The sequence below is a fragment of the Lolium perenne genome, chromosome 6 (genome assembly GCF_019359855.2).
Source record: "Lolium perenne isolate Kyuss_39 chromosome 6, Kyuss_2.0, whole genome shotgun sequence".
Taxonomy (NCBI): domain Eukaryota; kingdom Viridiplantae; phylum Streptophyta; class Magnoliopsida; order Poales; family Poaceae; genus Lolium; species Lolium perenne.
Window position 1 is genome coordinate 54634625 of NC_067249.2, and position 71623 is coordinate 54706247.

The 71623-nt window shown below is 48.6% G+C and overlaps 2 protein-coding genes across 4 annotated transcripts; both read right to left on the reverse strand.

Annotated features, from left to right (window-relative positions):
* Window positions 1–15697: 15697 nt before the first annotated feature.
* Window positions 15698–23656, reverse strand: LOC127308028 (protein STRUBBELIG-RECEPTOR FAMILY 3). 3 transcript variants are annotated; one of them, XM_051338793.2, is made up of 17 exons: window positions 23241–23656; window positions 21449–21578; window positions 21301–21369; window positions 21047–21112; window positions 20878–20949; window positions 20713–20784; window positions 20549–20620; window positions 20389–20454; window positions 19618–19683; window positions 19090–19499; window positions 18959–19015; window positions 18459–18865; window positions 18107–18375; window positions 17876–18014; window positions 16959–17098; window positions 16680–16836; window positions 15698–16235 (listed from the first exon to the last, which is right to left on the reverse strand). In XM_051338793.2, exons 1-17 carry the CDS (start codon window positions 23359–23361, stop codon window positions 16149–16151), a joined length of 2400 nt encoding a protein of 799 aa, XP_051194753.1. In that variant the 5' UTR covers window positions 23362–23656; the 3' UTR covers window positions 15698–16148. The 3 variants fall into 3 exon arrangements, with proteins under 3 accessions (XP_051194753.1, XP_051194752.1, XP_051194754.1); XM_051338792.2 differs by having other exon boundaries at window positions 18459–18874; XM_051338794.2 differs by lacking the exon at window positions 20389–20454 and having other exon boundaries at window positions 18459–18874.
* Window positions 23657–27340: 3684 nt separating this feature from the next.
* On the reverse strand, window positions 27341–31810 carry LOC127308029 (ubiquitin-conjugating enzyme E2 22). Its single transcript, XM_051338797.2, has 7 exons — window positions 31662–31810; window positions 29256–29357; window positions 28997–29141; window positions 28543–28620; window positions 28317–28429; window positions 28119–28222; window positions 27341–27839 (listed from the first exon to the last, which is right to left on the reverse strand). Exons 2-7 carry the CDS (start codon window positions 29256–29258, stop codon window positions 27521–27523), a joined length of 762 nt encoding a protein of 253 aa, XP_051194757.1. The 5' UTR covers window positions 29259–29357; window positions 31662–31810; the 3' UTR covers window positions 27341–27520.
* Window positions 31811–71623: the final 39813 nt, after the last annotated feature.

Consider the following 71623-nt stretch of genomic DNA (forward strand, 5'->3'; position numbering starts at 1 on the left):
TTTTTGTTTTGTTTGAATAAAATGGATCCTAGCATTCACTTTATGGGAGAGAGACACGCTCCGCTGTAGCATATGGACAAGTATGTCCTTAGTTTCTACTCATAGTATTCATGGCGAAGTTTCTCCTTCGTTAAATTGTTATATGGTTGGAATTGGAAAATGATACATGTAGTAATTGCTATTAATGTCTTGGGTAATGTGATACTTGGCAATTGTTGTGCTCATGATTAAGCTCTTGCATCATATGCTTTGCACCCATTAATGAAGAAATACATAGAGCATGCTAAAATTTGGTTTGCATATTTGGTTTCTCTAAGGTCTAGATAATTTCTAGTATTGAGTTTGAACAACAAGGAAGACGGTGTAGAGTCTTATAATGTTTTCAATATGTCTTTTATGTGAGTTTTGCTGCACCGGTTCATCCTTGTGTTTGTTTCAAATAAGCCTTGCTAGCCTAAACCTTGTATCGAGAGGGAATACTTCTCATGCATCCAAAATACTTGAGCCAACCACTATGCCATTTGTGTCCACTATACCTACCTACTACATGGTATTTTTCCGCCATTCCAAAGTAAATTGCTTGAGTGCTACCTTTAAAATTCCATCATTCACCTTTGCAATATATAGCTCATGGGACAAATAGCTTAAAAACTATTGTGGTATTGAATATGTAATTATGCACTTTATCTCTTATTAAGTTGCTTGTTGTGCGATAACCATGTTCACTGGGGACGCCATCAACTTTTCATTGTTGAATTTCATGTGAGTTGCTATGCATGTCCGTCTTGTCTGAAGTAAGAGAGATCTACCACCTTATGGTTAAGCATGCATAATGTTAGAGAAGAACATTGGGCCGCTAACTAAAGCCATGATCCATGGTGGAAGTTTCAGTTTTGGACATATATCCTCAATCTCAAATGAGAAAATTATTAATTGTTGCTACATGCTTATGCATAAAAGAGGAGTCCATTATCTGTTGTCTATGTTGTCCCGGTATGGATGTCTAAGTTGAAGAATAATCAATAGCGAGAAATCCAATGCGAGCTTTCTCCTTAGACCTTTGTACAGGCGGCATAGAGGTACCCCTTTGTGACACTTGGTAAAAACATGTGCATTGTGATGATCCGGTAGTCCAAGCTAATTAGGACAAGGTGCGGGCACTATTAGTACACTATGCATGAGGCTTGCAACTTATAAGATATAATTTACATGATACATATGCTTTATTGCTACCGTTGACAAAATTGTTTCATGTTTTCAAAATCAAAGCTCTAGCACAAATATAGCAATCGATGCTTTTCCTCTATGGAGGACAATTCTTTTACTTTCAATGTTGAGTCAGTTCACCCATTTCTCTCCACCTCAAGAAGCAAACACTTGTGTGAACTGTGCATTGATTCCTACATATTTGCTTATTGCACTTATTATATTACTCTATGTTGACAATATCCATGAGATATACATGTTACAAGTCGAAAGCAACCGCTGAAACTTAATCTTCTTTTGTGTTGCTTCAATGCCTTTACTTTGAATTATTGCTTTATGAGTTAACTCTTATGCAAGACTTAATTGATGCTTGTCTTGAAGTGCTATTCATGAAAAGTCTTTGCTTTATGATTCACTTGTTTACTCATGTCATATACATTGTTTTGATCGCTGCATTCACTACATATGCTTTACAAATAGTATGATCAAGGTTATGATGGCATGTCACTCCAGAAATTATCTGTGTTATCATTTTACCTGCTCGGGACGAGCAGAACTAAGCTTGGGGATGCTGATACGTCTCCAACGTATCGATAATTTCTTATGTTCCATGCCACATTATTGATGTTATCTACATGTTTTATGCATACTTTATGTCATATTCGTGCATTTTCTGGAACTAACCTATTAACCAGATGCCGAAGTGCCGATTCTTTGTTTTCTGCTGTTTTTGGTTTCAGAAATCCTAGTAAGGAAATATTCTCGGAATTGGACGAAATCAACGCCCAGGGGCCTATTTTGCCACGAAGCTTCCAGAAGTCCGAAGACGAAACGAAGTGGGGCCACAGGGTGCCCAAACCCTAGGGCGGCGCCCCCCCTGGCCGCGCCGGCCTGTGGTGTGGGGCCCCTGTGCCCCCTCCTGATTTGCCCTTCCGCCTACTTAAAGCCTCCATGACGAAACCCCGCATCGAGAGCCACGATACGGAAAACCTTCCAGAGACGCCGCCAACGCCGATCCCATCTCGGGGATCCAGAGATCGCCTCCGCACCTGCCGGAGAGGGGAATCATCTCCCGGAGGACTCTACGCCGCCATGGTCGCCTCCGGTGTGATGTGTGAGTAGTCTACCCCTGGACTATGGGTCCATAGCAGTAGCTAGATGGTTGTCTTCTCCCCATTGTGCTATCATTGTCGGATCTTGTGAGCTACCTAACATGATCAAGATCATCTATCTGTAATTCTATATGTTGCGTTTGTTGGGATCCGATGAATAGAGAATACTTGTTATGTTGATTATCAAAGTTATATCTATGTGTTGTTTATGATCTTGCATGCTCTCCGTTACTAGTAGATGCTCTGGCCAAGTAGATGCTTGTAACTCCAAGAGGGAGTATTTATGCTCGATAGTGGGTTCATGCCTGCATTGACACTGGGCGATGTGAGAAAGTTCTAAGGTTGTGTTGTCTTTGTTGCCACTAGGGATAAAACATTGATGCTATGTCTAAGGATGTAGTTGTTGATTACATTACGCACCATACTTAATGCAATTGTCTGTTGCTTTGCAACTTAATACCGGAGGGGTTCGGATGATAACACGAAGGTGGACTTTTTAGGCATAGATGCAGTTGGATGGCGGTCTATGTACTTTGTCGTAATGCCCAATTAAATCTCACTATACTCATCATGATATGTATGTGCATGGTCATGCTCTCTTTATTTGTCAATTACCCAACTGTAATTTGTTCACCCAACATGCTGTTTATCTTATGGGAGAGACACCTCTAGTGAACTGTGGACCCCGGTCCAATTCTCTTTACTGAAATACAAATCTACTGCAATACTGTTTTACTGTTTTCTGCAAACAATCATCTTCCACACAATACGGTTAATCCTTTGTTACAGCAAGCCGGTGAGATTGACAACCTCACTGTTTCGTTGGGACAAAGTACTTTGGTTGTGTTGTGCAGGTTCCACGTTGGCGCCGGAATCCCTGGTGTTGCGCCGCACTACATCCCACCGCCATCAACCTTCAACGTGCTTCTTGGCTCCTCCTGGTTCGATAAACCTTGGTTTCTTTCTGAGGGAAAACTTGCTGCTGTGCGCATCATACCTTCCTCTTGGGGTTCCCAACGAACGTGTGAGTTACACGCCATCAAGCTAAATTTACGGCGCCGTTGCCGGGAGATCAAGACACGCTGCAAGGGGAGTCTCCACTTCTCAATCTCTTTACTTTGTTTTTGTCTTGCTTAGTTTTATTTACTACTTTGTTTGCTGCACTAAATCAAAATACAAAAAAATTAGTTGCTAGTTTTACTTTATTTGCTATCTAGTTTGCTATATCAAAAACACAAAAAAAAAATTAGTTACTTGCACTTACTTTATCTAGTTTGCTTTATTTACTACTACTAAAATGAGTAATCCTGAAGTTGAAGTTCGTACGTTTAAGCAACGAGGGGGAGAATGTTTGAGAGATGCTTGGTATAGAATTAGTGATGCCCATAATAGATGCACTAAGAAACACTCCACCATTATTTTACTCAGGAATTTTTATGTTGGTATCTCTAGCTGGAATAGATATGTTCTTGATAGTCTCGCAAAAGGTGACTTCCTAAGTACTCCTGCATTAGAAGCTAGTTGCATTATTGAGAGTTTATTTGGAATACCCCCTGTTGATAAAGTTAAAACTGAAATCTCTCTTGAAGATGTTATGAAAAAATTGGAAACAATAGAGAAAATTTTTTCAAGTATTGAAGCTAAATTGGAAATGTTACTTGATAAAACTGATGAACTTGATAAATCCTTAGGAGAAATTGATGAAAGAATTAGTGTCCTAGGAACTTGTGTTGTCCATGATGATCAAATCAATAGGATTGATGAACTTGAAAAAGCTATGGGAACCTTGGGTTCAACATTTTCTTCTCTTAAATATAAGGAGAAAGCTTATGTGGGTAAGGAGCAAAAGTTTATGTATGTCTCTAAAGTGCCTAAACCAAAGAAATATTATTATAGGCCTAAAATTGACAAAGCCCTTAGTACCACTACATATGGAGGAGCTTATGATAACAATGCACCACCCTTCGATAATACTTGATACACACTTTCTGCGCCTAGCTGAAAGGCGTTAAAGAAAAGCGCTTATGGGAGACAACCCATGTTTTTTACCTACAGTACTTTGTTCTTATTTTGTGTCTTGGAAGTTGTTTACTACTGTAGCAACCTCTCCTTATCTTAGTTTTGTGTTTTGTTGTGCCAAGTTAAGCCGTTGATAGAAAAGTAAGTACTAGATTTGGATTACTGCGCAGTTCCAGATTTCTTTGCTGTCACGAATCTGGGTCCACCTCCCTTTAGGTAACTCAGAAAATTATGCCAATTTACGTGAGTGATCCTCAGATATGTACGCAACTTTCATTAAATTTGAGCATTTTCATTTGAGCAAGTCTGGTACCATTTTAAAATTCGTCAATACGAACTGTTCTGTTTTGACAGATTCTGCCTTTTATTTCGCATTGCCTCTTTTGCTATGATGGATGAATTTCTTTGATCCACTAATGTCCAGTAGCATTATGCAATGTCCAGAAGTGTTAAGAATGATTGTGTCACCTCTGAATATGTTAATTTTTATTGTGCACTAACCCTCTAATGAGTTGTTTCGAGTTTGGTGTGGAGGAAGTTTTCAAGGATCAAGAGAGGAGTATGATGCAACATGATCAAGGAGAGTGAAAGCTCTAAGCTTGGGGATGCCCCGGTGGTTTACCCCTGCATATATCAAGAAGACTCAAGCGTCTAAGCTTGGGGATGCCCAAGGCATCCCCTTCTTCATCGACAACATTATCGTGTTCCTCCCGAAACTATATTTTTATTCCATCACATCTTATGTGCTTTTCTTGGAGCGTCGGTTTGTTTTTGTTTTTGTTTTGTTTGAATAAAATGGATCCTAGCATTCACTTTATGGGAGAGAGACACGCTCCGCTGTAGCATATGGACAAGTATGTCCTTAGTTTCTACTCATAGTATTCATGGCGAAGTTTCTCCTTCGTTAAATTGTTATATGGTTGGAATTGGAAAATGATACATGTAGTAATTGCTATTAATGTCTTGGGTAATGTGATACTTGGCAATTGTTGTGCTCATGATTAAGCTCTTGCATCATATGCTTTGCACCCATTAATGAAGAAATACATAGAGCATGCTAAAATTTGGTTTGCATATTTGGTTTCTCTAAGGTCTAGATAATTTCTAGTATTGAGTTTGAACAACAAGGAAGACGGTGTAGAGTCTTATAATGTTTTCAATATGTCTTTTATGTGAGTTTTGCTGCACCGGTTCATCCTTGTGTTTGTTTCAAATAAGCCTTGCTAGCCTAAACCTTGTATCGAGAGGGAATACTTCTCATGCATCCAAAATACTTGAGCCAACCACTATGCCATTTGTGTCCACTATACCTACCTACTACATGGTATTTTCCGCCATTCCAAAGTAAATTTCTTGAGTGCTACCTTTAAAATTCCATCATTCACCTTTGCAATATATAGCTCATGGGACAAATAGCTTAAAAACTATTGTGGTATTGAATATGTAATTATGCACTTTATCTCTTATTAAGTTGCTTGTTGTGCGATAACCATGTTCACTGGGGACGCCATCAACTTTTCATTGTTGAATTTCATGTGAGTTGCTATGCATGTCCGTCTTGTCTGAAGTAAGAGAGATCTACCACCTTATGGTTAAGCATGCATAATGTTAGAGAAGAACATTGGGCCGCTAACTAAAGCCATGATCCATGGTGGAAGTTTCAGTTTTGGACATATATCCTCAATCTCAAATGAGAAAATTATTAATTGTTGCTACATGCTTATGCATAAAAGAGGAGTCCATTATCTGTTGTCTATGTTGTCCCGGTATGGATGTCTAAGTTGAAGAATAATCAATAGCGAGAAATCCAATGCGAGCTTTCTCCTTAGACCTTTGTACAAAGTGCATAGAGGTACCCCTTTGTGACACTTGGTAAAAACATGTGCATTGTGATGATCCGGTAGTCCAAGCTAATTAGGACAAGGTGCGGGCACTATTAGTACACTATGCATGAGGCTTGCAACTTATAAGATATAATTTACATGATACATATGCTTTATTACTACCGTTGACAAAATTGTTTCATGTTTTCAAAATCAAAGCTCTAGCACAAATATAGCAATCGATGCTTTTCCTCTATGGAGGACAATTCTTTTACTTTCAATGTTGAGTCAGTTCACCCATTTCTCTCCACCTCAAGAAGCAAACACTTGTGTGAACTGTGCATTGATTCCTACATATTTGCTTATTGCACTTATTATATTACTCTATGTTGACAATATCCATGAGATATACATGTTACAAGTCGAAAGCAACCGCTGAAACTTAATCTTCTTTTGTGTTGCTTCAATGCCTTTACTTTGAATTATTGCTTTATGAGTTAACTCTTATGCAAGACTTAATTGATGCTTGTCTTGAAGTGCTATTCATGAAAAGTCTTTGCTTTATGATTCACTTGTTTACTCATGTCATATACATTATTTTGATCGCTGCATTCACTATATATGCTTTACAAATAGTATGATCAAGGTTATGATGGCATGTCACTCCAGAAATTATCTGTGTTATCATTTTACACCGCTGGACGACGAGCGTAACTAAGCTTGGGGATGCTGATACGTCTCCAACGTATCGATAATTTCTTATGTTCCATGCCACATTATTGATGTTATCTACATGTTTTATGCATACTTTATGTCATATTCGTGCATTTTCTGGAACTAACCTATTAACCAGATGCCGAAGTGCCGATTCTTTGTCATTGCTGTTTTTGGTTTCAGAAATCCTAGTAAGGAAATATTCTCGGAATTGGACGAAATCAACGCCCAGGGGCCTATTTTGCCACGAAGCTTCCGTAAGTCCGAAGACGAAACGAAGTGGGGCCACAGGGTGCCCAAACCCTAGGCGGCGCGGCCCCCCCCTTGGCCGCGCCGGCCTATGGTGTGGGGCCCCGTGCCCCTCCCCGACTTGCCCTTCCGCCTACTTAAAGCCTCCGTGACGAAACCCCGCACCGAGAGCCACGATACGGAAAACCTTCCAGAGACGCCGCCAACGCCGATCCCATCTCGGGGGATCCAGGAGATCGCCTCCGGCACCCTGCCGGAGAGGGGAATCATCTCCCGGAGGACTCTACGCCGCCATGGTCGCCTCCGGTGTGATGTGTGAGTAGTCTACCCCTGGACTATGGGTCCATAGCAGTAGCTAGATGGTTGTCTTCTCCCCATTGTGCTATCATTGTCGGATCTTGTGAGCTGCCTAACATGATCAAGATCATCTATCTGTAATTCTATATGTTGCGTTTGTTGGGATCCGATGAATAGAGAATACTTGTTATGTTGATTATCAAAGTTATATCTATGTGTTGTTTATGATCTTGCATGCTCTCCGTTACTAGTAGATGCTCTGGCCAAGTAGATGCTTGTAACTCCAAGAGGGAGTATTTATGCTCGATAGTGGGTTCATGCCTGCATTGACACCTGGGACAAAGGATGAAAAGTTCTAAGGTTGTGTTGTGCTGTTGCCACTAGGGATAAAACATTGATGCTATGTCTAAGGATGTAGTTGTTGATTACATTACGCACCATACTTAATGCAATTGTCTGTTGCTTTGCAACTTAATACTGGAGGGGGTTCGGATGATAACCTGAAGGTGGACTTTTTAGGCATAGATGCAGTTGGATGGCGGTCTATGTACTTTGTCGTAATGCCCAATTAAATATCACTATACTCATCATGATATGTATGTGCATGGTCATGCTCTCTTTATTTGTCAATTACCCAACTGTAATTTGTTCACCCAACATGCTGTTTATCTTATGGGAGAGACACCTCTAGTGAACTGTGGACCCCGGTCCAATTCTCTTTACTGAAATACAAATCTACTGCAATACTGTTTTACTGTTTTCTGCAAACAATCATCTTCCACACAATACGGTTAATCCTTTGTTACAGCAAGCCGGTGAGATTGACAACCTCACTGTTTCGTTGGGACAAAGTACTTTGGTTGTGTTGTGCAGGTTCCACGTTGGCGCCGGAATCCCTGGTGTTGCGCCGCACTACATCCCGCCGACATCAACCTTCAACGTGCTTCTTGGCTCCTCCTGGTTCGATAAACCTTGGTTTCTTTCTGAGGGAAAACTTGCTGCTGTGCGCATCATACCTTCCTCTTGGGGTTCCCAACGAACGTGTGAGTTACACGCCATCAGAAAGCTATGCTTATTTTAGTGAACACTGCGTAAAATCGATTCCTAACCAAAAAATGTTAACTGTCTATAGTCTAGTTGGAAACTATAACGTCCCATCGTTTATGAATTATGACCAAACAAGGGATGGAATTATGATTTGTGTCTTGCAAGTTGCATCCATGCTAAGTTGGATATGTGATGAGTTAGGGTCTAATTGTCAGATTAGTACGATAAAATTTTCACATGACGTTTGTTGATTTTCTTATCGTGGGGGAAGATATTTGAAGTCAAACTTAAACTTTGAATTCATGAAATTCAAATCAGCATTTGAATTTGACATATAAAATACAAATAAATAATAGAAATATAAAACGAAGACAATGGAAAATAAAGGATTTCATACTTTTGATCTCATAATAAGATCACATTGTCTTTACAAAGTCAAACAAAAATACAAATACAAGATAAAGAAGAGGAGATGAAAAAAAGTATCTAAACTTCTTCTTATTCTTCTTCGAAGAGAAACTTTAGTTGATAGTTTCGTGTATAAACCCGTTTAATTTCCCCGGAAGTACAGAATTAAGAGAACACCATGCTCCAAATTGGTCATGATTAATTAACTGGTGGTCTAGAGCATCACGCTCAGCTGGCTGGTCAGTGACATCCACTATCCATTAACTAACAGGCTCGTGGTTAGAAAGATCTAGTGGCTGGTAGTTAGTTTATGGGTTCCGTGCCTTCGTAAATCATCTTCCTATATACGCTGCGTCGTGGCCGATGGAGGCCAAGAAATATCTGGGCAGACTTTGTGAGGGGAGGAGAGGTGACACCATGACACGGCCGAGACCAGGCGATCCATATTCGAATTAGGCAGGGATTCCTCGCCGATTAAGTCGTTGTTAATCAGCCCAAGTGGCTAGGCGTGTGGTCGGTAATCTCGGGCTAATCGGCGTTAGGCAATGGCCAGCCATGTGATCGAGTAAAATATTTGGGCCTTGGTCGTGGCGTGTCGCGTGGTCGATCGCCGGCCGGGGTTTCGGAGAAAAGAAAAGATGCCAATGGAACGTGTGGAGCGTGGCTGACGTGAAAGGCGTGGGCAGTCGACGGACAGCATGATGCCTATCTCCGAATGTTCCTAATAAGATGATATTGAAGGTGGTGAGGAGCTGAGCTAGGTGCTGTAGCCAAGTGGGCAGTTTATTTTTTGTTGGTGAGAATTGTCAAAGCCTAAGAGATAGATAAGCGAATGCTTGATCAGCAGTTGACTGTTTTCTTTTCAAAGATAAACATTGCAGGAGAAGACTGGCTCCGCGGGATTTCTTTTGTGTGTGAAGACAATATTTCAAGATTTATATATATATAACTGAGGCATTAGACAACTCATGCAAAAGCTCAAACTAATGAAAATAGATTAGATGATATATTTATTTCAATCGCATACTCTTCGTTCAAGATGTTGTTGACAACATTGTTTGGAGATAGAACAATTTGTAGAGTGAAAACACATGATCCAACGATATTGGTTAGACTAGAAACGAACCGTATGTGTTTGTGCATTGTTTTCTTTCTGTATGCATTGTTTTGGAGAATATTTTTTTGAAGTATAGCCAGGTGGCCTGAGTATAGGTATCGCTACAACTGGTGGTGCTCTTGTTGTTGCGAGTATCTAGTTGCTTACTTGCTTTGCGAGGACTATTTTAGAGTTGCTAGGGTCATATCATGATGTGGCTCGACAACTTCTATTTTCTTCTTTTATTTTTTCAAAAAAGCACCGTTGTCCGGATTAAAGTATGCCAAAATTATGAGTTAAGTTATTATTTGTGCAATAAATAGGGATTTCTATTTTCCAATTGGACTAGGATTTATACATTCGAAAAAAGCAAACTGGGTCACATGCACTGAGCTCATTATTGTGGTCTTGTTGGTCTGCTTATTGGTCTGCTTATTATTGTGTTTGGTTTCACATGCACTGAGCTCATTTTTGATAAAAGAAAATTAAAAAGGAGAGAAATGTTGATCTTAATAGTTAGAAGAGTGTGTCTATGTCTCAGTTGATTGAGATTTTCTTAACTCTCGGTCATCTTAGAAAAGTGCAACTGCAGTTCAAAGAAAAATGTAACTCGGTCCAGCATTTCTGACAGAAAAATGCAGAAAAGTGCAACTCAAAGTACTTTTTTGCAAGTGACTTAGAGCATCTCCAGTCGCGTCCCCCAAAGCGTCCCCCAAAGGGATTTGGGGCGCGCCGGACAAAAAAACCGTTCCAGCCGCGTCCCCCAAAGCCCATTTTTGTCCGGCGCGCCCCCATACGGTGTCCGGCGCCCCGAGCCCGTCTCCGTCCCACAGGGGACGCACCGGGCACGCCGGACACAACGAAAAGCGAGGCGGGGAGTGGCGGGGCCGACCCGACAGGGGAACGTACGGATAAAACCCCGCCGCCTACCTTGGGTCAAGCGACGTTAATGGCGTCCCTGTTTTCCCAGGCGACGCAGGGACGCGTCTCGTCGTGCATGGCCGCGTGGCCGTCCGCGCCAGAGTTATTGCGTGCAACCACCCGCTGCCGCCGCTGTTTTAAGACGCCCTGCAGTTCTCACCGCTCACAATCCTTATCGTCGCCGCCGCCTCCCCCCTCCCAGATCTTCTCCTCGCCGCTCCAAAAAATGTCGAGCTCGTCGTCCCGCAAGATCGCCGCGGCGAACGGCTTCGGCCGCGGCAGCCTCACCGTGTCGGAGGCGTGGGCGCTGTACCACGCCCGGTATCCAGTTCCGCCGGACATGCGGCTGCCAAGCAGCGGCAGCTGGAAGATGGCCGTGAACGGCATTGGCATCCCGCCGCCGCCGAAGCCGGACACGGATCAATGGAGGGACGCCATCAAGGCCCGGCGGGCTCAACTCACCGCCGCAGAGCGGTTGGATCCAACGTGGGCGGTCACCAACAACGACGCCTGGTGGACGACGTACTTCAAGGCGAAGTACAGCGTCGAGATGCGCAGCACCGAGAACCTCGTCGGCGGCCCCAACAGCTGGAACAAGGACGACCGCGCCCTGTTCTGGGGCGTTCCGGGGCGCACCCTCGACAACGTCATCCGCGGCATCCGCAACGGCGCTCCAAGGTTGGAGATGTCGTCGTCGCCGCCGCCGTCTCCTCAATGGCAGCCGAGGAGGACGACGTACTCCTCCTCCTCGCACTCTTCTTCCTCGGGACCGGCGCGATCGACGCCGTCCTCGTCGTACCGGTCCGCGCCCTACACCGTCCCCAAACGGGAGGTCAAGGAGGAGCCGGCGACGCCCGTCAACACGAGGCGTGGTGGCAGCGGCAGCCGGCGGCAGCAAGGGAGGCGCGGCGGCGCCCTCCTCATCCCGAAGCCGGAGGTGAAGGAGGAGCCGGAGGAAGCGTCGCAGGCGGCGCTGCCGGGCGGAGTACGAGCGGCAGCTAGCCGGCTCATCGCCAGCCGACGACTCCCGAGGATCGCTCAGTGGCTGCGGGCGGCGTTCTTGGCGTCCATGGACGACAAGGACGCCTGGAGGGGCGACCTGGACGCGGCGATCGCCATGTCCATCCGCGACTCCGGCAAGCCGCTGGTGGACCTCACCGACGACGGTGAGGTAGGACCAAGCGGCTTGGTGAAGGACGAGCCCGTCGAGGAGCGCGTCAAGCAGGAGGTCGTCACCGACGACATGTACAACTTCCAGCAGTACTACGACGCCTCCGGCCGCCGCAAGTGGTTCTAGATTAGGTTTAGTTTAAATTTAGTCAAATTTCGTTCGAATCTATGTAAGTTTGGACGAATCTAATCGAATCTCGTTAAGTTTAAAATTTCCGAAATTTTATTTGGGGGACGCGACTGGGGAGCAACGTCCCCCAAAGATGGCACGAACAAAACACGTCCCCCAAACGCTCAATCCGGCGCGATTTAGAGTATGTTTTGGGGGACGCGACTGGAGATGCTCTTAGACTTAAGAAAATCTCAGTTTACTGAGACATAGCAAACCGTAGTTAGAAACCCGTACTACACTAAGTGAGTATGCTACTAGCTTTGTAGACTCTTCGTATGGACCGACGATCCAGCGTCGCATGCAGGATCACTCTTTTTCATGGGTGTTGCGCGCAGGCGCAGAGCTGCCGCACGCGTGGACATCCTCACAACCAGTCAGCCACCGCTTCCGTGCGTACGCGCCGCGTGTACCGGCGCCACCACGTACTCCATGCGTACTACACTGGACGATAGGTACACCGTCGACGGACCGGCCGGCACGCCCACGCCAAGCAAGCGGAAGCCCTGGGCCGGAGCCAACCGTCCCGACGCGATCGCCCACCGTATTCCTCTATGTGGCCGCGCGCGGCGCACAGAGCGAAACGAAACCCCACGCTAACGACGACGTCTCCAACCACATGTGGCCGATCGCTCCTCGATCGGGAAATATCTCCGACTGGAGGGCGTGGCGGAGGAAATGGCCGCGCTGCCCCGGGCGCGCGCGAGGGCGGGGGCACGACGGCCACTCCTGAGAAGCGCGCGCGCGACTGCCAGCCACCAGGTCGAAGCAGCGGAGCGACGGCGACGGCGGCGGGCGAGGCGACGCGGACGGCTCCTCGTCCGACGTCCGGCCAGCGCGCGCCCCGCCTCGCCGTGGGCTATCGACACGTTGCGAGAGGCGTGCGTGGCTGCGCCGGGCGGACGTGTGGACGGACGGGCGCGTCGGCCGGTGGCGACTCACCGGTGTCCGGTGTGCCTCCATCAGATTCAGTTCAGGGGGCTCCCACTCTGCCCACCGCTGCTTTCTCCCACGGGCGATGGGCCAGGGGAATGTGTGGTGCCGCGTGTGCCTGCACGTGAAGACTTGCACCTCCTGTCTGTCGTCCATGTGATAGACGTCGACAGTATATCCATCTCACAAATCCCTTCGAAATGCAGCGGCATTTCCAGTTCTCGGGTTAATTTGCCGGGAAAATAGTATTGTATATTTTCTTACAATCAATATCACATATATTTACATAAAAAATACTGCATGGTAGAGATATACACGATTTGGCTCCAACGATTATAAAATAAAGTCAAACAAGCAAATGTTCGAGGTCTTCATATTCTTCCTTCTTCCATGACATAATCTTATAACTTTTCTTAAGGCAACCGAAGATAGATGCCAAACCATAAATGTGTAAAATATCAACAATGGTTCTCCCACAATTTTTTTAGCCGCAATGGCAAGGCTACGTGCACACGCACATAAGTAGTTAGTCAATATCTGAACTTCGAAAAAAAAAAGTTCAATATATAAGAGGCCGCGAGTTGAACGCATGAAAGATAAGGAGTACATTCATCTGAACGATGCGTCTTATTCGTACGTTCTAAGAGAGTCTTTCTCTTCTTTCTTTTTCGGGGGGTTCCAAGAGGGTCCTTGACGCTTCAAAGCTTTCTATCACAGTAATGACGACACATGCGGATTCCTTTGCTCTATCCTCCGATTCAGCGCATCCGGTCATCGCAACCCGTGACAAATATCGCGAGCGAAATGCATGCATCGGCTCTCGCGTGGCAAGATACAGGAGCCCCACTTGTGCAACTGGGCCGGGCTCGTCTGTGGCTCACAAGTTCGTAAGCAGTCTCATGCAACTTTCGACGGGTGATTCTTCCATCTTTCCAGTATCAGCAACCCCACGGTCAGTTACAACCACATGATCTTTCTTCTTTGTTTGGTTTGTTTTAAGTGTTTCTTTTTAAATGATGAGGCGACGTCTTCATCTTAAAATCAGAATAAGGTTATAGCTCGTCATATCCTCGCTTTGGTGGTGTGTGTCTAGCATCGGCGGAGGGAGTGTGGAGCTGGGCTTTTCGTGGATCTCTTGAAATCCAGTCGGTTTTCGTGTTTGCTGGTGTGATTTCAGGTCCGACTCATCTGATCTACGGGTATCATCTTTATCGATGGTTGATGCTGGGGTGCGCCGGTACTTTGGGCCCTAACACGATGGCTTTTCGTTTGTGTAATACGACAAGCTTTGCCTGACTTGGAGATGTAGAGCTGGGAATGATGGCGACGTCTTCAGCTCGTGTACGTGTCTATAGTTGTCGCTACATTGTGTAATTACCTATTTATAACTTGTATTGCTTTATAGTATTGTTTCTACTGCTATAGAGATAAAAAAATACAATTCGCAAAAAAAAAGATGAAAAAAATACAACCACGCAATTATCACACGCGCGAGCGAGCCTCTATACAGGTTGATTCGGCTCCGTAACCGAAAGCTGTTCTCCATGCCTGATCATATATCCACCATGATCTCAAGGCGATTCCTCATGATCCACCAAGATCTGCTGAATCAAGATCCCACCGTTCAGAAACCAAGTGGTGGCCTGTAGCGAATATGCAAAGCGGCAAAGGCGCACGTGAGAGTGAATCGCGAGGTGACATGTGCAGATTCGTTGCTTGCTCTGTAGCCGATTCCGAGGAATTAACAGATCGGGACTTGCTTGCGAAACGCCATCATGCCGCTGCGCAACTTGCTTGCCACCCACATGGAATGGAAGGAGAAACTGCTCTCCGGAAACCAGGTGCTGCAACCGGCGCGCCTTCTTGTGGTTGAGCGGATGAGCACTCGTCGGTCGTCGCTGTCGCTGGACTTCTGGAAATCCTGTCGAGAATTCTTATGGCTGACGGGTACGCAGACTGATCAGAATTTTCTATTCAAATCAGCCAGATCCCTGAAGGTGATCAGCCAGCTAATGCTCAAATCAAGGCAAATCATACAGTAGGGAGGACGTGCTAGAATCTCAACAATTTTACACAATATTTGTTACCTTCTGAGTAAAAAAAAAAGATTAGTAATGCTAACCTGTAGCATGTATAAGCTTTGCAAGCATCAGACAGTCTTGCTGGTTGCTAGTACTGAAGAAACCAAAATATTTTGGCAGAGTGCTAATCTAAAAGTTCAAAGGCAGCCATCTAACCGAAATGCTCCAATACAGATTAAACAAGTTCATGATGAATCAGCAGGATGCCCCCTCTCATCTTTAGAACAGAACTGCGCACAATTCATTCAAAGAGTACACAACATATACAATATAAAGACAGTAGGAACCGATGATGCATGCCTAATTGTGGTGCTTTTGCCTCCAAAGTAGAAACCGTGTTTCTAGATCTGAAAAGGAGAGCCCCAGCATGCCGACGGAGGAACCAAGCATTCGAGCTCATTCACCTCTGCACAGCATCTCTACAACAGTAAAAGTTCTAAAACTATAGAGAATTAGAATAACAAAATTTTATTTTTCGGGGCTTCCAAAGTTATAGGAAGCCTTGAGAAACATGGCAGCATCACTAACTTCAATGTATATATGTCATAAACTAGCAAAAACTATAGGTGGTTGCAGGAGATACATGTGATATAACTATATAAGCATGGCTAGAATACAAGGATCTGCCCGGCAGCAATGAGAAGCCCCATGCCTTCCTCCCAAAATGGGGCTGCACCACTGCCTCCTTTCTGGAAGTAAATGAGGCTCTGAATCAACATGTACATTGGTGGACTGTGGGGTCCAGAAATATTGACAGGATTTCCCCAGAATGTGGTAGATGCTTCCTCCATTAGACATATTGACAGGATTTTCCCAGAATGTGGTAGATGTTTCATCAGAATACTTGAATGGCTACGCTGCCGCCAAGATCCGATATATATGACATCCTCCTCGGATTGTTTTTCACTCTGAGTCCTCACCAGTAGTGCTTAAAATGCTTGCTATGTCTTGGACTACTTCAGACATTGGTGGCCTGAACTCTGGCTCCGGCTGCATAAGAATTTTCTGATCAGCCACAGATCACTATGTTCACCAGATTCCTACTGCTGTTCTAAGAATAAAAAGAGCTAAATACAGCTATAATATCACAGTGAATACTGACTAGACTATTAAGTGTTTCACCTGTGTGTGAGGAGATGTCAAAATCATGAAACGAATTACCATGGACATGGAATAGACTAACTTATGAGTTATGGCTGACAGGTTCTTTTCAGCATTGGTAATAGAGTAAAAACTCGTCACAATCTAATAGAATAATATAGGACATTTTTAAAAAATGATGGCTTTACCTAATTTTACATATTCCAAAGAAAAATTTCGAGCAAGAAAAAACTAAATGTTGTTATAGTTAACAAAGTGGGAAAATCTAGTATCCTGTATATTATGCCTCAAAAGTGCATCTTAGATTATGAAGGAATGGAAGCAGTGAATTACCCGAACACAACGGCTGATGATGTCGGCAAAACGTGATAATACTTTCTCAGAACACTCTCCACGAATAGAAGGATCAACCATCTTTGTCAGGGAATCAATGTCATGAAGCTGATGAACAGCCCATCTAACAAGATGCTGTTCATGACGAGGGCGAGAGCTGCATATTTCAACAAAACAAGTAGGAGCATGAGTAGGTCCACATTTTTGTGGAGGTGAATGATCTAAAAACAGTTACATAAGTCTCGTGATCAAGCACTGCAGATTGTATGTATTGCTAACCTGTCATATGGTTTACGACCAGTCAGAAGTTCTAGCATTACCACACCAAAACTGTAAACATCACTTCGGTCGGTAAAAGTCCCAGATTCTTGGATTTCAGGTGCCTCGTAATTTAGTAATGCCCGCATGCGACCAGACAACTGAGATCAAAGGGGAACACAACAGTAAGTACACACATATTACAAGTTTCAGATTCATTCAGATGTCACCAAAGTACAGAAGCAAGAACAATGATTGCCAAATAATTTTTATCTATAACAATGGACAAAGTCAAATATCAAAAAACCATTGGTCTTTTCTGCCTTAAATAAATAATTAAGGTGTAGTGAACACTATCTAGTTTTTAGGAAATTATTGGACTAGAAGTAATGGTCCTGTCATGGGTTCACAGTTTTATCTAGCTCTACATGAATATTGCTTTATTATTCTTCATATTTATATTTGAGGATGACCATACACAATGAAGCTTGAAATCAACTGAACAACTGTGGGGCAATTCTGAAGATCGCTGGAGAACCAAATGACACTTCCTGAAGAAAGGTGATGCTTCAGGAAATAATTTTCACTGTAACAGGCTGTTAGTCTAATTGTTCTGGTGCAGTACTCAGGAGTCAGGATGCCTTTTTAGGATTTCAACCAGTCAATGAAAGGATGTGTTGAGACTCAGAATTTGTATTTTACTTTTGAGAAATATTTTGTTTACAAGTTTTATTCAAGTAAGGGAACTGAGGAGAATCTCCCTGTTTTTCTCCACATAAGAATTTGGGAACCTCCCTGAATTCATAGTCTATCGAAAATTCCAAATATTAAGTAAACAAACATATTTCAGATGTTTTAATTAATGATTTAGATATATTGGTATCAAGAAAAGGCTGAACCATCCTAAGAACAGGTTTATATCGAATACTTGAGGTTACCTGTGTAACAGAGCTTGACAACATCAATACTGACAGTCCACATTCAGCAACACGTACTGAGAATCCATTACCAAGAAGCACATTGGCTGGTTCAAAATTCTGATGCACCACTGGAGGCTCACATGTGTCATGGAGATACCTGCAAGAAGAGGGTACATTTTAAATGTAAAGGCAGTTCCTTTAGACAGGCAAAAGTTCATGAAAAATATTTTAAACTGGAATACAGCTTACTCTAAGGCTTTTGATGCACCAAGAGCGACCTGGAGACGGGCATTCCAAGAGAGTGCACTATCTAGATCCTCTCCTTCATGTAATACATCATGTAGTGTTTTTCTACTGAAGTGGTTATAAACAAGTAACCGCTGTCCATATTCTGCACAGTATCCAACAAGCTCAAGGATGCTAGGGTGTCTAATATCTGATATACACGCAACCAGCTCTAAAAAGTCATCTACTGGTATCCTTCCATTGGCATTGTCTATCTTCATAACTTCCAATAACTGCATACGATGAAAGAAGATGAGGACATAATTTATTCAGTGTAAAATCACATTGAGTAAATGGAGCAATGCTGTGTACATACTTTGCCTTCAGGAAATTCTGCAAGATATACTTTTCCCAACCTACTCTCTCTTATCAAACTTTCCTCTCCAAAGCTATTTGTATATTGCTGAAGTGTTGCAACAGAAAAGGATGTTGCAGATGTCGAGGGACCTGTCCTTGGTGGAGTGCTGGCTCTTTTTTCTGGCCTAAAGATAGGATTTGCAATTACTTTTGTAACAGGAGGAAGTGGTGGTGAGGAAAGTGGCGGAGGAGGTGGAGAGGAAAGTGGGGGTGGTGGTCGTGGTGGTGGTGTTGGTGTTGGTGCTGGTGGTGGTAGTGGTGGTGGCGGTGGCGGAGGCAGAGGCGCCGCAGCAAAAATATCCGATTCCGTTCGCTCCAAGTTAATTACATGATCTTCTCTCTTTTCAGGAGGCTTCTCACGAGCAGCTGCCAGCACTTGATAAATTATACATTTGAAGTTAATCAGGTGAGCAGTACTTATAGTAGGAAGTAGTTGGTCAGAGTTATAAGTATCTGTACCTGGTATGGTCAGATTTATTTCACGAACAGGCTTCCTGTCAGGAACCTCAGTTGAGCCTGTTAATGAAACATCAGGTACCACAAATAACAGAGTAGAACACGTCATCTAAAGAAAAGTAAGTAAAGTAGACCTTTTTTAATGGCGTCCCTTGACTGTGCTGAAGCTTGCTTGACTTTAGGCTCTTCAACCCTTTGTTGCACCCTCCCCACCTGACTTGTTGTATAATCACGTCTCGACTGTCTCTCTTGGTACTTCGACAGGCAAAATATTACGAGCAGCACAACAATTATGAACAGCACGATAGCAAGAAGAACATATCCAACGATCCTGAGAGTTGAAGACTTGTGTTTCCCGGAGGATGAAGATCTGCTGTCTCGAGCTGTGGATCCACCAGAAGAACCCGAGGAAGCATTAGACGATGAAGGAGTTCCTGAAGGGAATGTAGGAGATGATGGTGTTTGTGTCGGTGAAGAGCCATTGGGTGTTAAAGAGGGTGACGCAGAAGGAGCGATGCTGGTATTAAATGGGTTCCCATCCTTTCTGCATGAAAAAGAGTTAGCTGCTCAATAAGTTGTGTATAAGTATTGAGTACAAGAAGGCACTATGTGAAATTATAGATGACATAGAACAATTCTGAAATGGGGAAAAGGTTTCTCACTTCAAATTTGGTATGTTGAGCAACTTTGGAGGAATCGGTCCAGAAAATAAATTGTTCTCTATATTTCTGTTACAGGGGAAATAAGTTATCAGAAAGAAGCACATATATCTGCATGCATGCCAAAAATTTAAGCTATTAATGATCTGGATTGCAATTGTCGCAAACTGGATCAACAATTAGAGTTTGACTGACATAATATTTTTTATATTTTACAAAGATCAACTATGCAGTACTTTTGTTATAAAAGAATTGTAGGAAAGGAACAAACACCGGGATACATTGTTCTGGTAAATAATGGGAGCACAGAGCAGAACTAGGTGAACAGTACAAATACAGTAGATAAAATGCTTCAACAAAAAAATGTAAATTACTTAGTCAGTTTTTCCTTTTTTTCTCACCAGTGTAAACTTTGCAATTTTTTAATAATTAAACATTGTACTTAAAGGGGAAATGCGCACTGATATATACATTGTTTAAGAATGTAGAGTTGTACAACCTTGGCTGAGGAAATTTGAAGTTGATTATGCGAAGGCACAAATTTGTGTCTGTCATACTTGTACGTAAGTACAGAATTATATCAAATTGCAGTCAAATTCTTATGTTTATACAATGACCGAAAGAAAGTTTCTATTAAGTAATCATGTTACTGAATCAACAACTGACCAAATAATTGACAATGTTCCGTTTTTTTTATATTCTGATGATGTGCTAACATAAGTGAAACATGAAAGAGTTTTTTTTTTTGTGTGGGGCAAGCGCATGTGGACATACAAATCACCGAGGGGGAGACCCTGCAAGACATCAAGGGTACCAGATAGTTGATTATCTTGCATGCGCCTATCAAATAGCATGTCGTTAGAAAATCTAAAAAGAAAGTGGCAAAAAAAAGAGGAAGCAAAACTGCAAGAAAATAGTTGTAGGCTAGGCATACAGAGTAACTAGTGATGACAGGTTTCCCAATGAAGTTGGTAATGGACCACTGAAGTTGTTGGACGAAATATCCCTGTGAATTGTGATGAAAGTTCAGATGTAATCGACCTGCTGGATGAAGATTAAGGGGAAGTGCCATAAAAGAGAGAAATAAGTTAGACCTACAGGTTTATAAGTCCAGCAAGGGAACCAAAAGCATCTGGTAGTTGTCCATCAAGATGATTGTCATTGAGTGACCTGAGAAAGCACAGAATGACAGATCTTGAGTGAGACAGCTTGTACAGGAAGTACTGCATGGCTTTTTGTTTAATGAAGGAACATAATAATTACATGGCTGTTAAACTCTTTAGGTTTGATAGCGACATTGGGATGCTTCCAGTGAGTTGGTTATCAGAGAGAAAACTGCACAAGCAAGAAACAAAAAGATCATGACGCCATTTAATCAGAAATACTTAAATGAACTTCTCGAACAAGTAGTTGCACAAAGAACGGAACATACAGATTCCGCAGTGTAACTGGTAGATCATCCGGTATAGTTCCACTGATTTTGTTGTTGCTAAGATTTCTGCAACAAAAAGGAAAGTAAATACAGAGATAGCTTGATCAGTATAAGAGGACAACATAACATCCTGCCTATGGTACATTGTACACATAGAAGTTCTAAATTCAACCATATGGAACATATGACTATAATTAGATGATAATACTATCAGCCATGAGCGAGGGAGTATAATGGACGAGAAAGGCCCTTACATTGTGGTAATCGAGGTGAAGTTCCCTAGGCTTCCCAGCTGTCCTTCCATAGTTGCAGCAACATAATTTCTACAAACAATGGGTTGATAAAAGCACAAAATATAAAAGTTCTACCAGGGAAAATGAATCTGAAGAATAATTGACGTACATTGCATCAATATTTGAGCCGATACATACAACACCCTGCCAACCCTCACCGCAGGGGTCTCCACCATTTGCAGTCCATCCGGTAAGAGCCGGTGATCCAAGTGCAACATACAATCCATTTATAGCAGAAACTGCATGCGAAAAATTAAAGAAAAAACACCCCATTAGAAACCAACAAAATTCTTTGCAACATTGGTTCCTATCAAATAAATTACATTTAAATACTCAACACTGCACGTGTGTAGAAGGACGTTAGCATCAGCAACTATCAGCGACGAGAGCGCAAGCGGAAGTCAGATTATAGCTCGCATACTACCGCAAAAAAAAAAAAAAACTAACCAAATCTTCCACGCATCTGATCATTTGACATCTCTGGTAAACAGCTAATAAGATTATTTCTCCGAAAGATGCTGTTTTAGCCACATGTGATACCACCAGCTTCCTACGACTGAGACCCGTGTTAGCATTAGCAACTATGGGCTATGAGACTTCAAGTGCAACTAGATTAAAGCTTGCAAGCAATGCAACCAATGTTCCATGCATTTATCCTACATTTTTTCCACTGCAGCCAAATCCTATCTGAAAGCAGAGGCATATCGCCCCCATTGTCATGTACAATGATGATAATCTGCAGAGCAGGCCACCACATTGCTGCAGGGCCAAAAACATCCCTCTCAACCTTCACTGTAGTACTGTACACATCGGAAAAAAAAACATCCCAATAGGCAGATATATATTTCATTCTTTTTTTTGCCGGGTATCATCACATTGTTGCACCCATAGGCAGGCACACACAAATTCAATGACCCCATAACGTCTATAAGTACGGCACAAGCCCACATCCCTCACACCCTACCTACACCCAACTTACCGATCTGCTCGACTAAGCTGAATCGATCGGCGGAACCAAAACCCACGCTAACCCTCACCTCCTACCAATCTCCGATCCAAGTGAAAAAAAAAAAAGTAGTGCATCAATCGACTCCCTCTCCCCTCAACCAACAAATCCTTGGTTTCCCTCTAACAACAAATGTAACTGCATTTACTAGTAGAGAGGCAATTGTGTACAAGGATCAGTGAAATCAGGTATTTCTCTGGAAGACGCACCTATTTAGCTACATTATACACCATCAGATTCTTACCACCGAGCGACTGCTGGCACGGCACTAGGAGGTTAGATTAAAGCGGTACCGCCAGCAACCTAACCAAGCTTACACGCCTTTAGCCTGCATTTGTTTCCGCTGCACCCAAATCCTAACTGAAAACAAAACAGGCACGTATCTCCCCCGTTGCTGTCGACAACGATGATTATCTGCAGCAGAGCAGAGCAGAGCAGGTGACCGCATTGCTTGAAGAACAGAAACAGCCCTGCCAGACTCCACACCATCCACAAAGAGAAGAACGGCCCAATTGCCGCACATATAAGCTGGTTAGACAGACAGGCGCACACGGATTCAACGGCCGTGCCAACTCCAGAAGTAGGGCGCGAAACCCTCACCGCGGCACCAGTCTGCTGGACCAAGCGGCGGTCCAACAGTACCGCGTCGAAATCAATCCCCTCTCTCTCTCTCTCTCTCTCTCTCTCTCTCTCTCTCTCTCTCTCCCTTGAAGCCACAAATTACCCGCTTATCCCGAACAATTACTGCACTTGCACTGTACGAACAGTAGAGCTAAGCTAACCCCAAAGCAAGCAAGTGCAGCGCGACCCAGCAGCTGGTGGCAGGAAAACCAACAAATCACTCGGCGGCAGCTAGGGAGCAGAGCAGAGCAAAGCAAAGCAGGTGTGCGCGTACCGTCGGCGGCGTCGGTGAGTGCGAGCGCCCGCGGCAGCAATGCCGCCGCCGCTGCGACCAACAGCAGCGGGACGAGCACCCGCACCCCCGTCTGCGCGAAGGGCCCATCTCCCATCCGCATCGCTGGGTCGGAGTCAGATTAGCGCAGCATCGTCGGCGGCGACCGGGGGACCAGCAGGCAAGAGTAACCGCCGCCGGCAGAGATCGCGGGAACCGAGGCGTGGCTGCGCAGATCTAGAGAGAGATTGGGAGGAACTGGCAGTGGCGACCGGGGAGTTTGCTTTTTCCGGTACGCTTCCGCCTGTTTTTGTTGGCTTCTAGAATCTAGCTGTAAGTGGAGATGAGAGAGATGAGAGAGTGGCGGCGAGGTGAGAGAAATGGAGCAGGCAACGGGCGTGGAAAAGGCGGAGTGGAGTGGGTGAGCGGTGCGGTGAGGGGAAAAGCCGAAAGGTGAGGCGAGGGAAAAAAGGGTTGAGGATTTCGTGGGAAATATGTACTGTACTGTAAAAGGCGTGGGCGAAAAAAGGGAGGGAATTTCTGTTTCTTTTTTTTTAAGGGAGCATGGCGTCGACGACGGGATTTTTATTCCGGCGAGACTGCTGCCAGTGCCACCGCCCGGCATGGTTTAAAAGGGGGTGGGGCCCTGCTGACACGGAGATCCGTTGGGGGCGCTTTGGACGGATGCCGTCGTCACATCTCGCCGGCACGTGCGACGCTGCGAGTTGGTGATTGGACTGTCGACTTCCTTCAGACTTCACAGTAGTACGGAGTATTTGTCTGGTGAAAACCTCTACTAGTCGCCGTCACTTTGCACGCCAGGTAAAGGTAAACCTTGGCATAGCACGGCGATTTACAAACAAATAACCCTTTTACGTAAGAATAGCACAAAATGACCCTCCAGCCAAACTATTTCACGTTTCTAAGGGCATACCCAATGCACTGCTCTAGAGGTACTGCCTCATAACTTTAGTTAGGTTCGGGTAGTCCAAAGTAGGTTTGAATGAGGAGGTAGCCTCTTCATCAGGAGGCAACCTCTTCAGCCATAAAGTGAAAACTGAGTGGAAATGTGAGAGAGAAAGAGAAAAACCAAATCAGCTTTTGAGAGAAAGATATATTAATAGGACCATAACATGGCATGCATATGTCAAAAGTTTTATCCAAGCCTAGTTGGACAGCTGCCTCCATTGCTCATGCCCTAACCCTTTTGTGTGGCTCCCTTCGCAAGGGCGCCACACCCCCTTTCGCAAGGGCGCCACACCCTTCTGTGTGGCTCCCTTCGCAAGGGCGCCACACATTCTGTCATACGTGGTGGCTCGAGCTTGTCTGCCGACAATGTGTGGCGCCGCTCCCACGGGCGCCACATAAACAGGTGTGGCGCCCTTGCGAAGGGCGCCACACATAAGGGTTAGATGCGTAAAATAGTTTGCCCAGAAGGTCATTTTGTGCGTTTTTTTCAACAAAGGATTATTTTTGTGTGAATCGCCGCATAGCACAGCAGTTCAAACCCTCGTCGGGAGAAACCGGCGCGAGCACAGCAGCAGCAGGTAGGACGCCCAAGTTTCAAGATACTCTGCAGAATAATCGACCCTGCGGAATACCGTTGGAATGGGCAAATGCAAAACTACCGGGACATCTCCAAACGAACCATCGCATATCGAACCTCCAAAAATAGTCGCACGTTCGCTTACGTCTGGCTGTGCTCCCCAACGGGATAACCATATTATTTTTCTAACGATATATTTCATTCAAGTAAAAAAGCACAATATCGCCCTAGCTACTTGTCGCCGATGGCCTGGACCCGTCGTTGCCTCCCTCCCTCCTCATCTTCTCCGCCGCCCGCCCTGCGGCCGCTAGAGCTCGGTGAGCCACGTGTCCTCTAGCAGGCGCCGCCACAACATCGTGTTGGCGGCATCCTCAGCCTTCTTGAGCGTCTACTAGAGCACTCTGCTCCGCCGCCTTCTCCTCTGGGTCAAGCTCGTCGTCAGAGGACCAGTCGAACTCGGAGGAGGAGTCTGCGGCGGACGCCTCCCTACGGCGTTCCATCTCGGCGTCGAATGCCGTGTGGGCTTCCTGCTCTGCGTCAGCCATGAACTTCGCGTCCATGACCGCATCAATGATGTTGTCCGTGCTTTCATCGTCCTCCTCCTCGTCGTCGGAGCTCTCGACAGGGGGAGGTGAAGGCGCAATAGTCTGGCCGCGCCCGGCGCTGCTCAAGGCAAAGGCTGAGGGTTGTGTGGAGGCGGCGCTATGGTGGAGGTTGTGGCGGCTAGGGTTTCTATGGAGGAGAGGATGAGGAAGACGAGCGTGCGCGCCCTCTTTCTTTATATACGCCGGAGGCATCGCCATTACTTCCTTGGCAGAGGTGGGCGGCGGCCGCTCGGCACGCGAGACATCGCCATTAACGTGACGCAAACTGTCGAATAGACGCATTGGCGCCTAGAGGCGGACCTTAGTGGAGGCCAATGTGGGCCCCCCCAAGCCCATGAGGTAACTTCCTATTATTTACAAATAGTTGGCCCATTTGTCTACTGAAAGTCAGCCTACATATCATTTTTAGCCCGCTCAGCCCATTTAGCTCCCCAGGATTTTGGCCCAAGGTCCGCGTCTATCGGCGCCAATACTGGAGCGACTGAGAAGACGCATCAAGCCTAGGTCGCTACCAGGGGGACCCGATGAAACGTCTGCCAGACGCAAGCGAACACTCGGTGTGTCCGCGGAGATGCATCCGAGGCTCATATTTGGACCAAATTTGCGTCTCCGCGGACAGCCGGTCACTATACGTCCAGCCTGGTCGACTACGCGCGGACGCAACGTCACCCCGTTAGAGATGCCCTCATGCTACATCAGTATGTTAGCTATAATACCACGCTAAGAAACTTCTAAAGTGAAAGGCCTAAACCTTTGGATGGTAATTTTCTAAAGACAAAAATTTTAGTGATATTTTTTCTAAAGTGTGGATCTTTTAGTGATATAGAACCAATTTTCCCTATACCAATTGTTGATAGTGGTAGTAGCATGCCTCAGAGTACATGATTAGATTACTGTACTATCAGAGTACATGATCGATAGTGGCAGTAGCTAGCACTGAGGAACTCTGCCTTGGTCGTCAAGCGCCGGTTGCTTTCATCATCTTTCGCGGCGTCAAGAGCCTAATAAAACAATGATTCTGAACGAGACATCCGTGTCATGTCGCCGTCTTTTCCCCAGCAAAAGATATTCGGGTCATATAGAAACAACATGATGTCGTGGACAACATACGCACTTGAAAATGAGACATGTAGGCGATCCTTATCTTGAGACCAACGGGAGGTCCAGTCAGACGAGCACACGTATGTTGAAAACGCATTAGGTCAAGACATGAAGGCTACAAAATTGATTGGCAACCTGAGACCTACATATCACATCTCACACATGCGCTTCAGGCCAATATTCCGGAGTGGTCTGTGTTTAGTGGTAACGCATGGCCCTTGAAAGGAAAATGGTTATGTCTACGACAGACAAATCAATCCAGTGTGTCCAGTGACCGATTGAAGTCGGAAATATTGTTAAAGCCAGACCAACATATGACCTCCGTCTATTTTATACGACACCCCCAATATTTTGGTTTAGTGAAGAACATTGTAACACTCATTGCTTAGTGATTTAGGCACATTTGGCCCCCTAGTAAAGTTTACACCATCTTGCCGTTGCAGTCTAGACAAGCGAAGTATACAACGTGGCAACTGATGATAATTATTTCGTTTTTTAGTGGTGATGATAAATATTTGATGAGGTCACTGGGCCAGAGCTGATTATTACCCTGAAGAACTGACGAGATGAGGTGGGCCAAGAATTTATCACAAAACATCTCTCACAGATTCCATCAGATTGACCCTATCATGCTTTGTCTAGTCTGCTTTATGCAATTTGAGGTGGGCCACATAAGTCACCCCACATTATTCATCAATGATGAGTCAGGAAGCACTGAGAAGTGAGAACTAACCAGGAGTAAACACAACACAACGTCAACTTCTCAATCTGTGAACTGTTCAAAACAGAAAATCCTCGACATGTGAATAGTTAGTTTGAAATGAACTCAAAACAGAAGAAAAACCAGTGGATTGTTTCTCAATAGAACGAATTAATTGAATAGAGAAGGCATGCCTTCTTTGGGACAATTGTCATTACAGAGTTGATGCAAGATATACAGAACAGTTTACCAGAGTCCTCATGTTGTCACCAGAATCCCAATATTCACTCTCATCATCTACATCTGGCACTTTTATCCCCCTATGTTTTGCTTACAATCGCTTCAAACTCTTCTTCCTCGCATCCACCTTCTTCTTATCGACTGGCGCTTTCCTGGCAACAGGTCCTTCCTTCTTGGGCAATGCTGCAGATGTACCAACAGCGGGCTCGTTAGGAGCATTCTGATCCTGTGAGTTTGAACCGAGCACTTTGGTGGCAGCAGCTGTAGCACATAATGCCGTGGGTGCCGATGGTGCAGTTTCGCCGAGATTTGTGCTTGACTGATCCACGTTTACAGCTGTGGTTGACTCGGAGATACTTCCACTCTTGGGCTTACTCTTAGGTTTGAGGGCATGAATGCTGGTGTATAACCTGCATATGGCGCGTGTAGACGATTAGGTAGTGCTCTAAATTGTCAAAATCTACAGCTATGGTATCTCCAAAAAAGAACATAACATTTAGCTTAATACTCCAGATTTTGGAGCACTATAGTACAACAGACGCCTAGGTGGATGCAATACTCTAATTTTTACCAAGGAATGAGAAAAAAATGACTCCCACGTATAGTGCAGGCAGGTAGGTAGGATGTCTTCTAGGTGTCCCTAGTCTATATTGACACAGTGATACTCAATGAAAAGTCAAAAAGGTAACCTTGCATGCCGTGCATAGTCCTCATAGTTTTCAAGTAACATCTTTCCAGCCTGCTCATTGAGCGCAGATTCTGGGAATGGTTCAATCAGTAGGCATCTCACCACCTATCAGACGAATAAAAAGAAGCTGAAAGTCATTAATCAATAGTTACACCTGATGTATGCACTAGGGCCAAGCAATGATGCAGCATGCACTAACCAGTAGAACATGCCGTAATCCATGAGTAGGATTCCAGTCCTTTTTCAACGTGTTAACACAGATTTCACCTCTGCTTGATATATTTGGATGGAAAATTTTGGTCACGAAAAATCCTAAGAAGTGAAAGACAGGTCAATATTTGTTTTACGAAACAATCAAATAGAGGACAAAACACAATTACTCAGGCTTTGGATGAGCACAAAAGATACACAAAAGATAGTCAGACCTTTTGGTGGAGATTGAGGGAAGTCACAGGACAAGACTAGCTTCATCCGGAAAATCCCGTTCTCGTACGGAGTACCGCCTGCGAATCATTTCAAGATCCAAATTTCAGAAATTAACATAATAAAGAAGCACATATTGTACAAACTCAGAATATGACATATACTTCTGAAAATAGACACACTTTCAGTATCTAAGGAGTACCGCCTGCGAATCATTTCAAGATCCAAATTTCAGAAATTAACATAATAAAGAAGCACATATTGTACAAACTCAGAATATGACATATCCTTCTGAAAATAGACACACTTTCACAGTATCTAATTATGAACACAAGCAACATATGAAAATCACGTAAAAAGTTAAAAATAAATGCAATTGGAGGGGAACAAGCATTAGAGGAAACACATAAAAAATGTAGTGTTTTTCAATATCAAAACCTCTTAAGTGAACCTTACCAGGTCCCTCTATATCTGCAGAAATACTCGTGAAGTCGTCGTCATTCACAATCACTCTGATCCCTTCTGGAGGCGATTGGTCAAGATTCTTCAATTCTTTAGCCAATTGCCTAATGACATTTGGTGGGAGGTTTTCATTGGTTGCCTTCATGAAAATGAACACTCGACATTAAAAATCATGTGAAGAGCACATCATCATAGCAGAATTTTGTCATCAACATCAAACGTTTTGCCATGAAAAATGAACTGTAATAATCACCATGGAAGGAAGGCAGCAAATAGCTTTATTCTAGCTTCGTCAGCAACTTTGGTGAGGATATCCTTCCACAATAGTAATAAACTTCCTGATAACAGATGCAGCCTACAGAAAACAGCAATTAACATCATGATTGGGTAGAAGCCGCAAAGAGATGACCATAATACCATAATAGCATAATTTAATTTTATAAAATGTCTTGAGTACATGATTTTCAGTTTTAGAATAGAAGGTATTATGAACAACAAATCTTATACTTAATTACACACATGGTTTCTGCAATACATCTCTCGGATTCTCAGGCACACAATTAAGTGACTGAAAGATGGAAGGGTGCAAGTGGGTGGTTCTACATGTGAACATAAGGGATACTATTTTTTCTAAGAATTTTGGGAGAAAAAGTTATAATAGCTCCTTTTGTTAGTTACCTTAGTTACATTTGGTGATTAACTACACGAATCTTTCAAACACATCTGTTTTCATTTGTTTAGAGTATTACATAGCTTGTTTCATGGCAACTCGCTAGCAGCTTTACCACTATTATCTTTTCCTAAATGGACTAGGAAATTGAGCATCTACTGTTGGGGCTTGAAGAAACATACAAAACAAATTGCGCAGACAAAATAGTTCTAGAGGACTCAAATCCTACGCATATAAGGCTAGACTCCGCTCATAGTATCGGATGTGAATTCTTTGATTTTAGTTACTTCCTAATGAACACATGCCTCCCCCTGATAGCTCGGCGATTGGTAGTTAGTCCATTCTTGTTGGTGGTTGGGTCATCGTATCGGATGTGAATTGTTTGATTTTAGTAACTTCCTAACGAACACATGCCTCCCCCTGATAGATCGGTGATTGGTAGTGGTGTTGCAGCTCTAGGCCATTCTTGTTGGTGGTTGGGTTTCTTTCCAGGTGAAAGCCGTGCTCGGCGTCAGCCCTGGTCGTTGTTTCGCTCCCTAGAGGTGTTTTTGTGGCTACCTCTCCCTCATAATTTGGTGCCTCCAGATGAAAATCTATATCCTTGATCGGGCAAAGGTGACGCTCTCTCCTTGCGGCGTCGCTTTGGAGTCCGGTTCTACAACGTTGCTTCAGGCCTGCATCTGGGTCTCAAGTCGCATTGTTGATGGTAATACATTCGTGAAGTCATCCTTGTGATGGAGTCTCGGCTAGGGTTGCCCTAAACCAATGATGCCCTGTGTTGTTTCGTCATCTAGAGGCATGGAGTTCAAGCTACGGAGATCCTTTCTAGACTTGAAGCTCCAGTTTCATTTCATTCTTTGTGGGTGTCTTTCTTTTCTTTGCCATGTGCTTGTATTGCAAGCTGGTATCCTCGGAATGGTGTTGTGTGTCTGTGCTGTTACCGTTAACGGCTTTATCAATTTGAAGTGGGCAAAAGCCTTTTATGTTATCTAAACAAACTAACACATGCCTGATTGGTAATGCCACACATGTCATGCCAGTAGCACTTCCCAATCCAGACACGCATAGAACCTAAAACCTGTAGGATTGATTATTTTTCCAAACTTACACGTCTAAGACGGTAAGGGATTGAGGGAAGGGGAACCAACATAGCAATAAATAGCTTCAGGCTTCATAACAGTAAATAAATAGCGTAATGGTCAGAGCCAATAGAGCATAATAGCAACTTTACACCTTTTTAATCGGTCGAACGTGACAGAGTGACAAAAGTGTGCAATAGGAAGAAATTAAATCGATTCGGTGGGTAAACCTAATAGAAGCATCCCCATTTGGTCCTATTATGCTCTCTCCAAAATTAATCTGCATACATACACATTAACCCACTTCTTCTTCCATGGATACATAAACCTTAACCCAGTCCATCTTCCATGGATGCATACCATCTAAAGATCAGGATTAGAGTTCCCCACCAAAACCATCAACTCCCCCCACCCTCTTGGTTTCTGAACATTGTTTCTACACCTAACACATCCAACTCAGATGAACGAACCATGAAGCAAGCATTTCCAGATCCCAGCCCTCTGTCTCTCCCGGAGAAACCATCACCGGAGCAGATCAGGTCAACTTCTCACAGACTGCTATCTCCTACAATGTGAGTCTAAGTATGTGTCCAATTACATACAGTAATGCCGAGCCGATCGAAGGACATTACCGCGAGTTCCCTCTAGAAACCTCGCACCACCCGTGACCTCACTTGGCAGAACGGGCAAACCCCGCCACCCGCCTGCGCATACCTGCGCAATTCGCCGAAACAATCGAAAACCATCACTCGCCCAGACTCCAAAACCTCCCGAATCCGCTAGTCCTACCCCACGGATCGAACTAAACTATCAGATCACGAGCACGCGCCGCGAGAACCGCGGAATGGGCCGGAACAAATCGGCTGAAACCGCAGGGAGAGATGAATCGGGGGAGGGATCGGCGAGTTACCAGAGGGGACGCGGCCAATCTGGGTCTGATGGGGGCGGCGTCGGATCGTGCCCAATGATTGAGGGCTCGTGGAATTTTTTGGGGAAAGCAAAAAAGCGAGAGGAGGGAGAGCCGAATGGGATGGGTGACGTGGCTGTCGACCGAGCCACGGAGGGGCTGGTACTTGTAGGGCGCCAGGAGAGGAGCGTGCGAGCGCGTGAACGGTCGGAAGCGAGGTCTGTGTAGCCGTTGGAGCCGAGCCGCGCCACGGCGGCGCCAGCTAGGCGATGCGCCTGGTTTTTGAAATTCACGACAGCTGCGGCCAGCGACTGGGATCGAGATGTGGGCGAGATGAGTGATCGGGATCGCTGATTGGAGGTGGACCACCGGTTCTTGGTGGCAAGAAGACGAACGGGATGGATGAATGAATGATGAGAGCGGCGCTGGTTCTGGATCAAATGATTTGCAACTTTTTCTCAAAAAAAAAAATGATTTGCAACTCGATGTGGATCGGGGGTGCTAATTCTGGAGAAAATACACTAAAGTCGGCAAAAGGAACATGTAATAAACAAAAAGTCAATTCCGGTGATCTTTTGAACCCTTATCTCATAAACACGGTCTCGGATAAACCCAAAACTTGCAATTCATGAAAACAGTACCCCCAACTTTCTAATCCTACCCATTTTCGCTCGTCGAGTGCTAAAATACTGCTCAATCCAGAAATGTTGATGTCGCGTCTATCATGAACACAACTCTCAACGCACAAATTTGCGTGAGAAGCTCGGTTGGCCGAAGCACAACGGTGGAGGATGTCGAGTGGTAGCAAGGAGGAATCGATGAAGCCTAGCGGTGGGCTTGGATGTCAATGTGAAACCGCAGATTTGCGAAATCTGCGGTTGGATACGAAATAGGATTCCGACTTGGATCGCCTTTTATTTTAGTATGTCACATATGTCAACGGCAAGATTCAACCAAGATCATTAAGATCGGATGCCCATTTTAAGGATTACGAATTTAGGATTCAACTCATACCACCGCTCTAAGATCAAGGTTTAATATACTTTAAAGTAGTAGACTTTGCTTATATGAAAACGATCTGATACGAGTTGGCCTTGTCGATGGACCTCTGCGGCTGCAACAGAATTTAAGGTCCAAGGTTCGATCCATACCTACTGTCATATGGTAATGGGTCAACCTATGGTGCAAGCTACTATCGGTCGCTAAGTTGATAAGTAGTATGTCTACTTACACGGCTTCCGAATATAGTACCTTTCCTAAAAAAAATGTTGCATAATAGCATTGTTGTGGGGATAGCTAAATCCTACCTAGGGGGGGGGGGGGGGGGTCCAACACATGTTCATGCATGGCACCTAGATGGCATAGGCATCAAGATCAAAACAAGACAAGACAAAGATCCAATTAGTCTATGGCCCCATGGATGTTTGCAAGGCTCGGGGTCACCAAGAGGGAAGGTGGTTCAAGGTGGCATTGCTCTTGTTCGTAGCCACTAGTTAAAACACTAATCTCACGAAAGTTAGTGGGTATTGAGATGGCATTTGTCTTGTACCTAGCCATCAATAAAGACACCATCTTCGACATTTCTCCTAGTGTAAGACTAAGTCATGCTCCCACAAGGCGACCGGCCGTACTCAAAGAACATTGCCTTGTTAACTCTCTCATGGTGTACAGTGACCTTCTCCATAAGGCCAGCCCACATGCCCTTTACTTACTACAATATCACTTGTTATGAAACTTCTGACAGTAGGAAAGGTTCCTAAACTACAATATGGCATGACCATGCTACACGAGATACCCCCTACTTTCTCATTGTTCGATTACAATAACATGTGCAATTCATACAAACAAGCTATAATAAAATCCACCTAAAATGATCTCACGAGATTCACACAAAACCATCTCACGTGTTTCACATCTAAGGATCACGATTCATATTATACTCATAACGAGTTCATTGAGCTGAAAGCAAAGGACACCTCAAGTTGATAAGATCTAGCATGCAAGTATGCAACATACTATTAGAGACCCACGATAACGTGTTTTCTCTATGCACTACAAATTCATCATCATCCAGGGTGACAATGAGCAACATGGGCCCCTTTTGTGAGAGTTGTAGGCCCAAATTAGTTTTGAAAACTTGGTTACAAACTGCAAAATCGTTGAGAAAAGCAAGCACCGTAGGCACGTTCAATAGAACTCAATACAACACAAAACATAGAGACAACATCTCATGAAAGCTTGGCCAACATTTCTTTCGGTCTCTCTACATCTTCGCATTTTCTGCTTTACCTCTCCTACTATTCAACGATTATCTCATCATATAATTATATTTTTAAATAAAAAATCAAGCTAGACATAGCACGCTAACCAATTAAAAATTGAGTAATGCAACATGATAAAAAAACAAGTAAAGTGATTGAAGAACATATGTAAAAAAATAAAAGTACACAATCATGGTTGTTGAAAGCATGCAAGCTTCTTAAAAGTTTTTTCAAGCCTAAAAGGATCAGTATTGTTGACTATAAATTATTGACCGTGAATTTATAAACGAATTTCCCTCTCTAAAAAATCACCTAGAGAGGGAAATGTCTTTTCTAATTCAACTAGTACAAGTGCCCGTGCGTTGCCACGGGTACTCAAATTTCATTTCTCAATGCACATATATAATTCACAACTCACTATGAAAATTTAAAACGTAGCGAATCGACGAAAAGGATAGGCCGCTATTTTTCCTCATAACATGTCAATACAATGCATGCAAAAGTTCACGTGTCTAAAAAAGCAACAATATATTCCACAATTAATAAAACAAGGAGAAGGTGAGTTCATTTTTGACAGCCGCCACAAAGTGAGTTCATTTTGACGATCGCCACAAACATGATAGCTTAGTTTTCGAATACCCCATATCTCTCTTCCTAACCCCTACAAGGACCAACAAGTGTGTACTTTTACATTATTCATCCCCTCCCTCCCTCCCTCGCTCTCCCCCTCGCTTTCCCTCCCTCCCTCCCTTTCTCTGTCTCTCAACAAGTGTGTACTTTTACATTATTCATCCCCTCCCTCCCTCCCTCCCTCCCTTCCTCTCTCCAACACATATGCACTAACACATGCCCACTTACCTTTGTCTGCGTCGTCATGCACGAACACATGCTCTCTCGAAAGGCAACCATTCCCGCCCTCTTCGTCCGCGTCGGTTTCCTCCGGCGGGCGGTTGAAGGTGAACATCAACCTCCAAGCTTCTATGCCAAGACGGAGGCCCTGTAGCAACATCGTAGTTGGCTCTTTGTGCTACGCCCCAAGTGGTTCTGTCCTCTGCTGCGTGGTTCTTGACTATGCTGTGATGAATCGATACGGTGGCAATGAAGCTAGACCTGATGGCGTTTCTTCTATAATCTTTTGGGTTCTTTGTGCAAAATGTTTGGACCTGATTGTAATTTTCTTTATATTTTGGTCCTCTATGTACTTGTGCCACCGCTAAATGAATAGCTTCTAGGCCCCCTCTAGGACCGTACCTTGTTCAAAAAAAAAAGTTTATACTTCATGCGCAATTTAGCACATCCATCAAGTTGGGTATCTTTGCATAAGATAATTAGCAACTTCCCATCATGTTAGCTATCTTTACATAAGATAGTTGGCGACACTTTCATCTTATAAAAAGTAAACCAGATAAGATATACAAATAAAATGAGTCCTCCCTTCACTCTTAGCTAGTAGGGAGCTTAGGTTTAACAAATAAAAACATGTCCCATGAAAATGTCTCCTACAAATGTGAGTAGCACAAGTAATATTCTCTAATAAATCATATGCGGACAATCTAGTTAAATTTTTCACACTAAATGGCAAAATTTACAACAATAGGCACGGCAATTGGACAACACACATGTCGTTCGAATTCAGATCTTACCAGGACATGAGTACTCCAAATATGCTCACTCAATTATGAAATATCTTTACAAGTCAACTTGAATATCACCAATTACCTAATAAATAATTTTTCACAATAATTAATATCCATAGTAAGGTATGCCTTTCCTTCCTACTGCCTCTACTACATCGCCCAATCGCATTATCGATTTGCAAACAGTAGATGATAATGTTGTACTCAAGATCACTGTGCTTCTCCTTCTCTAGTCCTTTTCGTTTAATTTGTTGAACACATATTCAGAAGAAATAAGTAATTAAGGCTAAAAAGGAATTTGAACCAAAAAAAATAGAAAATAAATATTGAGTCTCCGTAGATATATCATTGCTAAATACTAACTACATCTTCCAGACCTGACATGTGAATTATTCAACAGAAGGGGATATATATCAACAATTGAACATTGAATTTTGCTCCCAGATGAATGAGCTAACAGTAGTTTTCCCAACAATTTTCAGAAACATGTATGCAATTATTTCATTCTAATAATGCATATGACCATAAATTTCAAGTAGGTCCGGTTGTTTCTTTCTGCTACTAAATCAAAACGACATGTGATTACTTGACAAATAAATTCTATAAAGATACCTTATTGCCATCCTTTCTAGACGCTGAATTCACAATTAAAACTTCTGACGCGCTTCTTGACCATTGATGCGTCTCCGACGTATCGATAATTTCTAGGCCGGCGCGGCCAAGGGGGGCCGCGCCCCCCTATAGTGTCGGTGCCCCTTCGACCTTCTGACGCCGCCTCTTCGCCTATATAAAGCCCCTCGACCTAAAACCTCGAGACGAAAAAAGCCACGGTACGAGAAACCTTCCAGAGTCGCCGCCATCGCGAAGCCAAGATCTGGGGGACAGGAGTCTCTGTTCCGGCACGCCGCCGGGACGGGGAAGTGCCCCCGGAAGGCTTCTCCATCGACACCACCGCCATCTTCATCACCGCTGCTGTCTCCCATGAGGAGGGAGTAGTTCTCCATCGAGGCTCGGGGCTGTACCGGTAGCTATGTGGTTCATCTCTCTCCTATGTGCTTCAATACAATAATCTCATGAGCTGCCTTACATGATTGAGATTCATATGATGATGCTTGTAATCTAGATGTCATTATGCTAGTCAAGTGGATTTTACTTATGTGATCTCCGGAGACTCCTTGTCCCACGTGTGTAAAGGTGACAGTGTGTGCACCGTGTGGGTCTCTTAGGCTATATTTCACAGAATACTTATTCACTGTTATGAATGGCATAGTGAAGTGCTTATTTATATCTCTTTATGATTGCAATGTGTTTTGTATCACAATTTATCTATGTGCTACTCTAGTGATGTTATTAAAGTAGTTTTATTCCTCCTGCACGGTGTAATGGTGACAGTGTGTGCATCCGTGTTAGTACTTGGCGTAGGCTATGATTATGATCTCTTGTAGAATATGAAGTTAACTATTGCTATGATGGTATTGATGTGATCTATTCCTCCTACATAGTGTGAAGGTGACAGTGTGCATGCTATGTTAGTACTTGGTTTAGTTGTGTTGATCTGTCATGCACTCTAAGGTTATTTAAATATGAACATTGAATTGTGGAGCTTGTTAACTCCGGCATTGAGGGTTCGTGTAATCCTACGCAATGGTGTTCATCATCCAACAAGAGTGTAGAGTATGCATTTATCTATTCTGTTATGTGATCAATGTTGAGAGTGTCCACTAGTGAAAGTCTAATCCCTAGGCCTTGTTCCTAAATACTGCTATCGCTGCTTGTTTACTGTTTTACTGCATTTATACTGCCTGCAATATTACTACCATCAACTGCACGCCAGCAAGCACTTTTCTGGCGCCGTTACTACTGCTCATATTCATTCATACCACTTGTTTTTTACTATCTCTTCGCCGAACTAGTGCACCTATTAGGTGTGTTGGGGACACAAGAGACTTCTTGCTTTGTGGTTGCAGGGTTGCATGAGAGGGATATCTTTGACCTCTTCCTCCCTGAGTTCGATAAACCTTGGGTGATCCACTTAAGGGAAACTTGCTGCTGTTCTACAAACCTCTGCTCTTGGAGGCCCAACACTGTCTACAAGAATAGAAGCACCCGTAGACATCAACCATTCAATGTCCATGTCTTATGCGTAGACACCACTGATAACTATATGTTTACATGCATAGAGCTCACCACTGTAATTTCATATATCATTGTTTGCTCTGCTTCTAAAATCATCTGATTAATAGCGGAAATGGGAAACTACCAACATTTATCAAAGTTGGTATGTGCTCATCTATACCAGTACATGTAGGAAAGAATAAGTGCACATCATGACAACAAGATGCCAAGAAACATAAGAGAGTATTTTGCGTAGGAATCATGCATCCCATAGGACCCAAAATTCAAAGAATAAATCCTGGATACATTATCTCTGGGTTTGTACTTGTTCACCATCCCACAACAATGACCATTCCACCAAGCAAACCCAAAATAAAATGATTAAAAGAATTTCACAAAAAGTAGAACACGAATCATGCATATAAATAAATAGTGAATACCATGATCCCACAACTTTTGCTTGTATTTTGTCGAGGCTGCAGATGTCCCGCTTTTGTTTTATTCAACACTTGTACATGAAAGATAATAAGCCCATATCATTATTAGCAAAAAAATTACCATACTAAATAAGACAAACTCAGGGCATGGGCCATCCATCAAATATTTATCATGGGTCTAGAGAGGAAATCCGTTCATCAAGCTAGCATCAATCATCTCAATGTCCTTAAGCAAACCAGAGAAAGATCGTGTCTCTCATAATTTATTTTAAAGAATTAGCCATACCAAAAATGTGTGTAAATCCTTCTAGACGGTCAATTTATTAGCATCCCATACTGCTAGCTGATTCAACAAATGAATGTACAACAAGACATAGATGTGCAGCCATTACATACCAGCAAGTTTCAGTCAATGGGAGCGTGTAGGTTCAGATATCTGAAGATAGTTGTAACTGAATAAACATGGACCACTCACTTTGAATTTAGTAATCCATGGATGATGAATATTGTGAAATTGTATCACTTGGTGTGCATTACTGATTCACATTTTACTCAGTCGGTTGTGAATTTCAACATATTGTGAAATTTTATCACTTAGTGTGCATTACTGATTCACATTTTAATCAGTTGGTTCTGAATTTCGATATTGGTGTGAAAAGTGATCTTACCTGAACCTGCTGGCGAGCTCTGCGGCGGCTGCGGCATGGCAAGCCTGCGGCTTGGGTATTGCGGCGGAAGCCTGGCGGCAAGGCCAAGCTTCTGGATAATGAGCGGGAATGAATTTGGATTACCAGTACCATGGTCTCGGTGCAGATGTGCTCCTCGATCTTCTTCTAGGCGCAAACCTGAAATCCACACAAATCAATCAGCTAGTTCAGGGACCGCTGATTAGCTAGTTTAGAGCAGAATAGGACACGTCTTCGTGGCATGACGATGTACTGACCTGAGGAAAGTGTCGAGGAAGCGCTAGTGCTCCTCCGGGCACCATCTCTCCTTCGGCTTAGGAAGCTTTCCTCACCTTCCCTCTGTCCGCCGCTCTCTCGCTGCCAGACCTACTTCACGTTCCTACATGTAAGGATCTCAAAGATGTAGGGGTCCTGAAGAAGACAATATCTGGTACTAACTCAATCCCAGATTCCACAATGTTCTAGCACATCAAAGAGTCCAACCATCCAAGCTAGCATTATGTATCATCGATATAGTACCATGGGAGACTAAGGTAGATGAAAACCTGAAACTTGGAAGTGCCGGCATAGGGGCTTCTTCCATGTTAACACCAGATATCCTGGACATATCAAAAGAGTAAACTGAGTCATACTGTGCGTAAATTTGATCTATATGACGTCTACCAAATCCCAAACTCCTCAATGTTTCAGCATGCACATCTCTCTAAGTGCTAGAAACAGAAGTGCAAGTAACAAGACACATCTCATAGCAATAGTTACTCGGAGGAGGGCTCACATTCTTTTCAGAATTATTAGTGCCAGCCTCAAGTACAGCTCAAATACATATATCTGGGAGAAGGTTCATCGATACAACAAAACATTAACACACCTTTGCATACTGATAAGGAAAGTGTAACGCAAAAGAATATCTAAAGAGAATCAGTTTATGCATCCAATAAATCCTTCGCTGCCAACACTCTAAATAACAAAATGTCATGTCCGGTGATCTGAAACCTAAGATTCCGCAGGACGAAACGTGTAATATATGTGGCAACAGATGTTCTAAAATCTAAATCTGCTAACCAAACCAAGAGACCTAGAGCACATGATCACTTTAAATCCCATGAAACGGGATAAGTTATCCAACGCAGTTGTAGTCTAATCCAATCTGGCGTGAACGCACAAGCTTCTGAATCCCCCCAAAATAATTTTGCTCCCCTGTGGTTACCTGGGTATGGGTCGGAGGGGAGGATGCTAGCCTGGCCGGTGATGAAGGCGATGCGGTCGGATCCCCTCTCAGAGGGCTGGAAGGAATAGGACCAGCACGGAAGGCGGACTTGGATGGGGTCGTCGCTGTCGCCGCGGCTGTGACCAATGGCGCCGGCTTGGCCGGATCTTCAGCTCGCTCCTATGTCCCTCTTACCTCGCCGTCGGGAGACCCGACCCATTCCTTTCGGTCGGCATCCTCCCCGGCCACGCATGCTAGGGGCCTACGGCACCTAAGATCTTTGGAGGAGGAGCGCGAGGGTCTGCGGATTTCCCGAAATCTAGGACGTGGTCAGGGGAGGTGAGGGTTACTGTGCTTTATTGGGCTTGGCCCATTTGTCCGCGTGCGGCGCAGAGCAGAGACGAGCACACGAAGGAAGTGACGAGGACGACGAAAATTTAGACGTAGCGAGGACGACCAAACTGGGGGAGAAGGGGGAACATGTTCGTTCTTTTTAAGTAGTAGAGAAATCAAGCTAGACATAGCACGCTAACCAATTAAAAATTGAGTAATGCAACATGATAAAAAAAACAAGTAAAGTTATTGAAGAACATATGTAAAAAAATAAAAGTACATAATCATGGTTGTTGAAAGCATGCAAGCTTCTTAAAAGTTTTTTCAAGCCTAAAAGGATCAGTATTGTTGACTATAAATTGTTGACCGTGAATTTATAAACGAATTTCCCTCTAAAAAATCACCTAGAGAGGGAAATGTCTTTTCTAATTCAACTAGTACAAGTGCCCGTGCGTTGCCACGGGTACTCAAATTTCATTTCTCAATGCACATATATAATTCACAACTCACTATGAAAATTTAAAACATAGCGAATCGACGAAAAGGATAGGCCGCTATTTTTCCTCATAACATGTCAATACAATGCATGCAAAAGTTCACGTGTCTAAAAAAGCAACAATATATTCCACAATTAATAAAACAAGGAGAAGGTGAGTTCATTTTTGACAGTCGCCACAAAGTGAGTTCATTTTGACGATCGCCACAAACATGATAGCTTAGTTTTCGAATACCCCATATCTCTCTTCCTAACCCCTACAAGGACCAACAAGTGTGTACTTTTACATTATTCATCCCCTCCCTCCCTCCCTCGCTCTCCCCCTCGCTTTCCCTCCCTCCCTCCCTTTCTCTGTCTCTCAACAAGTGTGTACTTTTACATTATTCATCCCCTCCCTCCCTCCCTCCCTCCCTCCCTCCCTTCCTCTCTCCAACACATATGCACTAACACATGCCCACTTACCTTTGTCCGCGTCGTCATGCACGAACACATGCTCTCTCGAAAGGCAACCATTCCCGCCCTCTTCGTCCGCGTCGGTTTCCTCCGGCGGGCGGTTGAAGGTGAACATCAACCTCCAAGCTTCTATGCCAAGACGGAGGCCCTGTAGCAACATCGTAGTTGGCTCTTTGTGCTACGCCCCAAGTGGTTATGTCCTCTGCTGCGTGGTTCTTGACTATGATGTGATGAATCGATATGGTGGCAATGAAGCTAGACCTGATGGCATTTCTTCTATAATCTTTTGGGTTCTTTGTGCAAAATGTTTGGACCTGATTGTAATTTTCTTTATATTTTGGTCCTCTATGTACTTGTGCCACCGCTAAATGAATAGCTTCTAGGCCCCCTCTAGGACCGTACCTTGTTCAAAAAAAAAGTTTATACTTCATGCGCAATTTAGCACATCCATCAAGTTGGGTATCTTTGCATAAGACAATTAGCGACTTCCCATCATGTTAGCTATCTTTACATAAGATAGTTGGCGACACTTTCATCTTATAAAAAGTAAACCAGATAAGATATACAAATAAAATGAGTCCTCCCTTCACTCTTAGCTAGTAGGGAGCTTAGGTTTAACAAATAAAAACATGTTCCATGAAAATGTCTCCTACAAATGTGAGTAGCACAAGTAATATTCTCTAATAAATCATATGCGGACAATCTAGTTAAATTTGTCACACTAAATGGCAAAATTTACAACAATAGGCACGGCAATTGGACAACACACATGTCGTTCGAATTCAGATCTTACCAGGACATGAGTACTCCAAATATGCTCACTCAATTATGAAATATCTTTACAAGTCAGCTTGAATATCACCAATTACCTGATAAATAATTTTTCACAATAATTAATATCCATAGTAAGGTATGCCTTTCCTTCCTACTGCCTCTACTACACTGCCCACTGCATTATCGACGGTGCAAACAGTAGATGATAATGTTGTACTCAAGATCACTGTGCTTCTCCTTCTCTAGTCCTTTTCGTTTAATTTGTTGAACACATATTCAGAAGAAATAAGTAATTAAGGCCAAAAAGGAATTTGAACCAAAAAAATAGAAAATAAATATTGAGTCTCCGTAGATATATCATTGCTGAACACTAACTACATCTTCCAGACCTGACATGTGAATTATTCAACAGAAGGGAATATATATCAACAATTGAACATTGAATTTTGCTCCCAAATGAATGAGCTAACAGTAGTTTTCCCAACAATTTTCAGAAACATGTATGCAATTATTTCATTCTAATAATGCATATGACCATATCCGATTGTTTCTTTCTGCTACTAAATCAAAACGACATGTGATTACTTGACAAATAAATTCTATAAAGATATCTTATTGCCATCCTTTCTAGACGCTGAATTCGCAATTAAAACTTCTGACGCGCTTCTTGACCATTCAATGTCCATGTCTTATGCGTAGACACCACTGATAAGTATATGTTTACATGCATAGGGCTCACCATTGTAATTTCATATATCATTGTTTGCTCTGCTTCTAAAATCATCTGATTAATAGCGGAAATGGGAAACTACCAACATTTATCAAAGTTGGTATGTGCTCATTTATACCAGTACATGTAGGAAAGAATAAGTGCACATCATGACAACAAGATGCCAAGAAACATAAGAGAGTATTTTGCGTAGGAATCATGCATCCCATAGGACCCAAAATTCAAAGAATAAATCCTGGATACATTATCTCTGGGTTTGTACTTGTTCACCATCCCACAACAATGACCATTCCACCAAGCAAACCCAAAATAAAATGATTAAAAGAATTTCACAAAAAGTAGAACACGAATCATGCATATAAATAAATAGTGAATACCATGATCCCACAACTTTTGCTTGTATTTTGTCGAGGCTGCAGATGTCCCGCTTTTGTTTTATTCAACACTTGTACATGAAAGATAATGAGCCCATATCATTATTAGCAAAAAAAATTACCATACTAAATAAGACAAACTCAGGGCATGGGCCATTCATCAAATATTTATCATGGGTCTAGAGAGGAAATCCGTTCATCAAGCTAGCATCAATCATCTCAATGTCCTTAAGCAAACCAGAGAAAGATCGTGTCTCTCAGAATTTATTTTAAAGAATTAGCCATACCAAAAATGTGTGTAAATCCTTCTAGACGGTCAATTTATTAGCATCCCATACTGCTAGCTGATTCAACAAATGAATGTACAACAAGACATAGATGTGCAGCCATTACATACCAGCAAGTTTCAGTCAATGGGAGCGTGTAGGTTCAGATATCTGAAGATAGTTGTAACTGAATAAACATGGACCACTCACTTTGAATTTAGTAATCCATGGATGATGAATATTGTGAAATTGTATCACTTGGTGTGCATTACTGATTCACATTTTACTCAGTCGGTTGTGAATTTCGACATATTGTGAAATTTTATCACTTAGTGTGCATTACTGATTCACATTTTAATCAGTTGGTTCTGAATTTCGATATTGGTGTGAAAAGTGATCTTATCCGAACCTGCTGGCGAGCTCTGCGGCGGCTGCGGCATGGCAAGCCTGCGGCTTGGGTATTGCGGCGGAAGCCTGGCGGTGTTATCATCAGAATTTAACCAAGTCTGGAGATGGGCCGTGATTAAATGGGCTTAGAGGATATGCACGGAAAATATTCCCGAACCGGCCTTGTACAAGAAGTTTGGGAAAGATTGTCCGTGTATCTATAAATTATAGTAGGATACGTGTCGGTTAGAATTAAGAGATAGAGTTTAGCTCGTACACGGTTGGGTTTATTCCCAAGTTAGAAAGTCTACGGACTATAAATATGTATCTAGGGTTATTGAGAAGGAGGACGATCACGTTCACAACAAATCAATCTAGGCGCATCGCCACCCCTTGTTTCGAGGGTTTCTCCCGGGTAAGCAACATGCTGCCTAGATCGCATCTTGCGATCTAGGCAGTATCAGTTTATTCGTTATTGGTGTTGTTCGTGCTGAAACCTTTTTGATGGCCAGCAACACCCTTATCTTAGGTGTTTTGGGGCTGACGTCGATGGTTTCACGATGTACTTATTTAGCTACGCTGCCCCTCGATATCTAGCTGCCCTTACACCTATTTTAGGTGTAAGGGCAGCATCTTGCTTGATCTTTATTTAGTAGATCTAATCCGTTATAGTTGCTCCTTGTTCTTCAAGAATTGGTTTGATATCCGTATGGTTAGGCCTTATAAACGGGTTGAACGATCCGGTAGTGCGTAAGGTGTGGTTTATTAAGCTCTAGAGGGATTGTTCCGGGGATCAACTTCACGTTGGTTTTTAGGCCTCTTTAGGGCTGGTTTTCCATTATCTTACGTATCTGTTAGACTCAACTATGCATAGGATGTTCCGATTATACGGTGAAAACCCTAGACTATCGTAGATTAGTTTAGCTTGATATTGATAAAGCATGATCCCCATGTCCTTATAAATCTAACATGAACCATGGGGCAATCGGCTCTTTGAGCCGATCCACAGAACAACTTAAGAGCCGATCGGGGCTCGTATTTAATGTTTACGTGTTTGCCATGCAGGAAACTAGTCGAAGCAATCCATCACCTTCCTGACCAGGTATAGGTCAGGTGGCACGCCCTCGTAAGCACCAGGACGTGTGCCAGAAGGCATTGCGGGCCGTCGCCCGAGGGACCAGGGTCCACCGCAATCCTGGGAGCCTCCCGGCTCTACGGTGTTGCCCGTCGATACTCGCCGGTGGGTTTTTGACCGCAACACATTCTGGCACGCCCGGTGGGACACTCTACAGCAACCACTACGTCGACATCTGCAGCAACCATGTCAAAAGCTGCGGATGAGGTGGTGGGCGAACCAGTCACGTACGCAGATCTGCCGGAGGAACACAAGAAGAAGTACTGTTGTGGGTATACTTCATGGTTGTACCATCGACAGTGCCTAGATCCGGCAAGCCCGGGTGGCCCACAGACGGTGATGAGGCATGTGGCCCATCGGGCGGCCCAGTTGCTGTTGATCATGAAGGAAGAAGTCCAGCCCAGGATCGATGGCCGGATCCGTACCGACATAGGAGTAACCCGGATCCATGGAGGCCCATGAGGAACCCGGATCCAGTACGACGTATATGGAAGGCGGATCCGTGACGTGCACGGCAAGATATTGTACCGTAGCTAGGCTGTCTGTAATCCGGCTAGGACTCTCCATGTAAACCCTAGATCCGTGCGCCTTTATAAGCCGGATCCTGGGAGCCCTAGAGGCACAACCACAACTCATTGTAACAACGCGAAAGCGCCCAGATAATTCCAGACAAGCAGCAGTAGGCCCTGTCATCGTGCAGGTGATCCGAAGCTGGGTAACTCGCGTACCACCGTCCCGAGAGCACTCCGCCCTATGGCCCCTACTTCTTCTCCCCCTCGTGAGGATCCCTCCTCCGGGGTACCGTCGATTAGGCAACGACAGTTGGCGCCCACCGTGGGGCCTGTGGCGTCTGGAGGCCGGAACCGGGAGGGTTCCGCCATGGGAAGCTACGACGACACCATCGCTGTGGGGCACGTCCTTTACGCCGGGAATCTGCCGATCGTCCCTCCGGATGAGTGCTGGATTCCGGCTAGGACAAACCCCGTCAAGCTCTCCATCGTCCCAATTGGCGGCATACACATCTTCATCGGGGAAACCGTCGATTCCGACGGAAACCCACTGGTAAGTAACGCAGACGCGACCGCCGCAGAGCTGGACGCCGTCGCGAAGATCCGATCCGAGACGCAGGAGCTTCCCAAGGAAGATTCCGCCTTGGATCTGGAAATTTCAAAGCCCACCCAATCCGCCGAGCGAGAAACAAAGGTGGAAGACCAATGCAGATCCGCCTGGGTCTCCCAGGTGTTAGAAAAGCAGAGGTGCCACTTCGTACACTTCTTGGCGCATACCGCCGGAACCGCCCCTCAAGAAGACGGAGCTGGTCCTGAGCAGGAAGAGGCACCGGAACACAACGCGGATCCGGATCAGGCTGAGCTTGTCGGAGAGAGCGAGACTCCGGTTGAAGAGTCGATTTTGGGCAACCTGAGCCCAATTTCGGGAGATACCCCCTCCATGGAGTCTGATGACTTCGTTCGCAAGATAAGGGAATACGGATACAGTGATCAGCCTGAAGTCGACTCCGCCCAGCCTAAGCAGGTTCTCGCAACGATAGCAGCGCAGGGACAAACTGGATCTGAAGAACCAGCCAGCCAATCTGACCCTCAACCATCCCAACAAGGATCTCCAATGTCTCGGGTACGACCCCAAAGGGATTCTTCCTCGGAGGAAATCCTGTCAGCAGAGGAGGTGGCCGCGCGAGCAGTTCTTAACACACCTATAACCCCGGGCGACGCCGCAGATCTGGAGGCTCTAGAAACCACCAGAAAGGAAATGCTGGCCACAGCCAAGAAGCTCGCCGATACCGAAGCTGCGTTAAAGGTAGGGAGGGTAGATCATGCAGCCTGGGCAGAAAACTTCGACAGACAGGACCGCGAGATTGCTGCCACACTCGAGCAAGTCAAGAGCATGAGGGCTGAGTGGGAAGTAAAGATGATCTATGCGCAGGCGGAGGCCGATCGAATTGTTAGAGAAGCAATTCCGCCTCGCAGGATACCCTTCAACACGCCCGCAGAGCACCAGCCGCTGGAAACCCCAAAGGACAACATGCTAAAAGCTGCGGAACTACTGCAGAAGAAGGACGAAGAGGTTGATATCAACTATCTTCGCACACTCGTCGCTTCAGCAATGCAGCAGCAAAGCAAGGCGGATACTTCGCACAGGTTGGAATCCAATCCGGATAACTGTATATCTACCGCGCAGAAGGACGCCCGCGCTGATCGGCGACCCGATGACGAATCACACACCGGATCCTCGGAGCGCAGAAGGAAAGCCAGGGAACACCCAAATCCGATCCCCGTTCCATCAAAGACGCCTTCGTCAGATCCAAGAAAGGGAAAGGATGCGATGTACTCCGGACGAGACAAATACCGCAACCCCTCTCCTCCGCCCAATGGTTACCCGCGACCCCCTCGCCGCCGTAGTCCAGCCGGAAACACCAGGCCCCCAGGGCATGGTGGGATTGTTATCCGCGACAACGTGCTGCCAAGAAACAGAAACAGGGAGCGCTCACCGGAACCTCGCCGGAACCAGAACATTGTTCATGAGCCCGAGCCCAGGAGGAGTCGGAATGAGGCCCGCGATCCAGAACCTCGTCGGAGCCGGGACCCAGAGCCTCGCCGGAGCCGTGACCCGGAGCCTCGCCGGAACGACCAGGGCAGCCAGCGCCAGGGCGAAGGCAGCCACAGGAGCCGGAGCCAGCACCAGGAAGGCCGAGGAGAGTCAGAAGGCGGAAGCAAGAGATCGCACCGCCCACCTCGCAGGTCTCCCTCACCACCACCTAGCGGTGGAGGCGGAGGTGGAGGCGGAGGCAACGGTCGAAGATCTCGCTCTCGCTCAAAGTCTCCTCGCCACGGCTCACGCGACGCACGGGATCGCCTCAACGAATACAGAACCGACTACATTGGTCGGAAGTGCTTTGGCAGGATGATTCGAGAGGAACCAAAGCCAAGGATGAACCTCAAGCTACCCGGAAATCTGAAGCATTATGATGGCACCGAAAGGCCGGATACCTGGATTGAGGATTACTATAATGCTGTAACCTTCGCCGGAGGAACCCCTAACATCGCCTGCCGCATGCTTCATATGTACATTTTATGTCCAGCCAGGATCTGGCTCAGCGACCTTCAGAAGAACTCCATCTTTTGCTGGTTCGACCTGAAGAACGCTTTTGAGAAACACTTCAGGGGCACCTACAAGAGACCTGCCACAACAAGCGACCTGCAGGCATGCATCCAGAAGAAGGGCGAAACATCGAGGAACTTCCTCACCCGATGGTTGGCATGCAGAAACGAGTGCGAGAACGTCGACAACCGCACAGCAATGCACGCTTTCATTGGGGGCTTGCAGCGAGGAGGATTGCTGCGACACAAGCTAACTTGCATGGTCAATGCAAATCAACTGACGTTGGACGACATGATCACCATCGCCAGCGATCACACTGCCGCCGATGACGACGCAGGCGGTGACCTTGCAGCCACAGCAATCCCCCTGCATCAGCAAAAGAAGAACCGTGACAACGGTAGCAGCAGCAGCCATAAGCGTAAGAACCCTGATGACCAGAAGAGTGGCGGATCCGAGATGATCGCCATGGCGTTTCAACGCGGAGGTTCAGGAGGCGGCAGAGGACGCGGACGCGGAGGCGGAGCCGGCAGGGGTCAGCAGCATACCTCCGAGGTCACAGCTGGCGGATCCCGCGCCCCGCAAACCTATGAGGAATACAGAGACATGCCCTGCCTGGCCCATCTGGATCCGGTTACAGGGAAGTCCACTCACACCAACCGCAACTGCAAGTGGGTCAATGACCTAAAGAACGACCCGGAGGCAGGATACAAGCGCGCCCGGAAGCACCGCCCACACGGAAAAGGTGGCAAGGGCAAGAACAAAGACAAAGAGGATGACAGTTCCGAGGCGATGGATGAGGATGACAACTCGCCGGATCCCAAGGCAGGATCCGCAGGAAAATCCAACCCATTCGACAAAAAAAGCGTGGGGGCTTACCACACCTTCCTCGGAACCCCAACAGCACGTGCCTCCAAGTCAGCTACCCGGATCCTGAACGCCATAGTTCCGGCTGTGCCGCAGTACGTCAGGTGGTCAGAAATCCCGTGCACATTTGACAGGAAGGATCACCCCGCAATTGTGCCGAAAGAATGCTACGCCTTGGTTGTAAGTCCCCGCATAGACGGGTATGACTTCTCCAAGTGCCTCATGGATGGCGGAGCCAGCTTGAACATCATGTACCTGGAGACTCTAGAGCGGATGAACCTCACCAAGGAACAACTCAAACACAGCACCACTGAGTTTCATGGTGTGGTTCCGGGTAAGAAGGCGAACTCCCTCGGCAGCATCACACTTCCCGTGGCCTTTGGCGATGTTCATAATTTCCGCGAAGAGAAGATCACGTTTGAAGTTGTGCCCTTCAAGAGCTCCTACCACGTCATCTTCGGCAGGCCCACCTACCACAAGTTCCACGCAAGAGCGTGCTACATCTACAACAAGCTCAAGATTCCGGGTCCTAAAGGTATGATTACCGTATCCGGAGACTACAAAAAGGCTCATGAGTGCGAGTTAGGCGAAGCCGCCTTCGCAGAGTCTGTGATATCCGGAGAAGAGCTGAAAGGCTACAGAGCCGCGGTGGATCCGACTGAGATGCAGACCACCAAGAAGCAGATCTCCGAGCAGAAAACCTCCTTCAAGCCCGCGATAGAAACCAAGAAGCATGACCTCATCCCAGGTGACTCTTCCAAGCAGGTTTCAGTCGGAGCCAACATGGACCCCAAATAGGAAAGCGCGCTCGTCGAGTTCCTCCGCGCTAACATGGATATCTTCGCATGGCAACCTTCGACATGTCCGGAGTACCTAGGGAACTCGCCGAGCACTACCTCAACATAAATCCGGGGGCCAAACCAGTGAAGCAAGCTATGCGACGCTTTGGAGATAAGAAGCGCCGCACCATAGGAATGGAACTAGCAAAGTTATTAGAAGCAGGTTTTGTAATCGAAGTTATCCACACCGATTGGGTCGCGAATCCCGTCCTTGTACCCAAAAAGAACACTGAAATACTAAGAATGTGCATCGATTACTCTGGCTTGAACAAACATTGCCCGAAGGATCCGTTCCCCTTGCCGCGCATTGACCAAGTCATTGATTCGACGGCGGGGGCGGAACTTCTGTGTTTTCTTGATGCGTATTCCGGGTATCATCAGATCCGGATGAAGGAATCCGACCAAAAGGCGACTTCATTCATTACCCCGTTTGGTACTTACTGCTATGTTACTATGCCTTTTGGTTTGAAAAACGCAGGTGCTACTTACCAACGCACGATGCAGCGGTGCCTGAAGGACCAAATTGGCCGGAACGTGCACGCTTACGTCGACGACATCGCGGTCATGACCCGGAAAGGATCCGACTTGATCAGCGACCTCACAGAAACCTTCGACAACCTCCGCAGGTACAAGATGATGTTGAATCCGCTGAAGTGCGTCTTTGGCGTGCCAGCCGGAAAACTCCTTGGCTTCATAGTCTCCCACAGAGGCATTGAAGTTAACCCGGAAAAGATCAAGGCAATCCTGTGCATCAAAAGGCCAACTTGTCTCAAAGATGTGCAACGACTAACTGGTTGTGTTGCAGCAATCAGTAGGTTTGTTAGCCGTCTTGGCGAGAAGGCACTACCTCTGTACAAGCTGCTGAAGAAAACAGACAAATTTGTCTGGGACGACGCAGCTGACGCAGCTCTTCGAGGGTTGAAGGAAATACTTACCTCCCCACCTATGTTGGCAGCTCCAGCAGAGTCAGAGCCAATGCTCCTTTATCTGGTAGCTACCAACAAAGTCATCAGCCTCGTCATCGTGGTGGAGCGAAAGGAAGAAGGTCATGAATATGACGTCCAGAGACCTGTCTACTACATTAGCGAGGTGCTGACGGAATCAAAACAGAGATATCCTCACTTTCAGAAGCTAGCTTATGGCGTGTTCCTAGGCAGCCGGAAGCTGAGGCATTACTTCCAAGAGCATCCAGTAACAGTCGTGAGCAAGGCTCCGCTGTCAACAATTCTCAACAACGCTGACGCAACAGGACGTACGGCTAAATGGGGCATTGAACTATCCGCCTTCGACATCGTTTACAAGCCCAGGACTGCGGTTAAATCCCAAGTCTTGGCAGATTTCATTGCAGATTGGACAGAAGCTCCGGATGCAAGTCTGGAGCCGGAACCAGAAACATGGGTCATGCACTTCGATGGATCCAAGCAGCATCAAGGCTCAGGAGCCGGAGTCACCCTAAAGTCCCCTACCGGAGAAGAACTGCAGTATGTTCTGCAGATCCACTTCGAAGCTACTAACAACATGGCGGAATATGAGGCTCTACTACACGGTCTGCGCATCGCTAAGGAAATTGGGATCAGGCACATCATATGTCGTGGAGATTCCGACCTGGTGGCACAACAAGTAGCCGGAACCCGGAACGCCGTAAATTCCGTCATGGCGGCCTACAGAGACGAAGTTGACGAGATCGCCAAGTGCTTCCTCGGATACGAAGTCAAGTACGTCGGGAGAGACGATAACACAATGCGGACATGCTATCCAAGCTCGGATCCGGCAGGAAAAAATTCCGCCCGGCATTTTCCTCGGAGCATCTCCGGATACCCTCGGTTAAGGGCGCTAACCCAGAAAACCCGAGAGGTGGCGGTGTCTCCGGCTAGGGAAGTGATGGCTATCATTCCGGCTTGGACACAACCTTTCTCGGACTACCTCATCGATCGAAGTTGCCGGAGGACGAGGTCCTCGCACGACGATCGTCGACGAGCAAGAACCTACACAATAGTTGATGGACAGCTCTACAAACGGAGTGCAGGGGGTATTTCTTAAATGCGTCTCCAATCAAGATGGCATTGAAATCCTTAGAGAGATCCACGCAGGGGATTGCGGGCATCATGCCGCTCCCAGATCACTCGTTGCAAAAGCTTTTCGGTTAGGTTTCTATTGGCTTACAGCTAAAGAAGACGCCGATAAAATAGTTAAGACCTGCCGAGGTTGTCAGTATTACGCTACTCAACCAAACGCTCCAGCCCAAGAGCTGAAGACCATGCCTATCACCTGGCCATTTGCGGTCTGGGGGCTCGATATGGTCGGTAAGTTAAAAAGATCATCTCCTGGCGGTTTTGAGTACCTCCTGGTCGCTGTTGACAAGTTCAGCAAATGGATCGAGGCTAAGCCAGTGAGAAAAGCCGATGGTGCTACGGCACTAAAATTCGTCTGCAGCCTCGTGATGAGATTCGGCATCCCACACAAAGATAATCACAGATAATGGCACGAACTTCGCTCAAGGAGAATTGAGGGATTATTGTGAAACAATGGGATACGATCGGACCTCGCGTCCGTGGCTCATCCACACCCAATGGTCAGGTTGAAAGGGCTAACGGCCTAATATTGTCAGGAATTAAACCACGCCTTGAAGGACCGTCGCGACGAGCAGGCTGGAGCTTGGGCTGATGAGTTGGAAGCTGTTACGTGGAGTTTACGAACTACCCCTACCGCATCAACGGGGTTTACCCCTTTTTCCCGGTATACGGATCCGAAGCCGTGCTTCCCTCCGACATCATCCACGATTCACCGCGGGTTTCCGCCTACAATGAAGAAACAACCGACGAGGCCAGACAGCTATCTCGTGGACTCCGATCGAGGAAGCTCGGAACCTAGCTGATCAGAGCTCCACCATTTACCAGCAGAAGCTCCGACGCTATCACAGTCGTCGAGTTCGGAAACGCTCCTTCATGGCAGGAGACCTGGTCCTCCGCCTTCGACAGGTGAAAGACCATAAGCTGCAATCTCCATGGGAAGGACCCTTCATCGTTAGCAAAGTGCTTCATAACGGGTCGTACTACCTTGTTGATTTCCGCGAGCTGAGGGACAGACCTGCTAACTGGCACCGGAAACGCAAGCGTGAGGATCCGGATGATATCTACGACGAGACATAACGCCCTTGGAACATTGCACAGCTACGTCCTTTCTACACTTAGCATATATTTTCCGAGTTCTAAACTCTGTAATAGTTATACATGATCAATGAAATAAAGCTTATGGTTCACTCTTCGAGTCTTTTACCTCCTTTACTTGTTCATTTTAGATCGTGTATGTTTTTTCCGACTAAAACCGCAGAGCTGGATATTTCCGCCTAGGCGTGTATGAAAGTTGTGATTTCCAAAACCGTCCTTTAGGACGTAAGCTTAAGTTTTAAGAATAAGTTGTTATACATTGCGAACTTGTGGATTCCTAGTAGCGATTTCCGGCACCTATGCCTGGGGGCTTGTTTCCGCGGTTATTGACGGACTGCCATTGGGCTTCGTCGCCGCTGGCGAGCGTTTCTGGCTAAGGTCTTCCTGCTCGCGGAAGGTCAAGCGAGTAAGCCGGAAAACAATGAAGTCAGCACTTGCTTTCCGACATAAAACGAAACATGCACATAACATTAACGGATAGCAGGATAAGTGTTTCTGCCCCATGCATAATCGTTTCGTTCCTAGCTACTTAATAATTTAAGTCTTATTACAAACCCACTCTGGGGCCAAAATGATGCAACTTGTTTCATTGTTTAAAACAGGAACTCTACTCGGAGTCCTCCTCTTCTGATTGCTGGTAGGAGGAGCCGTCGTCGCTGTCACCAGATCCGGCTTCGGAGTCGTCACCAGAGTTTCCTCTGGAATGCTCGCCGCTTGACCCGGATCCTTCCCCGTAATACTCCGGCTCACCCGCTTCTTCCTCTGCATCGGAAAATCCTTCGGGCAGATCGTGCTTGTTATACCAGAACGAGTGATCCACTCGCCTGACAAACAGCTATTCATAGCCTTCAGTTTCCGCGAGGAGGGCATCCATATCGGAACCCTTGGGGGCTCCGCGTGCAACATTCGCCAGGTTGAGCGAGGGGAAGTGAGCCTTGCAGGTGGCCAGGATTAGGGAGGCGACTCCGCGTGCTGAAGACTCCTGCCAGTCCTTGATGAAATCCGGCACCAGCTTCATAAGTTTGGTCATCGTATCGATGACTGTGGTTTTGGCCTTCTTCAGAGACAGAGCTGTGGCGATTCCGCGACAGGCTTCAAATAACGCGTCAATTGATATCCGCGCTTCATCGTATGCCTCCGTCCTCGTAAGGTTTGACTCTTTTGACCATTCAAAGCCAAGGCTTGCTGTGGAAGAAAGAGATTCAGTTCCGCTAGAGAGGACTCATACAAGTTAGTCGGAGCAACGATATGGAAAAATGCTTACGGAAGATAAGTTTGTCAATGGCTTCCGCCTCCGCTTCCAGAACTTTGTTCTTGGCAATTGTGGAAATCACGCGGCCCTGGCTTCTCTCCAGTTTTTCATTCAGCTCCGCCAGGTCGCGGGCATGCTTCTCGGAGAGCTCTTTCCTCGCCTCAGTCTCCTTGCTTGAGGATTCTTGGATGAAGGCTTTGAGGGACTCGTTTTCCGCCTCAAGCACCTTGACTTTGGCGGAAAGCTCATCAAACGAGGAGTGCTTGACAGATTCTTCTGAAGGCAGAAAGTTGCACACATTATGCATCCTGAACTATGACAGTACAAAAAGTGAAGACCCGGATCTCGTACCTTTAAGGCAGGTCTCAAGCAGCTGGATAGCCTTTTGGCTGTTTTCCGCGTTCTGGCGCAGCCCCTCGATCTCCGTGATCTGCTCTAGCATGTGAATGCGCAGATCTTCGTGCAATTTCCGTGTGGTCTGTGAAGCAGCAGGGAGTTAGCCGGATATTTAAAAATCCTGGGGGCTAGCGAGGAATTCAGTAGATATAAAAAAATTTAAAATTCCGTCTAAAGTACATTCTGGGAAAGCATCGGATAATACACGTTGCACGGAACTATATCACCCAATGCTTGGGGGCTAGTATTACCTGCCGCACTTCCTTGTGCTTGGCGAAAAAATCCTTCAAGTCGCTCTCCAGCTCGGCGAGTTCACGCACCTCCTCGTCCGGTTTTCCCCATACCTTGTTCAGCATGGCGGAAACTTCCGCGTGACGTTCTGCAAGGGTAAGTTTTTGGAGGGACGGAGTTGGTTGGAGGTTGACTCGGATCGCGTTGGTAACTTGGAGGAGCTTAGCCTTCTGCTCCTGTTCTCCTTCAGTGGGCCCCGCGAAGGCGGAGCTTGGCTGATCTGGCGGAGGAATTGGTGACGAGGTCCCCTTGGTGGAATCGCCATGATGAACGGGATCTTCAGGAAGGTCATCAATGTCGATGATATCCTTTGGATCCGGCTTGCTGGCAGATGAAGCCTTGGGCGGAACTTCCACCTCAGGAGTGATAGGAAGAGAAGCCGGAGATGGTCTGACCTTCTTCTTGGGGACCCTTGGGGCCTTGGGAGGCTGGCTTCCGGAACTTCAGAAATGACATAAAAGCATAAGTACGAGTTTGAGCGTTAAACCAGAACTTGGGTCTCGGAAGTAGACGCTTACCCGGAAGGCTTGAAGAAATGCTGGATGGCAGGCTGCCCTTTGTTGCTGGTATTAATCAGCGAGAGGCGCTTCTTTTCCGCCTCAGCTTTCCGGGTAGCCGCAATGCTGAGCGTCTCGCGAGGGCGTTTCGCATAAGGGCTGGAAGGGGCTGGCTTCTTCCTCTTCGCAGGACGTGGAGCTTCAGGAGCTTCCGCCTCTGATGCGGCTTCCAGATCCGCGTTGCCGGTGGACGGGACTCGGAGGAGAGTTCCGAGTTCGCTTTCCTCAAGCGCCTCGAGCTAAATGCAAAGTTAACACTTAGACAAAAAAGTTTGAAGAAAAACAATAAACCAAAGTCAAGACGACGTACCGCGGTTCCGGATCCCTCCGTGTGGATGTCTTTGTTGCATACATGAACGTGGAGTTCACGTGGGATTTTGATGAGGACCCGGATCCTTTTGTCGATGGCGTCAGCGGAGAGATTGTCCTTGGTGGCGCGCATTGGATCGTCGCGCCCTGTGTATTCAAACATCAGGTGATCCCTGTGTTGCAGCGGCTGGATCCGCTTCGTGAACCAGGAAAGGGTTAAGTCCTTCCCCGTCAGCCCCTCCTCCGTGAGCTTGCAGATCCGCCTGACAGCGCGGGTCAGCTGTGGTGAGTCGGAGAAGTGGGGGCAGTGCGTCCATGATGGAAGCTCCGTGGCGGGGCAGTTCTTGAAAGGCGGCAGCTTCCTGTCGCTCGCAGGGTCGGAGACGTCCTTCAAGTAGAAGAAACCCCCGGACCAGTACCTCGCGGATTCGTGGCGGTCGGTGGGGGGGTAGACGCGGCCCGGGCGGATTATGAAGGTGACGGAACCGCAAGTCGCCAATTCGGAAGTCTGGCGGATCTTCTCCTTCTTGACAGAAAAATAGTATTGGAAGAGGGGAAGCTCTGGAGTAACCCGGAGGTGGCCTTCGCAGAGAGCGACGTGGTTGCTGATGGCGAGCACGCTATTCGGAGATATGTTGTGGGGTTGGAGTCCATACGTCTTCAGAATCTCTCGAAAGAAGTCCGAAGGCGGAAATGAAAATCCGCGCTCCACCAGTGCCTTCGTCAGCACCATCTCGTCGTCCCTTGGAGCCGGAGCTGGTTCATTTGGAACTGACCTCCAGCTTCCGGGTTGCAGGAAGCCCTCCGCCTCGAGATTCTTCAATTCCATCTCAGTGGTGGTGCAGGGCCACCACTTCCCCTTAGCTTCGGAGTCGCGCTTCCGAGCTTTCGATTTCTTGGCAGCCTCTTCCGCCTGCTGCTCCGTTTGACCCGCCCCGGAGGTTTTCTCCGGGTGAGCAGAGGTCCCCTCAGCCTCCTTGCCGGAATCCTTTGAAGGATCCAGCCTGACTGGAGCGAAGGGAGGAGGGGCGGAGGAGATTGGCGTCGCCATGATTGGTTCCGAGCTCGGAGGTGGAGTCGTTGAAGACATCTGAAGAAAAAGAGTTTGGCGGAAACTTTCCTTAGTCGGATCCCACATCGTCTTCCCCAGGTTCACCCCTACCAACTACGGCGCGAAGATGAAGCTCGAAGATTTACCGTAATGGCGTGTGCGTTGGTCGGAGTCGCCGGCGACGAGTTTTCCGTGTGGTGGTTCGCCGGAGTTAAGAACACGAAGAACACTGCGGTGGTGGGTTCGCTCCGGTGATGCTCCGGCGATTACTCCGGCAGGTTCCGGCACGGCGGAGAAAGGGCTCACGGGCGGCGCTCGGCAGGAAGGTGAGAAGGGGGTGAATGAGGGTAAGGGGTCTCGACGGCTGATATTTATAGGCTGAGGGGATAAGATTCGTGCTCCGCATCCTGTGGTCGGAACGCAAGCGTCGCGCCGTTGGATGCGTGACACGTGTCCCAAACCCTAGCGGTAAAAAAGGCTAGAGATAAGTTACCGCGCAAATCGCGCGAAAATGGCGCCAGAATTGGCGGAACCGTTTGAGTCTTTTAAGATTCCGGGTAATTGCGTGAAGATAAGTTGGCTCTCGTTCGCGAGCAGGGAGTAACCCGGAAATGTTCTTTAGAACGTCGATGGATGAAGTCCCGCAGGATGAGAGCATTTTCCGGCTGTAAGTTGGAAAAAGAAGAAAATGCGAAGTTGGAGTTCTTCAAGTTTCTCCGCGTTACCAACGATGTCGGAAACCTAAGGTGCAAGCATGGTGGAAACTGCAGGCGAAACTCGGAGAACTCTGGGGGCTACTGTTGTGGGTATACTTCATGGGTGTACCATCGACAGTGCCTAGATCCGGCAAGCCCGGGTGGCCCACAGACGGTGATGAGGCATGTGGCCCATCGGGCGGCCCAGTTGCTGTTGATCATGATGTCGTGGTATGGTCACGGCATATGCCATAGGGTGGCTAATCGAAGTGGTTCCTGAGGGATCTCACGGCGGTATCCGGATGCGGGTATGGGCACGAGCGACACGGCGACGTACCCAGGTTCGAGGCCCTCCGATGGAGGTAAAACCTCTACTCCTGCTATGAGTGTATATGATGATCACACAATACAATGGTGCTCCTAGAGCTGTGTCCGGCTGCTCCTGGGAGGCTAAAGGAGACGATGGTCTCTCTCTCAGGGCAGCTCTATGGGTGGAGTGAAGTAAGAATGATCGATCCCCTGCACGAGAGGGGGTAGTGCGGCTTATATAGGCGCCGGCACTTTACATATAAGACCCTATAGTTTACTGGCCGGCTTGGCCGGCTTCGGCTTCCGCTCCTTCCCGAGGCGGTGACGTCAGGAGTAGTTGAGGCATCGTGGCCTGTCCCATCCGGCTGCCATGGTCAGCGGTATGGAGAGGAGGTGTCCCTGTCGCCGTCAGCCACTGTAGCCGGTACGGATCGTCGTAAGCCCTGACGGCCTGTCCGGCGCGTGGCACTATTGCTCCACAGTGCCCCGCGCTTTACGGAAGATGGAGTCAGCGTGGACTTTAGGAACCCGGATCACCAACCCGGTTCCTTCCAGTGCAAGACTCGCCAGCCTCGAGTCGGTCTGAGGTACAAACCCCAGTCGGATATGGCTTGTAGAAGCCGGCCCAGCTACAGCATTGGTGGCCGTAGCCAGGCCGACTAGGACCTAGAGCCAGCCGGCTTCCGGACCAGCCGGCCACGGCGCCGCCGGCTGCTCCTCGCCCGGCCTTTGCCGCGAGCCGCGGTGGCCAGCCGGCTGCTCCGCGTCCATTGCCCTATCCGGGGTCTTCCCCCCGACATTAGCCCCCGAAGCTGGCAAGGTCCTGCGTCTAGAAGGACCTAGGCAGGTTTTCCTGGCTTCTCGAATATACTTGACGGCACTTGGAGGGGCCGACTGAGAATTTCCATTCAGCCGGCTGCGCCCTCATCCGGCTCGTTCCTGCCGGCTGCTTCTGGCCGGCCGCTTTTTACACTTATACAGCTTTCGCTTTCTCGCAAGTTTTGGCGGAGTCTCCGCCTTGTTGACGACTTTTAGTCCGGGTTGAACTTATTGTCCGGCTCCGGCTTGTGGCGCGCCGGAGCCTCCGCCGCCTCGGGTCCCGCGCCCGACTTGACCGGTCTGACGCCTGGCGCTGCGGTCGGTTCGTCTGGTCACATCAATGTTCCTCCGGATCCGGTGCGGTAGTGGGCGACGTGGTGTGGCTGCTGCAACCGTCGTGGTCGTGGGAGGAGTTACGGCGCAAGAAATCCCGATCGTGGCCCACGATCGCCACGTGGCCGCGCAATCGGCGCGCCGGGCGGCTATAAATGCCCCCGGTAGCGGTACCGAGGCGCCCTTCTTCTTCCTCGCATTCTTCGCTCAAACTTCTTCTTTTCTTCGCTCGAGCGCTCCGTCGCACGCCAACACTCCTGGCGAACTCCGGCGAGCAGCTGCCCCGACGTTCTCCCGCCGGGCCGCCACCGCCACTCCACCAAACCGGCGCTACGGGGCCGCGCGTCTCCACGGAGCATCCTCAGCCGCCGTCGTCGCCGCCGCCGTCGCAAGGCTCTTCGTCGCCGTTCCGCCTCTCGTGGACTTCTTCCTCTTCGTCGACAATGGCCTCCCCCAGCGGATCGTGGAGGGGCTCATACATGCGGGAGGATGACATCGAGCGGCTGGTGTGCCTCCGCCGGATCCCGTCGGCGGTGGTCTGGCGGGCGCCCGGCGAGGAGATGGAGCCCGAGCCGCGGCCCGGCGAGCGCGTCGTCTTCGGCGCGCATCTGGATCGCGGGCTAGGCCTGCCGGCCTCAACCTTCTTCCGGCAGTTCCTGGACAACTTCGGCCTGTAGCCGCACCATCTGCCGGCCAACGCGTGCGTCCTCCTCAGCTGCTTCGTGGTGTTCATGGAGGCCTACGCCGGCTTATGGCCAGACATCGACTTCTGGAGCCGGCTGTTCTACTTGAAGGCGCAAACCACCAAGGGCCGCCTGCGGGCCTGCGGCGCCGCCACGATCTACACCCGGCCTGGTACGCCCTTCCCCAAGATCCCCACCGTTGACTCGGTGAAGAACTGGCAGATGTCGTTCTTCTATGTGCGCAACGAGGGGCAGCTCGTCGACCGGATCAACCTGCCGGAGTACAATCCGGCCCCTCCAGTCGGCCGGATCAACTGGAGCTACAACGCCCGCGCGTCGGATCCGGACGCCGAGGTGAACCAGCTCTGGGACTTCTTGGGGGCAGCCGTCGAGAACGGGCTGACTGCGGAGGATCTCCTCTGCACCATCGCTGAGCGCCGGGTGCTGCCGCTCCAGAGGCGCACCCACAAAATCGGGCACATGTCCGGCCGGTTCGACCCGAACCGGACGTCCAAGGCGGTGCTCACCAAGGCCCAGGTGGCCAGCCGGGTGAACAACATCACCAAGGCGAACGTGGCGGACGACTGGAGCTACGGGCTGGCGCCCCACGACAGGGACCACCTACCCAAGCAGGTAAGCCTGTGTTTTTCGCCGGCTTCCGGCTTGCGGCTGCGAGGCCGACTTCCTTTTGCTTCCGCCAATTTTTGGCTTATTGTTTGCTCATGCTTTTTCTGTCTTTCTAGCTCTTTGAGCGCCAGAACACCGAGGACGGCGACCTGGCGACGAGGAGGTGGACGCCGGATCACGTCGATCCGGCTGACCAAGCCGGCAACCCGGTCGGCGACGACGACCTGCTGCAGGCGCCTGATCTAGGCGGCCAGGGGGAGCACAATCCGCCCCCCTCACCAGAGCAGCAGGAGGACGAGGAGCCGGCGACGTCCGGCATGGGGCCGATCCCGGCCGTGCCTCTGCGCGCGAGGCCGCCAAGCACCACGGCGACTTCGGCGCGCCAGGGGAAGAAGCGGGCCAGCGAGCCTCGCTCCACTACCGCCTTGGAGGCGAAGGCGAAGAAGCTCCGCCGGCAGCAGCCGAAGAAGGTTCCGGAGCAGGCCGGGTGAGTTCTCTTTCTCTTTCTTGTTTGATTCCTTTTCTTTCCTTACTTTTTATGCTTATCTTCTCTTTGTTTGTCCGGCTAGGGCTCCCATCAAGTTTGCCCAGGGTGGCGGCTCCCGGCAGGCTCCGCGCGTCGCGTCGCCGCCGCTGCGCCAAAGGAGGGAGCCGACGCCGCAGCCTTCATCGCGCGCTCCTACGCCACCGCCGCCTGCGGGTACTGCGCCTTCCGCAGGGGCACCTTCCTTCGCCGTGCCGCTGGCCTCGGCGCCTGATCGCGGCACGCGGGTCGAGCCGTCTCGGCAGCCGACGGCGGACGACATGTTCCCGCGCCGGACTCGCCTTCCGGACCCCGCCGCCGGGGCCGGCCGGGGCATGCCGCCTTCACCCGAGCCGAGCCGGAAGGGCTGCACCGTCCGCGACCGGAGCCGGAGCCGGCAGAGCTGCGCCGCCGCGACCGGAGCCGGCGCCCGCCAAGCGTGGTGGTGCCGGATGAGAGCCCGGAAGGGGCACCTCAGCGCCGGAGCCAGCTGCGCCGGCCGGGCCATTCGCTGCGCCCGGAGCATCGCCGCCGCCGGAGCCGACGAGGGATGAGCCAGCCGGGCGGGAGCCGGCAAGGGATGAGCCGGCGCGCACGGCGGGCGCCGACTCGCGCGCACTGGTGAGGGCGGAGACCCCATCGGCGTCGCAGCAGGGCCTGCATGTGGCCAAGGGCGCACTTCTTCTTCAGGTGCCGTCCGCCTCCGACTCCAGCCTCGGCTCGGCTGCCACCATGGAGCAGGCGTGGCTCCGCGCCGACTCCTACGAGGTGACCAGCCGGGAGGGGAACCCTGGCCAAGCATCGGTGGAGATGTTCTTCTCCAGCCTGCAGGCCCACCTCAAGGCCAGGGCTGCCGAGACCGCGGCCAGCGTTGCCAAGGTGGAGGAAGCCGGCAAGGTAAGCTTTATCTGTTTTTTGATTTGGTTATCATCCTGGTAGCCCTCCGAGGCATGGGCCGGCTGCTTGGAGCCGGCCCGGGTTTCGCCTAGCTGACTGACTTTCTCTTTTTCTTAGGCCGTGATGGATCGGCGCACCACTCTGTATAATTGCGCCGTCACTCATTACCACAAGGCCAAGCTGGACCGGGCCGACTTGGCCCGCGAGCTGGAAACCGCCAAGGGTGAGCTCTTGCTTCTTTCGACTCGATGTCTTATTTTCTTTTGAATCTTCGCTGGCTGACGTTTCTTTCCGGCTGCCTCGCAGTTGAAGCCGCCAAGGTCCCGCGGCTGGAGTCGGATCTCCGGGCTGCTCGCGCCCAGTGCGCCGAGAGCGAGGAGGCGGGCCGTTCTTCAGCCGCCAAGCTCAAGCTAGCTGAGCAGGAGCTGACACGGCTGCGCCTGCTGGAGCAGAACCACCTCTCTGAGCTCAACTCCCTTAGGGCGGCGGAGAAGGAGAAGGTGGACGATCTGAGCCGGCGGCTAACGGAGGTGGAGAAGCAGCGGCTTGCGCTGCAAGAGGAGGTCACCGCCAAGTCCACGGAGCTGAAGGCTACCGCCAAGCGCTGGACGGATGAGATTGGCGCACTTGATCGCGGCTTGGCGGGTGAGTGCACCTTAATGTTCCTTTCCCTTTGCCGGCTTTCGGCTGTCGGCTGCCGGCTTTCGTTGGCAGCCGGCAGCAGAAACGTCGGATGTCTGTGCTATCTCCATCTTCGGGCTGGTGGCGGTCAGTTCTTGCCGGCTGCCGCCAGGCTTTTCCTTTTGGCTTAGGACTTCGAAAATTTGCATTTTTCAGCTTATTTCGGCTTCGATGATTTCTGACTTGCTTCTTCTTGCAGCGGCCTTCCCGGAGACGCAGGACGCGGCTTTGGCAGCCGTTGGCGTTGCGCGCGAGTCCAGGAGGCAGGAAACCGGCGAGGGCAGCTCGGAGTATTTCTCCATGGAAGATCACATGGCGTCCATGGCTGCCCGCGTCGAGCCCATCACCAAGCTCGGCTGGGAGCTCCGGAAGGCGGTTGAAGAGCTGGCGCCGATGCTGTGGCCTGAGGAGGCGGTGCCGCAAGATATCTCCAGCCTCACCTCCCTGATGGAGCGGGCGCCGGATCGCTTCCTCGACTGGAAGGAGTCGGCCACGCGCGCTGGCGCCGACATGGCGCTGTCCTTCGTCCTCTCTTGGTACAACGAGGTGGACCTGGGGCAGCTTGAGTTCCGGCGAGCCGGCGTGGAGGACAAGCTCCCAGCCGAACTCAAGGCTGCCCGTCTTGCCCGAGCCAGCGCCATCGCCGACTTCGTCGACAAGGGCGCCTTCGTCGCGGACCCGAACCCTCCTGCATCCGACGAAGATTACATGGAAGATGAGGAGGCGGAAGACGCGCCCGAGGACGACCCGGCAGCCGGCTCCGCTGATGCCCCTCCGGCTTAGTTTACCTGCTTTTCAGTTGTTCTTTTGCCAAGACAATTCATTAAATCCCCGGGATGCCGGGTGCGCATGTATGAATATTGTCGTCCTTTAATTATGTCACACTTTAATGTGTTTGTTAATCATTTGTGTGCCGAGTTGCTTTCTTTCGAATCGTTCGCTTTTTCCCATCCGCCCCACTCTTTGGCTGTGCTCTTGCCGGTCGTACGTTCGACTTGCGATCCGTCGCCGGATCAAGAGCGGGCCGCTGGGTGAGGCTGACAGTATTTCAGTCGAACGAGCCGAATTCGGCGATCCGGCACTTTCATGAAAAGTTGCAAGTCAACTCGCTTTTACTCTTTCCCTTAGTCGTTTTTCGCGTGTCGGCTCCCTAGGCCTTGCTCCCGCCAGCCGGACAGCCGGGTTGCGGTCTGTAGCTGGATCGGAAGCCGGCTGTTGGAAACCGGATCACGTTACTGAGCCGACTGCGTGAGAGGGTTCAAGCCAATTGGCGAAACAGAGGTAAAGTATGCGAAAAACTTGTCGGAAACGGCGCTCTTGGCGCGTGCTTTTTCATAGCTTACAAAAGGGATACAAGGGATACATACATTCCTGCTCTCATGTGTAAAATGGGCGGAGTAAGTTGACATTCCAGGGACGTTTAGTCTCCTCGTCAGCCTTGTCCGGCTTGTTTTTCTTAGCCTCTTGGGCATCTATGAGATAGTAGGAATCATTGCCTACTGCCTTGCTCACGATGAAGGGACCCTCCCATGGGGATGACAGTTTATGCTGTCCGGCTGTCCGCTGGATCAGCCGGAGCACTAGGTCTCCTTCTCGGAATGCTAAGGGCTGGACCTTCCGGCTGTGATAGCGTCGGAGGCTTTGCTGGTAAATGGTAGATCTAGACGCAGCCAGCAGCCGGGCCTCTTCGACCAGGTCGACTCCATCTTCGCGAGCTTCTTTGGCCTCGGCTTCAGTGTAGAGCTTGATCCTTGGCGCGTCGTGCTCGATATCAGTCGGCAGGACGGCTTCGGCCCCGTATACGAGGAAAAATGGTGTGAAGCCGACTGAGCGGTTTGTCGTCGTGCGCAGGCTCCACAGCACATTGGGCAGCTCTTCAATCCAGCAGCCGGCTGCTCGCTCGAGCGGCTCCATCAGCCGGGGCCGGATGCCGGCTAGGACTAAGCCGTTAGCCTTTTCCACTTGTCCGTTGGACTCTGGGTGCACCACAGAAGATAGGGCCATCCGGATCCCCATTTCCCCGCAATAGCGAGAGAAGATGCCTTGGGAGAAGTTGCTGCCGTTGTCAGTGATAATGCTGTGGGGGTAGCCGAATCTCACAATGATTTCCTTGAGGAATGTGACGGCTGTGGACCCGTCCAGTTTCTTGATCGGTTTGGCTTCAATCCACTTGGTGAATTTGTCAATCATCACCAAGAGATGTGTCATGCCGCCTCGCGCCGTTCTGAATGGGCCTACCATATCCAAGCCCCATACGGCAAATGGCCATGTGATGGGGATGGTTTTTAAGGCGGAAGCCGGCTGGTGTCTCTTCTTTGCGAAGCGCTGACAGCCGTTGCACTTCTTCACCAACTCTTCTGCGTCTTTGAGCGCAGTCGGCCAGTAAAAACCGTGCCGGAAGGCTTTGGCCACTATGGCTCTGGATGAGGCGTGATGTCCGCACTCTCCTTGATGGATTTCCCGTAGGAGTTCAATCCCTTCAGCCGGCTCGACGCACCGCTGGAACACCCCACTTACGCTGCGTTTGTACAGCTGGTGGTTGATGATGGTATAGGCCTTGGCCCTTCTCTCAATCTGCCTGGCCTGGACTCTATCCTCAGGCAGCACACCGCGGTGAGGTAGGAGAGGAATTCTTGTGCCCATGAAGGTACGCATCTTATCTCGAATACGCTAACCAACAGGGCCTCCTGCGTGGGAGCTTCCGGATCTGACTGCATGGTCGCCGGGTTCGGCTTGCTAGCCGGCGGGTTTGGCTTGCTAGCCCCCGAGTTTGGCGATGAAGCCCCCGGGTTGGACTGAGAAGTCCCCGGGTTCGGCATGGTAGCCGGCGGGTTCGGCTTGTTAGCCCCCGACTTGGGCGATGAAGCCCCCGGGTTCGGCTGAGCAGCCCCCGGGTCAGCCGGCACGAATATTGAATCCGAGTCCGGTGACGGTATGATGGACGGCTTCTTGAGAACCGCCAAGGCGATGCCCGGCGGAATGGCTTGCCGGGTTGAGCCAATCTTGGACAAGGCGTCAGCCGCCTCGTTGTTTGCCCATGGCACATGGTGGAATTCGCAGCCGTCGAAGAAGCCGGATAGCTGCTGGACATGGAAGCGGTATGAGGCCATGTTGGCGTCCTTCGCGTCCCAGTCGCCAGATGCTTGTTGTATGACCAAGTCGGAGTCGCCGAAGCAGAGTATGCGACGCACGCCAATCTCCTTGGCCAGCTTCAGCCCATGAATGAGCGCTTCGTACTCCGCCACATTGTTGGATGCGGCGAAGTGGATCTGCAGGACGTAGTCCAGCCGGTCTCCCTTGGGAGAGGTGAGGACGATGCCGGCTCCCAAGCCATTGCGCATCTTCGAACCGTCAAAGTGCATCTTCCAGTGTGTGGAATCTGGCACAGGCGGCAGGTACTGCATCTCAGCCCAATCGACGAAGAAGTCCGCGAGGATCTGCGACTTGATGGCTGTGCGTGGCTCGTAGAGGATGGTGTGGGCGGCTAGCTCCAGGGCCCACTTGGCAACCCGGCCGTTGGCATCCTTGCTGCCGATGATTTCCGCCAAGGGCGCTGTGGCAACCACCTTGACGGGGTGCTCTTGGAAGTAGTGCTTCAGCTTCTTGGCCGCCATGTAGACGCCGTAGGTGACCTTCTGGTAGTGGGGGTAGTTTTGCTTCGACTGGGAGAGCACTTCGCTAAGGTAATAGACTGGACGTTGGACCAGCTGCTCCCTGCCGTCTTCTTTGTGCTCCACCACCAGGACAACGCTAACCACTCGATTGGTGGCTGCGATGTACAACAGCATCGGCTCCATTGAAGCCGGCGTTGCAAGGATTGGCGCGGTTGAGAGCACGCGCTTCAAGTCACGGAAAGCTTCATCCGCCTGCGGTGACCAGACGAACTTGTCCGCCTTCTTCATCAATTGATACAGGGGCAGTGCCTTCTCCCCCAGCCGGCTGACGAAGCGGCTCAAGGAAGCCAGGCAGCCAGCAAACTTCTGGACGTCCTTGAGGCACTGCGGCAGCTCCATCTTCTTCGGGTTGGCTTCGATCCCTCGCTGAGAGACGAGGTAGCCAAGGAGCTGGCCAGACGGCACGCCGAATGTGCACTTGGCCGGGTTGAGCTTCATCTGAAATCTTCTCAGATTGGTGAAGGTTTCTCTCAGGTCATCAAGGAGGGTAGTCGTCTCCTTGGTCTTTACAACGACATCATCCACATATGCGTGAACGTTTCTGCCGATTTGATCCTGCAAGCATTTTTGCATGCACCTTTGGTAGGTGGCGCCTGCATTTTTCAAGCCGAACGGCATAGTCGTGTAGCAATAAGCCCCGTACGGGGTAATGAACGAAGTCTTTATTTGATCAGCCGGATTCAAAGGAATCTGGTGGTAGCCTGAATAGGTGTCTAGGAAAGACAACAGTTCACAGCCGGCAGTCGAGTCTATGACTTGATCTATGCGCGGCAGGGGAAGGGATCCTTCGGGCACGCCTTGTTCAGGCTGGTGTAGTCGATACACATGCGCCAGGAGCCGTTCTTCTTCAAAACCAGGACCGGGTTCGCCAACCAGTCCGGGTGCAGCACTTCCATGATGAAGCCGGCAGCTAGGAGCCGGGCGATTTCTTCACCGATGGCCTTCCTTCGTTCTTCGGCGAAGCGCCTGAGAGGCTGCTTCACCGGCTTGGCTTCAGGCCGGACGTGGAGGTGGTGCTCAGCCAACTCCCTCGGCACACCCGGCATGTCTCTTGGAGTCCATGCGAAGATGTCCCGATTCTCACGGAGGAAGCTGGTGAGCTCGCTTTCCTATTTCTTGCTCAAGCCGGCACCGATGGTGACGTACTTGTCCGGCTGCGCCGGGTCCAGCAGGATCTTCTTGGTGTTGTCGGCCGGCTGGAAGTGAGTCGTCCCAGCCGGGTTGCCTACAGCCGGCATGTCTGTCTGCGCGGCCTTGGCGAGGGCGACGGCGTCGCGGATGAGCTGCTTCTCGGTGGCGATGACCAGCGTCTGGGCCATCTTGGAGCTCTGCGTGGCGCAGTCCATGGAGCGGCGATAGTCGCCGGCTACGGTGATGACCCCCTTGGGGCCAGGCAGCTTCATCTTCAGGTACCCATAATGGGGCACCGCCATGAACTTGGTCAGGGCCGGCCTGCCCAGGAGCGCGTGGTAGGGACTCACGAGGTCCACCACCTCGAACTCGATTCTCTCGGTGCGGAAGTGATCCGGCTTCCCGAACATCACCTCCAGCGTGATCCGGCCGATCGGCTAGCAGCAGTGGCCTGGCACGATGCCATGGAAGACGGTGGGGGTGGGGCGCAATTCGGCCTCTTGGATGCCCAGCTTGCGGGCGGTGTCGCGGTAGAGGATGTTGATGCTGCTGCCGCCGTCGATGAGGACGCGCGAAAAACGCACGCTGCGCCGGGTTGTGCCGATGGTGGGGTCGAGGACCATGGCGTAGCTGCCCGGCTTCGGCAGGACAGCCGGTGTATCGCGGCGATCAAAAGTGATGGCCTGCTCTGACCAGTTTAGGTACTGGGGGACCGGCGGTATGACCGCATTGACCTCGAGGGAACGGCTCTGCTGGCTCATCTTGTCCTCGGGCTCGGAGGTGAAGATGATGTAGGTAGCATCTTCGGCCAGATATCGGCCGGCATGGTGCACTTGGTTAGCCTCGTGGTGCTCGAGGTTGGCGTTCTCTGCGCCGGCTTGGCCACCCGGCCCGCCGGCTGGTGGAGGCGGGGGTGGAGGCGGGAGAGGTTCACCGCTTGTCAGCCGCTTCATGAAGTGGCAGTCGCGGGTGGTGTGGTTGGAGGGGTTCTTGCCGCTGTGGTACTTGCACGGCGAGTCGAGCATCTGCTCGAAGGTGTACTTCGGCTTCCATTGCCGGTCTTGCTTCTGGCGGCGGCTGCCGCCTGCGCGTGTGCGCCACGGCGGCTACGTGGGCGGAGCCGTACCGGCGGTCCGGCTGGTCACTGTGACGCTTGCCACGGTAGTTGTCCCGCCGGCTGCCATGCGAGGCGCCCTCGGCCGGCTTGTTGTTGTCTCTTCTGGCGGGGGCCGGCGAAATTTCAGCCGGCGCCTTGCCGGCTTCCTCAGCCAGCGCGTACTTGTCGGCGATGGCCATCAAGGCGGCCATCGACTTGGGGTCGCTGCAGCGCCAAATGTCATGGTATGGTCACGGCATATGCCATAGGGTGGCTAATCGAAGTGGTTCCTGAGGGATCTCACGGCGGTATCCGGATGCGGGTATGGGCACGAGCGACACGGCGACGTACCCAGGTTCGAGGCCCTCCGATGGAGGTAAAACCTCTACTCCTGCTATGAGTGTATATGATGATCACACAATACAATGGTGCTCCTAGAGCTGTGTCCGGCTGCTCCTGGGAGGCTAAAGGAGACAATGGTCTCTCTCTCAGGGCAGCTCTATGGGTGGAGTGAAGTAAGAATGATCGATCCCCTGCACGAGAGGGGGTAGTGCGGCTTATATAGGCGCCGGCACTTTACATATAAGACCCTATAGTTTACTGGCCGGCTTGGCCGGCTTCGGCTTCCGCTCCTTCCCGAGGCGGTGACGTCAGGAGTAGTTGAGGCATCGTGGCCTGTCCCATCCGGCTGCCACGGTCAGCGGTATGGAGAGGAGGTGTCCCTGTCGCCGTCAGCCACTGTAGCCGGTACGGATCGTCGTAAGCCCTGACGGCCTGTCCGGCGCGCGGCACTATTGCTCCACAGTGCCCCGCGCTTTACGGAAGATGGAGTCAGCGTGGACTTTAGGAACCCGGATCACCAACCCGGTTCCTTCCAGTGCAAGACTCGCCAGCCTCGAGTCGGTCTGAGGTACAAACCCCAGTCGGATATGGCTTGTAGAAGCCGGCCCAGCTACAGCATTGGTGGCCGTAGCCAGGCCGACTAGGACCTAGAGCCAGCCGGCTTCCGGACCAGCCGGCCACGGCGCCAGCCGGCTGCTCCTCAGCCGGCCTTTGCCGCGAGCCGGCCAGTGGCCAGCCGGCTGCTCCGCGTCCATTGCCCTATCCGGGGTCTTCCCCCCGACACATGAAGGAAGAAGTCCAGCCCAGGATCAGTAAGCCGGATCCGTACCGACATAGGAGTAACCCAGATCCATGGAGGCCCATGAGGAACCCGGATCCAGTACGACGTATATGGAAGGCGGATCCGTGACGTGCACGGCAAGATATTGTACCGTAGCTAGGCTGTCTGTAATCCGGCTAGGACTCTCCATGTAAACTCTAGATCCGTGCGCCTTTATAAGCCGGATCCTGGGAGCCCTAGAGGCACAACCACAACTCATTGTAACAACGCGAAAGCGCCCAGATAATTCCAGACAAGCAGCAGTAGGCCCTGTCATCGTGCAGGTGATCCGAAGCTGGGTAACTCGCGTACCACCGTCCCGAGAGCACTCCGCCCTATGGCCCCTACTTCTTCTCCCCCTCGTGAGGATCCCTCCTCCGGGGTACCGTCGATTAGGCAACGACAAGTACGATGAGATGAAAGCCATCTTGGAAGCCGATCTCATCGGCTCTTTCATGAAGACCCGTTCACATGGCATCAGATGGAAAGGGTTTTCCCCTGAAGGTGCTCTCGATGAAGTAGACCTCTCTACCTCTTCAGAGGAACGCACCAGAGCTCTACGCCAGGAGATCAATTACATGGTGGCTCATTCTCTACACCGCCATTCTGAGAGTCTGGTGAACGCTTTTGAGCGCGTTGCGGTCCGAGTGGTGCAAGAGATCATGAAGCATCAGTACTATCCGTCAGGACCTACCCTGGGAACTCACCAGGGAGAAATACCGCTCCAGATTAGACCGCCGCTGCCATTCGCTCTTGCGGCGCCAGAGCCGCCGGGTTCACCGGCGGTACGTTGTCTATAAGGTTGGTGGCGATCCTAGCGATTGCCAATTCCTATATGAGTCGCCCAAGGAGATCCCACATGGATACGTGTGCACATACGTGCCGCACTGCAACGCCTTGGCGCGCACAAGCCAGATCGCACCAACAGGGATTTCTGGAGTAGATGCTGACAAACAAGCATGGCTGGCTAAATACGCTACTGGAACGAGTCATGAAGGCTCGGTCCCTACAGCTAATACCATGGAGCAGATCAGCACTATCTTGAGAGACCAGTTCGGCATCTTGCCGAAGAGGAAAGCAATCGGCTATTCCAAGCCGTACCCCGACGAGTACGATCTGATCCCGCTGCCACTCAAATATCGGCTCCCTGAATTCTCAAAATTCAATGGAGCAGAAGGATCTAGCTCAATAGAGCACGTAAGCCGATATTTGGCACAGCTGGGCATGATTTCAGTGTCAGACCCGTTGCGTGTGAGGTTTTTCGCACAATCTCTTACGGGATCAGCCTTTGGGTGGTACACCTCGTTGCCACCAAACTCAGTCCGCACATGGAAACAAATTTGGAGGAGCAATTTCATGTGCAATATCACTCGAAGCTACCGAAGCTGGCATTGCCGATCTAGCGCAGTGCGGCGCGTGGGAGGAGAAACAGTGTCCGAATACATCCAACGTTTCAGATCGTCAGAACCGATGTTATTCGGTTCGTTTATCCGAGAAAGAAGCAATCGAGCCGGCAGCATTGGGCCTCGCAACACCGATCAAGGATCTCGACTTCCCAAGCTGAGTACAGTTCATTGTCGCACATGGTGCGAAACTCACATTGTATGAGCAGCGACACCTGAATTGTACCAAGACAAGTTCAAGCGTCCGTAGGCCTGGTCGAGATGGAAGAAAGTGAAGATCCTGCACTGACACGGAGGTTGTTGTAGCTGAATGGGCTCGGGGGGCAAACCCCGTGTCCTGCAAATGGGTAAAACCTCAAGGGCCTGCGAGAGGGTTTGACTTCGATTTGAGCAATGCTGAGCAGATTTTCGATCTTTTGCTTAAGGAAAAACAGCTGAAGTTACCCGAAGGCCATAAAATCCCTACAGCACAGGAAATGAACGGGAGGCCGTATTGCAAATGGCATCACTCGTTCACCCATACCACCAATGACTGCAAGGTGTTTCGTCAGTAGATCCAAATGGCGATAGAACAAGGCCGATTGCTCTTCGGGCAGTTTGCCATGAAAGTGGACACACATCCGTTCCCTGGAGTCAACATGGTGGAACCTAACCACTCCGCGAGGCGTCGACTGGATTTCTCGTTCGACGTCAACATGGCAGGGCCTGTGCGCCACCATGGCAAGGATAAAGAGGAAAGCAGTCACTCCCGCAGCAAGGAGAAGGAGGAGGCCGATCCACGCGACCGGCCCCAATATG

Excerpts from the sequence above, each read along its gene's own strand:
- LOC127308029 (XM_051338797.2), bottom strand. Across the intron at positions 28,621-28,996 it reads TGCAGATATAGAGGGACCTG|GCGGTACTCCGTACGAGAAC; the intron begins GTAAGGTTCACT and ends AATGATTCGCAG. Across the intron at positions 28,223-28,316 it reads GATTACGGCATGTTCTACTG|GTGGTGAGATGCCTACTGAT; the intron begins GTTAGTGCATGC and ends TTCGTCTGATAG.
- LOC127308028 (XM_051338792.2), bottom strand. The coding sequence starts at position 23,361 with ATGCGGATGGGAGATGGGCCCTTCGCGCAGACGGGGGTGCGGGTGCTC. Across the intron at positions 20,785-20,877 it reads CTAAAGAGTTTAACAGCCAT|GTCACTCAATGACAATCATC; the intron begins GTAATTATTATG and ends GTGCTTTCTCAG. Across the intron at positions 17,099-17,875 it reads TGTCAAGCTCTGTTACACAG|TTGTCTGGTCGCATGCGGGC; the intron begins GTAACCTCAAGT and ends CTTTGATCTCAG.